The sequence below is a fragment of the Pseudophryne corroboree genome, chromosome 2 (genome assembly GCF_028390025.1).
Source record: "Pseudophryne corroboree isolate aPseCor3 chromosome 2, aPseCor3.hap2, whole genome shotgun sequence".
NCBI lineage: Eukaryota > Metazoa > Chordata > Amphibia > Anura > Myobatrachidae > Pseudophryne > Pseudophryne corroboree.
The window spans coordinates 885,752,581-885,817,268 of NC_086445.1; the positions used below are offsets into that span (position 1 = coordinate 885,752,581).

A 64,688-nucleotide genomic window follows, 5' to 3' on the forward strand; every position below is an offset into this window, starting at 1 on the left:
CAGCATCCCACGGTGTGGGGGGGGGGGGAGTTGTGAGACCTCTCTCACTTGCTGCTCTGCTTAGCAGAGCGACAGAGAACAGCCTTTGTGTGCATGCATCATCTGTGCGCAACAGCGTCTATTCACCAGGAGAGAGGGACAGGGAGCATGGCCAGCATCTCAGAGCGATGTTCATGCCCCCATAGTGATGAAAACTCATTTGGGCAGGTGTCCCTCTACAACAAATCAAGAAGTTGGGAGGCATGCATAGGTGCTAGCTCCAAATTGGGAACTGCCTCAATAAAAACGCTGAGCCTCACACAGAGCAAAATTGCAGGTGTAATATATATACTTTAAAAAAAAAAATAGGCTGCAAGTACAGTACATGGATATACAAATCTGCAACTATTAAAAGCAAGATACGTCAACACCAGTAAGGTTTGAGCCGGTTATGCTAAATAATTGCAAAATAGGCTTTCGCTTTCAAACTTTCATGTATCTTGAAATACCTGTCTAATAGACCTATACAGATACAAATCTTCATCTTGTGTGCAAAAAAAAATGCTTAAATATGCACAAAAACCCTATAATATATACATGAGCAATAAAGAAAGCACTATCTACGCCAGTGGTGCACTCACACACAACCAATCGCCTTCATTATTGTGTATATGCTACTGCCCTTGACCACAAGCAAATTACACAGCATTCACAATGTCTGTGTACCGGCCTGTATTTGTTCACAAATAATATATATACAGTGACAGTGATAATATCAGTGATATTTTACCTAAATACAGTAATGTCCAGTTTTTAGTTACAAATTGCATCTGTTAAGGTTTGCGTAATATATATTGCACTGATATGACAAAAGTTTGTAAAAAAATTTATAAACGCACATATACACGGAAACCCCCCATTAAAAAAATGTGTTTTCCCCTGCACAGGCCCTCTCCTTTGTTAAAATGCCCCTGATTCATACATTTACTTTTATGAATGTTGCATTGTTACTTTTACAGTAGAATAGAATTTGACTAATGTATACGTTCCGCTCACACTGTAACTACCAACACGCTCTTTTCTGACTTTCCAGTGGTGATTTCCTGGCATGTAAGTAATGTGCAAATATACGTTAATGAGAACATTGAATATGAATTGTGTTTAAAAGATAATAAATAAAATATGATTGGCTTCAATCTGCAGTAATGTGTCTCATTCTTTATCATAAACTCACCAATTATTGAACTGAAATAAAAGTTTGGAGTTATTCTTGCGCATTGGCTTCCTTAGATCTTTTAATAAAAAATACGGTAACATGAATTTATATTTGTGTTAGTTAATATTTAGTTTTGTATGTTTATACTCTTAGTGAATTTCCCCTTGAAAGTTTTCACAGGTTAATTAAGTACATATCATCATTTGTTGACTCCCTTCCAAGAATGCTTTATTGATCTACTTATTTAAATCAACAATTTCTTGCATCATAAACTCCAGGAACCAACCATCAGGTACTGTCCCACTCCCAGCCATCATTCTAGGTTTCACTTAGATATAGACCCACCCACAGGGTGTCTCTCTCTCCAAACCCTGTCCCTGTGCTTATAAAATGTGCCCAGCATCTGTTACAGTTATACTTAGCATCTGCTAATGCAGAGCAGAAATTAGTGTCCTCCGTTCAGCTACTTACTGCGTTTCTTCATTGAAAAATCAGAATGAACCTTCTACATATTTGTTCCGCTGTCCTATTATACTGTCTGCTCCAGGCAAATGCATCATCAGGTAATTTTGCACTTATTATTTTACTGTTTAATCATTTAAGTATTGCAGTACAAATTATACAGAACTAATTATGTTTACTGTGAATGGAATGTACATGTTTTCTAGAGTGTGTAGGCCATAGGCTAAACTATGTAAAATAAGAAACTTCGTTGGTATTTTTTTAATTAATTTGATAACTTGTCCAATATTATTGCAGCCATTTGTATATTTTAGTTAACTATTGTATTTTAATTATCTTGTAGCGTTGATCCCAAGATTATGTATAAAATATTAATGAGTACATAACAATGAATGAATTTGAATTCTTATTGTAATTATATATTTTTTAATCAAAGCTAAGAAATAATATTTACATATATTGAAACATTCATTTATTATTTATTTATTACCAGTTATTTATATAGCGCACACGTCCTCCACAGCACTTCACAGAGAATATTTGTCCATTTACATCCTTCCCTGCCCCTCTATTAAAATAAATGATACACACCATGTGGTTCTCCTGCTGTGGCAGAACTACACGCTGGCACCTGCAGTTCCCCCACACCTGGAAGCATAGATAAAATGAACAGCTAGCAGATGACAAATACAACTGGTAAGGCATTCTGGGATTTGTAGTTCCACTCCAGCCAGAGAAACACATGTTGACAAAGCCAAGATTATCTGTCTTTCCAGGAACACAGACATAATCAACAGCTAGTAGCTGACAAACCTGACAGAGCATGCTGTGATTTGTAGTTCCACAATAGCAAAAAGTATGCTATGGCTATTCTGCAAGCATGTTTCCAGAAGCTTTGTAGTCTGCTATATGCGGATGTTGTCAAACTGCTTGGTGATAGAATCAGTAGACAGAAAGCTACATGTCTATTAACATACCTGTCAATGAAAAAATGTGCAATTCCTCCAGCAAGCATCCACTAGTGATATAGAACAGAAATGATGTCACAGCAGAGGAAGTTATTGGGTATCTCCTGTGCATTCACATTACACAAGAGCACACATGATTCAGAGGAGCAGAATATGTGTAGATAGTTTTTGGAGATATTTTTTCATTCATTTTCAGCTTTCACAATGCTCAAATCAAGACATTTACATCACTGAAATAATGTTATTCTCTGGGACAAATTGTTTGCTGTAGCGAATGTGGGTTTTACCCTTACTTGTCTACTCTCCCGGATCAGCCGGGAGGCTCACAAAAATCAGGTGACGCTCCTGGCCCCCAGAAAGTTAGACAAGTCTCCTGGAGCAGGCCTCACCCCTTCTGTAGCCTTATGCACACCCTCTCAGCCAACCTTGAAACTGGGTGGTCCAGGGAGGACAATGGTGGTAATCTGGGCTTTGAATAGTGGAGGATGGGGCCACGATGAGATCACGCATCCATGCCTGTACCACTCACCCATGATGAGGCCATGCCCCCTCCTTCATGTTGAAGCTGGAAAGTCTGTAATATAGTTTTACCCAATTCATATTATCCATCGGGCTGACTAGGCTGAAGCCTAGGGGCTCCACAGGGACTAGAGGGACATATTTTTTTTGCTGAGGCACTGTTACTTGTGTCCTAAGGCTCCAATGGTTAAAGGCACTTTGCACTCTGTGCCGAAGCAAGGCACACTCGTAGTCAGCTGAGCCTTTCTTCGAGACAGTGGGGGGATAGACAGTGGACCAATTGCGCACTAGCATTATTTCAAAAGACAAAAGAAAAGGAAGAACGATTGTGATGTGTGGAAAGAGGTCACCAGACTTTATTTCACCTGGGTATCGCTGTCCATGTGAATACTGATAGAGTAAATGATGGCAAGACCTCTGCTTCCCAAATGTCAGCTCTAGTGGGGTAAAAGATGGAAGTGCTGGAGGAGTCCCAAAATATCTAAAAGCCTAGGGGCCCAGCCGTGGGTTATTTTGGTCCTGGTTTTACCACACTATTACTGTACATGATATTTCAGCTCTTATAGAAATGTCAGTAGCCTGCCTAAAAATCTAGCTGGCGTATGGCAGTATCTGTCAGTGTGAGGGCCAATGGCCTTATTTGGTTCAATCCGATCACTGAGCAGATCCATACAACAGTCAGAAGTTTGAGATTGGACACAGTTTGGACATGCCGGCCTGCCCTTTGTACTAAATATTATTGCTACTTAAATTTCCAAGTAGAACCCGCCAGGAAGCATTGACTTGCAAAAGCAAACCAATGTTTCCTGTAAATCTGTCTGTAAATCTAGCCTGATGTTCTGATGAGTGAGATAACATATCCAGGTGCACTTTGAGCTATCTTGTCTGTCAGAATGGGTAAAAATAAGTAATCACATTTTTATAAGAATAATAATAATAATAAAGAAAAAACCTCCCTCCTATTAACTAAAAGTCTACTCAGCAACGGGCTGGTCCTCTAAGGTGCAGCCCAAACAAACCAACATGCTCTTGCACCTAGAGAGTCCTGGCCAAATGCTGAATTTCACTGCACCCATTCCTGATATCATTGTGCATTGGCAGCAGGCCAATTAAATATTTGATCCCCCATTAGTAATAAAATAAATATGACTGCCCCATGGTAGTATCCCATAGAAAGAAAATTGTAAGTAGCGCCCCCACAGAAAGAAAATAAGTAATGCCTTCGTAGGAAGAAAACAAGTACTGTTCCCATAGATACAAAATGGTAAATTGTGTCCAGGTAGAAAGAAAATAATTATTAATGCTCCTTGTATTGAATAATGAATGAATGTGGCTGTTTTAATAAAAAAAAATTAACAATATAACTTTAACAAAAATATATAAGTAAATACTTACCAAAATTCTTTTTCTCTTGAGCTGTAGTAATTCATATGGGAGATTACAAAACAAAAGAGAAAATCCCACAAATACACTGATTGTCTTAGCTTTTACACATCTAAGCCAATCACGTATAAGAAACTGCTCCAAAGAGCTGCTTATTTTTCAGCAGGTCATGAGCTGTCAGTCAATCCATATGGATTACTTTGGATCAAGAAAAGTGTATGAATATTTTAAAATATGGGGACAATGTTCTGGGGTTTTTAAGACAGTCATATTAGAATAACATTGGCAGTACTTGTTTTCTACATGGACAAAACGTATTCTTCTTACACCTCAGTCTTGCAAAGACAAGGAACAGAAAACGTGTACAAGGCAGCGGAGGATATCAGCCCAGTGGGTGTGCTTAGGGATGAAATAAGATTTTTCTGCATCTATGCTTATATTTTATACATTGATAATAGAAAAATAAGGTGATCATTTGTTTCAAATTGATGGTACACTGTACATGGGGCAGATTGTTATGTTTTTAAGGTTTATCAAAATAGCTTTTTGTGCTGAGCAAGTAACATTGTTTTGTTTTTAATATAAAGAGTGGGATTTTACTGACTATATTCTGATTATTTATGATAAGTGAGCAATAACAGTACTCACATTTGTATTTTATTCCACAAAAAAAGGTCTGTATAACTCCCGTTGGCAGGCACACTTTTTCATGTGCCGTAATACTTAACTATTTGTAGGGAGTGGTAACATTTTTGCATTATAACAGGTGACAGTTGTAGTCTAGTGAAGAGAAAGAGGAGGTTACACATGAGCCCAGACAGCAATCCTTTCTAAGTATAATGCTACACAAAGCTAAAATCTCATCTCACAAACAGATTTAAAACATCTGTAAAATGTGATTATTATTCCACCAGAGGGCATAAATGGTAAAAGGGATTGCAAAGTATTTTAACAGTGACGTGTGGTGACTAGAGGCAGTGTCTTTCCTATCATACTCCAGGAATATGAGTTTTGACTGTATAAAGTACATAAAAAATATAAAGAAAATATAATAAATATCTTCTTTGTATGAATTATTTTTATAGTCAAAACTCTGGAGTAAAAGTCTATGACAGGTGATGCAGTGCCTCCCATGCACCTGTGTATAATGCGCACATGAACGGTTGGGCTCATATATTGTATGTAAATCTGGCTCTGATACTAGCCAGTGCCTCCCCAGCCATGTACCTCATCACACGTCCCTGTTTAGAAATTGGGGGATATGATGAACAAACAATGTTTCAGCCATACCTACCTACATTTTCAGGAGACTGATGAGTTTTGGGGAGTTCTCCCCACTTCCCAACACTAAGGGGGCGGGTCATGAGGATGTCATCATGCCCCCACTCTTGCCCCGTGAAACCAAATATTTACATAGGTTTCCTTTTTTAGTGTAAACTGATCCGAACAAGTTATTACATCCAGTTTTAACGCTTACATTTATTAGTGCCAGATGGCATAGGAAACCTCATTATCTCAGCTGCTTGACACTTGGGCTCTTCTAAGGTCATGGCAGAATTCTAAATTAAGGAAGACATTTATTAAAGCTTGGAGAGAAGTGGAGAGAGAAAGTTCTAACTCTGGTTCCCAAGCTTTCTTAAATCACAGCACCCTACAATATCAGCATTATTATTCAGTTATTAAATAAAGTAAATTGTGTTACTTGTCATCTTTAGGTTCAGTTACGTGGAGGTGAACAGGGTTGCACTTCTGTTTTTCCACATATTTTATGTTTGGCAACCACCAGCTCTGGTTTTGCCTATCACATTGATCTTAAATAAATTGATTTTGTATTGGACCACCAACCTATGGCACCCATGTTAAGGGCCCTACACACTGGTAGATAACACTGCACAATATGAACGGTCTCATTCTTTAATGAACGAGAACTTGTTCATATCATGCAGTGTGTAGGCACCAACGATGAACGATGCGAGGCCCCACGCTCGTTCATCGTTGGTGCCCCATCGCTTATGCATGCAGGCCAGTTTGGACAATCTCGTTCATATTAGCGTGCAGTACTATGGAGCCGGGTGATGGGGGGAGTGCAGAAACTTCACTCCACCCATCACCCCCCCCCCCACCACCGGGTCGCCCGTCGGCCGTATCTGCCGTCGGGCAGCTTGGCGGCGGATCGCCGAGTCTGTAGGGAGCATCAGTAACCACTGTGCTTATCACTGGTAAATTTATAATGGGTGCAGTATGTGTGGTGCATCCTGGCCCCCAGGGTACAGGGGGGGCCTGAATACTATGCACCCATGTTTCCAATACTTACCATCTAGAGTCCCACATCACAGCAGCAGCACTGGAGAAACCCCCTGGAAAATGGTGCAGTAGGAAAATCACTTGGAAAATGGCCACTGCACCATTTTCCCAAAGACCTGCATATGTGCACTAGACACTGGGACAGTGCTAGGGTCTCCTTGTGACCCTAGTGTCCAGAGTCTATTGCTCTGCTGGCTAGAGGGGAGGAGGGACCATACGGAGACTGCACATGGGCCTCCTCCTCTCTTGATGTGCCCTGAAGCATATCTAATCAGCTTCTAACTGTCACTTTACAGTCTGTGTTTGAAAAATGATAGCTAGGAACTGATTGGTTGGTATGTTGGACGGGATGCATCAAGCATCCCACCACTCACTGCATGCACATTTATTAACACTGTATGCATGAACATTTTAGCAAAGGACTGCTTTGCTGAGAGCTTTCCTTTGTGGTGTAGGGACTTCCAGGATTTAGACCCAGGAGTCCATCTGCGCAGGAATCGAATTACATATGCACCACACGGGATGCGGCTTGCACATGCGCTGGTCTGCGGCCACGAATGTGTAGTAGGACTTCAAGGTCATAAACTCGGAAGTCCACTATTACTAAAGGGACACCTCTTCTAGGACGAGCCATCCCTTGTGTGCTTATTCATGCATGCAGTGTTAATAAATGCCATTTTCCATGCGATAAGGGGCTGGTTGTCAATATGATATATATGATGCTTTCCAGCCTGAGTGACTTCAGTATAGCATTTTATATTTTGGTGTAGCTTGAAGGAGGCAGAATTACAACTAGATGCAAGGCTAAAAAATCCCCATTAGTAAAACCCTTAGAGAAAACCACTACACAGACACAATCCTTAGTTATGCTTTTTATGTTAGTTTTGCTTTCTGTTTTCTGCCTGGCCTCACAGTTTTATAATCCTTTGTCTTATTTTTTTTTACAAGGTGGACTGGGAGAGCTGCAAAGTGGTATAATCACAGACTGTGTCAAAGAAGCCAAACGGCTTGTCGATAAGGCCTATACAGGGACCAGAACCATGTAAGTACCATGTAGTGTAGGTGGGGCCAGGGACCCTATGGCAAGGAGGGTGAAATTTTGGTTTAGCATCTGTTAGCTGATCATCTGTAGAGAAATAATAACCTCAATGAAAAAGTTGCCCTTGTCTGTTTTGTTATTCTGATGTTCTGACATTCTGGTAGGGATATCCAGGCCCAGTTTTGCTGCCCCAGGGTGTTATTGGTACCTGCATAAGACCTCATTGCAGAACTCCATGGCTACAACCCCAGTGCTCCCCAAGTTGCTGGGTTGCCCTCACCCTCTCTGTACAGTGCCTGGATGCTATGCAGAGTAGCTATGAGAGAGTTCCCTCCCAACCTCCCCCATCTGCGGCACACTGCAGCTCACAGTTGGGCTGACGGGACAGCGCCCAAAGAGCAGGGCTGTCCTGACTATATCGGGTCAGTTAAGAGGTATGTCACATGGGATAGGTATGTCACATGGGCCAATGCTGACCTGAAATTGAGCCAATTTGGGAGTATGCTATAAGCCTGGTCTTATGATGTCTTTCCACTACTCTGGGCCTGGTAATATCTTATGCTATTATTTGTAAACATGCAGGGCTTTAAACAATAAATAATACACAGTCAAGTCACATTATTATGACCACCAGCTTATAGCCAGAGTACCTGCCGTGTGCAGCACGGACAGCAGCTAGATAGGCTGAACTGTTGTTTTAGACACACGTCTGGTAGCCCCAGGTTAATTTTGACGGTGAGCTGCTCCACTGTAGAGCGTCGGTTGTGCTAAGTAGTAATTGTCAACCAATAACTAATGTGTAGCCTGTCACTTTAGGTTGAAGTCTCGTGTGAAGAGAGAAACTGTAAATCCAGGTGATCTATTGGCATTCTTCAAACAACCCGTGGCAATAAGCAGAAATGCAATTCGGGCGGCTGATTACATGGACCTCACTCTACTGCTTATAACTGAGAAAGTGAAACTGATCCACCCAGGCCCCTTCAATATCTCAGGTACTAACAAATAACACAGAGTAAAACAAACATACTGTAACTGCCCTCTTGTGACAGAAAACTGTTTATGCATAATTGCAAATATCTATAATAATAATAATCGTCAGTGGCCCCACACTGCCACAATGTTCACAATTAAATAATTGGTCTACTCATATGGGTTTTTGCATACATTAAAACTTTAATGTTATGCTCCGCCTCCAACCCTGCATGTTGTGCATTTATACTGTGGCAACTTTAACAGGTGAAAAGGTTTAGGAAACTTACCTGTGTAGCTGTTACCCTGCATCTCCCAGAATCCTCTCCTCCTTGATGATCAGGGAACACCTAAGTCAGGCCAACCAATGTCTCTTAGCTGTTGTGAAACTACACATCCCAGCTTGCCCTGCCACAGTTTTTATCATTGCCTAAAATTAAAACTCTGGCAGGACATGCTGGGAAATTCTCTTTGAAAAAGCCTTCTTGCAGGTGGGCAAAATGCAACAGTGGCTACTCACTGCTGGTATCAAGACATTAGCTACTTTTTGCAGCGCTGCAATCAGATAGTCGCCACCTATAGGGGAGTTTATTTTAGCTTTGCAAGTGTGTGAACGCCTGTGCAGCCAAACTCTGCAAAAACATTTTGTGCAGTGTCTGAGTTGGTCTGAACTTACTCAGCCCTTGCGATCACTTCAGCCTGTGACCTGTCTGGTCCCGGAATTGACGTCAGACACCCACCCTGCAAACGCTTGGACATGCCTGCGTTTTTCCAAACACTCCCAGAAAACGGTCAGTTGACACCCATAAACACCTTTTACCTGTCAATCTCCTTGCGATCGGCTGTGTGAATGGATTCTTCGTTATCTCCATCGCTCGGCAATGATCCGCTTTGTACCTGTATGACGCGCCTGCGCATTGTGGTGCATATGCATGCGCAGTAGCGATCTGATCGTTGCGCTGTGAAAAATGGCAGCTTGCGATCAGGTTGGAATGAGACACTTAATCCACTGATGTATTGTTCTCTCTGTATTTGTATTGCTGCTGAGAACAATAGATGAAGGGCTTATGCTATTAAACCATGGTGTGCCTAGGTGCAGCACTGAAGCCAAGATAACCGTGGCGCCATCTGTACATGGGACTTGTAGTTCCACAAACATATTTCTGAGTATATGAACTATACAACACCAGGCATATAGAAGGATCAGATTATTCTCAGCACAAAACCACAAAGTTAACATGAGAATATATTTTAGAAGGGTTGAAAATTGCTTTTCTATAACTGCATTGTTTAGAGCATAAATGAAATATATTTGTTATTGTGATAATATACTAATAGAGTATTGAATTTTTCTATATACATTTATTTTATTCAGCTATATTGGTGTAGTAATTATAAATAGCGCCAGTCCATAGCTGAATACTGCTGGGAACCTTAACGTGGCCTCTTTGGAAAGTTTGATACATCTAGCCCACAGGTTCCCAAACTGTGTGCCGTGGCTCCCTGGGGTGCATCGGGACATTTGCAGGGGTGCCCTGGGTTGATGGTCCAGGACCAATTCAAATTATTCATTGTCAATATAATAGGCAAAACCAGTGCTGGTGGCTGCCAGTCATAAAATATGTGGCCAAACAGAAGCAAATCTTGTCCCTCACCACACAACTGACCCTAAGGATGACATATAAACGCGATCTACTTAATGTAATATTTCTTTCTAAATGTCTCAATAAAAATTTTGGCCTAGGGGTGCCGTGAAAAAAATTCTGATATTCTAGGGCGCCGTGATTCAAAAAAGTTTGGAAACCACTGATTTAGCCATTAGGCAAAAAACAGTATCTGGAACAACTGGAATAGTATGTTGCCTAAAATCTAAATACAATTTTATTTCATTTTAGTTTTTTTATTCTTGCATTTATACTATGTTGTTATGCTACACCATAATGGGACTAAGCAGTAATTGTCATGTCTATGTGTTGTTTTTAGATATACTCACAGCTGAACAGAAGGAAATTATTTCCAAACTAAGTGGATGCGCCTACCAGTACCTCCCTAAGATTTGCGATCCCTCACCTTACCGCACCATTACTGGAGAGTGTAACAACATGTAAGAGACTTCTTCTGAGAAACACACACACTGGGGATAAATCACACATGTGTACAGATGTGTCCTCATGCACTGTTGCTTCACTCGCTCCAAACATCCCTTCTCGGCGTGCCAGGTCCTGAGTCAGTCACGCAGAGCATCTTTTTGCTCAGTCACACATATAAAACAACTGGAAGCTACAAAACTACTTTGCTTGATGATTACACTGATCAATTTCATGTGTGTCATTTGTGCACCTAGCTGAGAATGAGCCTGGATCTGTATACAATGTGCTACGATGAAGCAACTGTGACTTCTCCTCACACCAAGTTCCATTGCGCTTTATCTGTGTAATCCCTGTGCGGTTAAAGTCACAGCCCGGCATCTGTAGTACATTGTGAGTGGTGTTTTGCTGTGTCTGCAATGTGAATAAGATACAAACTTTACAAATGGTACACTACTCCTCGTGGAGCAGCTCAGTTACTTGGTGTATGAGGACATCTGTAAGATAAAATGAGAACATATTCAAGTAAATTGAGTTTTGTTGTGAATTCAATGGGGGTTTCCAATTACCTGAGAAGAAACATCAGGCAATTTTACTCGATATTTCCTGATATTTTTTTTGCAGGTTATCCAATTTGTTCACCTGTACAAAAATAAATTTTCTCACAAAAACACACAGGTCCAGTGAAACCTGTGTGTTTTTGGTAGAAACAGACCCATTTCCGAATGAAAACAGGGCTGTTTCCGGGGATTTGGTTTCTCCTGCCTGAGGCAGGTGAAACAAAATCCCCTATAAAATGCATCTCGTGACGGCTTATCGAGGCTAATAGGGTAGCCCCCGGCAGTACAATTAGCCGCGGTCAATGGATACCCCCTATACCTTTTGATTTGCAGTTTTTATGTTTAATTGTTGTTGCCTGTTATACAGCACACTACAGTAATCTGTACAACCAACACCTTCTTTAATTTTATATATGATATACCATATCTCTCAACATTAAAAACTGCCAATTTGGGACCCTGAAAAGGGGTGGGGCCTCACCGAAAAGGTGGTGTGCCCAGCACTCTGTGAGATGCTGGCCTGGCCCCAGGATTTCCCCGCACTGTGAATAGATGCTGTGTGCATTGCCCGACATCTATCACACGCTCTCACCCACAGCTTTTCCCCTCCATTGGACACTGTATTCATGGGTGGGACAGTGGGACAGTCCCAGAAAAACATGACTGTCCCACTGAAATTGTGAGAGTTGGGAGGTATGATAAACTGTACCCTAGTTTCCCTGGTGACACATTGCTGCTGCTAATAGTTGTTTAAACACATTTTACAGAAAGAAACCCACCCTTGGGGCATCCAACACAGGTTTCAAGCGTTTGCTGAATCCAGAATATGAAGATGGAGTCTCACTTCCTCGGGGTTGGACTCCAAACCTCAACATCAATGGATTCCCTCTACCCTTGGTAATAATAGGTTTTGTACCAAAATAGCTAACGATATTAAACAGGGGGGGGGGGAGGGGGGGGGGTGGCAGTTGACTTAATGCTTCTTCCCACTTCAATTTTGTGTGAGAGTGAGAGTAGTGAGTTATGAGGGCTGATAGGTATCACCAGTGTCGGGCTGGGGCATTAGGGTCCACCGAGGAAGTGCAGTTGCAGGGGCCTATGCTTAGGGGTGTGGTCAGTATCCAGGTGGGGTGCGGCCAGCCACCACAGAGACTTGGCTAATTATTAGAGAGTGCGTGGTCTGGGCCCCTTGATAAATACATATATATAGTTAATACACCATAGTACTGTACAGCATAATGTAATATACTGTATGTATAATTTATAACTCAAGTGCACAGTCTGGAACCCAATACTTAAAGGAACCAATTCTATTTTAGATCAGTTCAGATTTAGGTGACTATTTTTTACGTAAACAATATTCTGGGTTCTTCAGTTAAAATTAAATTTTAACATTCCCCACTCCACCCAACCTACCATATAATAATAATAATAATAGCCATCAATGCAGAGCTGATTGAGTGGTACAGATAAGCTCGCTGCTCCCAAACTTCATGGAAACTATTTCATGGGGACCTTTGCCTATTGCCTTCCCGGTCACACAACCCTTCAGATTTAGATAAAGCTACATGCACAGCCTATATGGGGGTAGGGGCATAAGGAGACATTTGTGGACCTGACTGCAACACTATGAAAGGGCCGACAATGCTTAGGGGCCTATTTATCATTAATCCAATCCAAAAACACATATTGCAGCTTCTCCATTTTTGACGTAAACCACGGACCCATAGGTCTATGTGAAGCTATCGGACTTATCAAGCGAAACACTCCAGAGTTTGACTCTGTCAGCTAACGCCATCTTCAGATGGCATTAGTCACTGTAGCCTATGGGATACAGATTGCAGAAAACACCAGTAAAGGGTTTCTCCGGAACACAGGCCAGCAGATGTCCCTGCCTCCCAAAGTAGAAGTGAACTGATTGCTGTTGTAATCCCTGCATGCAAGTTTTTTGCATATCAATACCTGCATGCAATTTTTTTTTTCACATCCGGGTGAATGTTAATTTCTTATCATCGCAAATAGCGGCGATAAAAAATTCTAATCATTGGAAGGGATAAGAAATAGCAGCCATTTTTGTCATCTCTTCTAGGCGTCACCTATTCCACCCAGGGTAATCCTACATAGTGTGCCCTATATGGCTGCCTCACCTGGTACCTTTCGTGGTACCCGTGGAAGTTATTAACCATAATGACTGCTCCAACCCTGCATTATGCTTATTGTGCTCTCTGTTTCTTTTTATTTTTTTTATTTCTGTGTGTTTTTCTTCTTGCTGTAATACTAAATCCTTTGTATCATATGTTATGTCCTTGATGCCTGTAAAGCACTTTAATTCCTACGGGAGAAAGAGCGCTATATAAATAACATTATTATTAGTAGGAACCCCAATTAGTGCACCGCGTCCCCTTGCATGGCTCGCTTCACTCGCCATGCTGCGGGCAAGGTGCTTTGCTGCGCTCGGTACAGGTTACCATTACCAATCGTGGTCCACGCGGATCGTAAAGTATGAAAAGTCCAAATTAAAAATGTGAAAATCTCATGTCGACCTTTTTTTCATGTCGACCTTGTTCAGGTCGACCTAATGGCTGTATCAACCTATTTCTAATGTCGACCTAGCCACTGTCAACCAATGGGTGTCGACCTAATTGGTGTCAAGCCAGAGTCCGGATACCATTATCAGTGAGGACAACAATAAGATTGGATCCTGCAATCTGGTGTTTAGAGTATGTGTTTGTTTCACAGAAGGTATATTAGCAGAGTATATGGTGACAGCAGGTAGAAGAGTAAACTGTCACAGTAATGCCAAGAGGAATGTGCTAGGAGCAGAAGTGCTGTAGACAGAATGTTAAACCCAAATATAATGTACTTGGCAAAGTTACAGATGGCGCTATGTGTGTAATACAAACGTGGGTGCCGGTGGCAATAAGTCCACACACGGGGACTTATGTAATAGTCATGTGCAGCACGCTCTGCGGAAATTCTGGTAAATTCTGGATATTCTCTCCATCATGGGTAGCAGTCCTCCCCCCCCCCATTCAAAAAAGGTAGGAGCCACCGCTGACAACAAGTGTCAAATTGCAAAAAGATATCAAAGTTGTAACAGCAGTGGGCAAATTATATGCATAAGAGAAGTTAAAGCTTGGGATATTGCTGGGCATTGTAGTGCACTGCAAGGCTCTCACTGTGGTGAGAGTCTCCTGGTCTGACCTGTCCTTGTGGAGTTTGTGGAGTAAAGACGTGCGGAGATGCCGCGCATGCACAGTAGCTGAGCTCCGGTGGATCCTAGTGACTACAGGCTCAGCCCAGTCTGCCCACACTACTTCCAACAAGATAAAGTGAGTTTGTTGTATGATATTGAGATTAGTATTTTTATATTTGACACTCATATAATATCTGTACCTGAATTTTTTTCCAGTCACGTGCAGTATCAAATGAAATTGTAAGGTTCCCTACTGAGACCCTGACCTTAGATGATGAGAGATCACTCATGTTCATGCAGTGGGGCCAGTACGTGGATCACGATACTGATCTTTCTCCGGACACCCCTTCCAGAACAACTTTCTTTGAAGGAAAGGACTGTGAGACCAGTTGTGCTCGGTCACACCCCTGCTTTCCTCTGATGGTAAGCAATGTTCTCACTAATCAATTCACTAGTCAGAAGTCTTACTTCTGGGAAAATTACATTTTGTGTGTTTAATTTCCTCTCACTGGGCCTAATTCAGACCTGATCGCAGCAGCAACTTTGTTAGCAGATGGGCAAAACCATGTGCACTGCAGGGTGGGCAGATATATCATGTGCAGAGAGAGTTAGATTTGGGTGGGGTGTGTTCAATCTGCAATCTAAATTGCAGTGTAAAAATAAAGCAGCCAGTATTTACCCTGCACAGAAACAATATAACCCACCCAAATCTAACCCTCTCTGCACATGTTATATCTCCCACCCACCCCCCCTGCAGTGCACATGGTTTTGCCCATCTGCTCTCAAATTTGCTGCTACAATCAACTCTGAATTACCCCCAATATGAGCCAGAAATACTGCCATGCAGAGTATTATTCAGCACGAGCCAACCAAGCTCCCTACACAGTGTCGGACTGGGGCATGAAGGGCCCACAGGTGGAATGTAGTGGCAGGGGCCCATGTTTAGGGGTGTGGTCACTCCAGAGGGGGTTTTGACCAGATGCCACAAAGGCTTGGATAACCACTAGTGAGTGCATTGTCTGGGCCCCTTGATAAATATATATTGTTAATACTGCTAGTGCATAAATGATACCAGATTAATAACAGCAATGCACTGCAGAAGATACACCATAGTCCTGTGCAGTATAAGGTAACATATGTATAATTCAAATGCACAGTCTGGAACCTGATCCCTGGATGAGGAGGAGGAGATGGGGCGCTGCCCCACCTCCCCCTCCCCCTGGCAGTGGAGCCCACCGGGGTTTCCCGTGGGCCAGTCCAACCCTGTCCCTACATCATCCCTGAAACAACACCATCATTGGCGTTTTTATAATAGGTTCAATGTGTCCAACGCACACAGGCCCCTGGGTCCAGAGGGGCCCACCGCACACACTGCACCCATTTTTAAATACCTCTCCGGAGCCCCGCGATGAGACCCAGGAGGATACGATCGCATCGCAGCAGCATTTGCTGCTGAATGAGGTCCAATGTATATAAGATCACTAATTATATTAATTCTGAATACTGATCATAAATATATGGTTAAGCATGTCTTATATTACTAATGTTATTGGATTATTTTTCTGTGTGTAGATTCCACCAAATGATCCTCGGATTACAAACAGAAATGACTGTCTGCCAATGTTTAGATCAGCACCAGTGTGCAGTCTAAGCACTCCTGTACGTGAACAGATCAATGTCCTGACCTCATACGTTGATGGAAGCCAAATCTATGGCAGTGATGCGATAGTTGCTAACAAGCTTCGGAACACCACCAACCAACTAGGCCTGTTGACCATTAATCAGAACTTCACAGATAATGGACATTCATTCCTTCCTTTTGCTGAGAATCAGGAGGACATATGTATTATGACAAACAAATCGGCCAAAATTCCTTGTTTCCTGGCAGGTGAGGCTTGTGCAAAGATTTTTGGAGTAGTTTAGGTGGTTTATCTTCTTCATAATCCAGACTTCACCCACAAGTGCTTCTCTTTCTTGAATGATGGCTTTGTTTCTTTTTTTAATGGCTATTTATGATTCGACAGGTGCTGGGACACGACTATACGATACTCTACTATAGTCAGCTTTTATGGTCGTCATATACTGTATCCCTCAGTCTAATAGAATTTTTTTTTTTGCCATGCGCCATAGGTGCGCGTTGTCCCATCACTAAGTATGGGAAAGCGCAGATTTAAAGTTTACAGGGGGCTGCCGAACACTCTAGCACCGGCCCTGACCAAACCTACCCTTCTGCAGCCTAACCCTTACCCCACAGCCTAACCCTAAGATTACTTTAGAGTATTATACCATAAAGTTTACTGGTGAAATACCAGTATAGTTTTCTGATGTTTTTCATCTGTTTAGGGGACACTCGTGTCAGTGAAATGCCTGGTCTTACTGTACTTCACACACTCTTCATGAGAGAACACAATCGTATTGCAACGGAACTGCATGCATTAAAGCCAAACTGGTCTGGGGAAAAGCTGTACCAAGAAACCCGAAAGATTGTAGGAAGCATCTTGCAGGTACAATATAATGTCTTCCCTTTATCAACCCTTTATTGGTGCACAATCACACTGGTGCTGTAACTGCCCTTTATTGGTGCACAATCACACTGGTGCTGTAACTGCCTGGAGTGCAGCCCAGAGCTCTTAATACAAGGGCAGCATTAACCCTTAGTGCACATTGGTGTTGTTTTTTGTCACTGCCTACAGTGCAGCCAAAAGCTCCTAACACAGGGCAGCATTAATCCTCTACTGGTGCTGCAACTGCCCATAGTGCAGCCCAGAGCTCCTAATAGTAGTAATACTTTTAACATTAACCCTTTATTGGTGCACACTGGTCCCCGCAAAAACCGGTGCACAAGGGCAGAGAGGGTTTAAGAAATTTAATGTAAAGTCACAACATTATTTCACAATATTAAAGAAAAAAACAGATTACTGCAAAAAAACATAGAAAAAAACAAAACAATAAAACATATTGCCTTATATATAATTCAACTCCCGCAAGAATAAGATGCCCGGAAGATGATGCTGGGCCTCGAATGGGAATCCCAGTCTGGTGGGAACACCCGAGCCGTGGCTCAGGTGAGACTTGGATCCCAATGTTCTGAGCGGTTCGGATTCTGAGGAATCTCTAATTGTGAGTGATTGAAGTTGGAGGCTACTTCCTCAAAATGTGGAAAAGATGATGTTGAGAAAAATGAATTACAAATTCCATGAGGAAGACCTTTCCTGACAATTATATTGAAGTACAGAGACTTGTGTAATGGTGTATTCCAGTGGGGATGAGTTAATGTGTGATGATGAGGTTAAGGATGAAGATGATAATGACATCTTTCCATTGTAGAGAAGAGATCATTAACAAAAGAACACTGTTAGCTGCTCTAAGTCCATTGGTAGCTCATTTTGTGGGGATCTCAAACAAACCAAGCACATCAGCCAGAAAAGTGGCAGTCCCTGCCCCTGAAGTGCTTGTATTGTTAAACTGTTCATGTCCTTTTTAATATCCAACATAAGGGTGGGTGTCGGGGCCCAAGGACAATTACATCTTGCATCACTTTTCTTTTCTGCCGCTGATGTATGGCAGTGTTTCATAGATGTGTTATCAGCTGCTGCTTGTTTGTGCCGCTGCTCTGTCGCTTAGTAATTAGCCATTTCCTATGATTTTTCCTGAACTCCCCTTCTCCTTGTGGGGGGACATATACAAATTATAGATCCATGAGCCAGAAATTTGGCAGATTTGTAAATAAAATTGTAGAGTATGTAGCACAGATATCAGGAGCTTTCACTTGCAGAAAAATCATACCAAAGGTCGGTTCGACTGAAAAATTGCATAGTGAGTACCTAGCTTAAGTGCTATGACAATGATCTTGTTAAAATGAATCCATACATGTTTGCTGACATGTCCAGCTCAAAAGTAGAAAAGCTACAAACACCTTTGTGGATTTTTAAATATAACTGCAAGACCAGTTAAAAATATCAGCTCAGAAGTAGATAGGGTAGAAAAAAATATGCATCTTTTTCCACCAGAAAAGTCAAATGTAAATTATTCTATTATCAAGTAGGTACTGTACAATGAAACATTTCTTTTTCTATTGCTTTGAGTTGCATTTTGAGTTAAGCATGCTTTATTTTTTGTTTATAGAAAATCAATTACAAAGATTGGCTGCCACTGCTGGTGGGCAACGAGGCATCGAAAGTTCTTCCTGCATATAGGTCTTACAATGAGAGTGAGGACCCACGGGTGTCCAATGTCTTCACTATTGCCTTCAGAATGGGACATACTCTGATACAGCCATTCAGTTACCGATTAGCGGAGGGTTACCGCCCCTACGGCCAAGAACCAGCAGTACCACTGCATATGACATTCTTTGCCAGCTGGAGGGTGGTGACACAAGGTAACAACCTGTTATAATCATGCAGCTTATGTGTAAAATATGGTCCTTCAAACTGTCATACTGTAGTAGTTACACTTTTGGACATAAAACTAATCCCAATTATTTCAGCATCATCATCCAAGCGCTAGTTATAGACTATAAATTGTGTGAATTGTGGATGTATAAATACTGCATGGATTGGCTATCTGTGGAATGGGGAGGCAAAAGCAGAGCAGATTGTGCCACCGTGGACTAACTTATCAGTACTCTGATCTGACACTCAAGCGCCTTTAGGTGAAATAAACACTGTGGGCCTGATTCACAGTGAGATGTAAAAATGCAGTAGATGCATACACAGCACAATACATATGCATACTGTATGTACATTTCGGGGGTTTATTTTTAGCTGCACATATCTTAAGATGTATACATTTTAAAATCCAGCACATAGCTGCATCATCAACACAGTAAATCACACCTTGCCCTTTGGGCATGCCAAGATGCGGACATATTCACGTTTGTTACTGCTCTGTACTCACATGTGAATGCGCTGACACACCTCTCCAGTCTAACTTATGCTCAACTCATCAGTCATAAGAAGCAAATTGATTAATGTCCAACTGGAGAGAGATAAAGTACCAGCCAATTAGCTCCTTACTGTCATTTTGCAAACACAGCCTGCAAGATTACTGAACCTGATTTGTTGGTACTTTATTTCTTTTCACTTTATCTCTCTCCAAGCTTTGATACATCTCCCCTTAAGTCCACATAAGAGCCTGTATTCTCAAAGTAAAACTACAGTCTCAAAATGCTATTATTTTACCTGCTTTATACAAGATCTAATGACCTAATTCAGACCTGGTCGCATGCAGGCTATTGTTTGCACTGCTGCGACCAGGTAATCACCGCCTACAGGGGAGGGGGTTAGGACTTTGCAGGGATGCGTTCGGCTGTGCAGTGAGCTGTACAAACAAAAGTTTGTGCAGTTTCTGCACAGCCCAGGACTTACTCACCCGCTGCGATGATCCAGGAAGAAGCTGATGTCAGGAACCCTCCCTGGAAACGGCCGGGCACGCCTGTGTTTTTTCAAACACTCCCAGAAAACGTTGAGTTGCCGCCCACGAAAGCCTTCTGTCTGTCAATCTGTTTGCGATCGCCCCTGCGATTGCTTTCTTCGTACGGGTCGTCACCGGCAGCCGACACGCCTGTACATTGTGGGTCACACGCATGCGCAGTTCAGATCCGATCCCACGGTTGCAAAGAAGTGCAGCGTGCGATCGGGTCTGAATGAGGCCCTAAGACACTTGTATAGTACTCTGACACATAGGGGTAAATTTACTAAGATGGGAGTTCTATTTAAGATGGGATGTTGCCCATAGCAACCAATCAGATTCCAGGTATTATAGAATGTGCTAGATAAATAAGAAGTATAATCTGATTGGTTGCTATGGCATTCCCACGTTTTGTAGCATATAGTGATGCTTTTTAATATTTGAGCAATGCATTTTGGTTGTGAAGAGATTGTGTCAGACAATGCTTCACTCACTGACTCTTTTATTTTCTTCCTACTACTTTTACTCTACCTCCATTATTCAAACATATTTTTATTTTACTTAATTTTTTTACTTACAGTATATGTGTAAATTATGGTCACTGGTCTAGTCATTAAGCCTCATACACTAAATGCTTCTTCCAGGTGGAATTGATCCTCTGCTACGGGGATTGATAGCCAATCGGGCCAAATTAAACCGCCAGAACCAGATGGTGGTTGACGAGTTGAGGGATCGACTCTTCAAGTTGGTCAAGCGTATCGGTTTTGATCTAACTTCTCTCAATATGCAACGAGGTCGGGAACATGGATTGCCAGGTAACTTTAGAATAAATAGTCAACTTTAAGTTCTAAAATAAAGCACTCGCCAGACTGACTATCATACACTGTAGGCTAAAATATTTTTTATAATTTTGAATCCGGATTGACAGGCAGAGGCGACCGCTTTTTCTGCGGCCCCCCCACAGAAAATGCGGGTGCATGCGCAGGACGGGCGCTGCGCATGCGGCCGCATCTTTTCAGCAAAAATTCCAGTTGGATCGCACACTGCGATCCATCCTGAATTAGCCCCTATATGTATATGTATGAGTTGAATAAATGTGCACAATGAGAGGTATTTTTACCTTATTTATTGAACCACCCTCGTATTATTTAGCGTTTAGATATTTGCTGTACATTAGGCTGTGAACTTACATATTAAATATTACTTACTGATTCTATTTCCTGGATAAGAGCAATCAGAAATCAGCACTATGCTGATTATTTATGTATACCATTTCTTACAATATAATGAGCTCTCTCTATGTTATCATGCTTATTAGTGTATTATTAAATAAAGGTATATCCTGGTTCTGTTCTTTTCAATAAAGGCTACAACTCATGGAGGAGGTTCTGTGGCCTTTCTGCACCTCGTAATGTGCAGGAGTTGGCTACTGTGCTGAATAATAGACAGCTTGCAGAAAAATTGATTAGTTTATATGGAACACCTGAAAACATTGATGTCTGGGTTGGAGGAGTCTCTGAGCCCCTGGTTCCCAATGGAAGAACTGGGAAGCTGCTTTCTTGCCTGATTGGAAATCAGTTCCGTAGAGCTCGAGATGGAGACCGGTAAGTTTCTTTACAACATATAAATTATACATGTGTCTATATTCCAATAAATGAAGACAATAAACTGTCATGCATTTCCCTGATCTATTACAGGGTCCAGTAACTGCTTTAGTATTATTATAAAGGATAGATACTGTAATGGTGTCTCCAACTCAACAGAGCTAGATTAAGACTCCATTGGGCCATAGGCAAGATATTGGTCTGGGTCCAAGGCAAGATACCAGTCTAGGTACATCAACATTACAATTTACTTAACCTATACATACGCCCTAAATTATCACTCCAGCCATTGGCGTTTCTATAATAGATGCAATGTGTCCACACCACACCCATGTTTTATTACTTAACTACTTGGAGTGCAGCGTCGTGCGCTGCAGACGTGGCAAAAATCACAGCCAAAATGTCTGCCACACATGCACAGTAGTGGAATTAGTCTCTGGAACATGGCATGCGCCATGTATCCAAAGAACTGCGCATGCTCAGTAAGCTCTGGCACAATGCTCCAGCTCCCTTCATGTGTTATTCCCAGTCCCAACTTATGTCACTCCAGGCTAGCCCCCCATAGTGTCACTCCAGCTTCAGGCCAAACAAACTTACCTTCTTTAACCTTTGCTTCTTCTAAAACAATTGAGCTAAATTCCAGGAATGTTTGCACTAAACCACTGCTACCTATAAGTCTGCAGTATCTGGCATGTCAAGACATAGGTACATCCATGTCTCATGCATGCATAGCCTGCCAGAGCATAGCCATCCCTTCCTGCATCCCTTATTCGCATCACAATCATGGTGACAGAGCGTGTTGCAGGCATGCCCCATGGGTTCCCTTTGTCCCTAGGTGGGCGTCTGCACTGCCTTGTTGTTAATCAAGCTCTGCAACTTGGTATATAAAATAAATTTACTGTAGCAAAATATATTGACTCCTGTAAGTGCCCTGGTGTCCATGTTAGCTGTAAGAGGGTGTACATAAGACAGGCCTGTAGGTCTTCTTATTTTGGGAGCAGCGCTTATCCCCTATCTTTTGGCCTCAAGGCTTTCACTTGAATTCTCAGAGGTTTCTTGAGAATGTAAGACAATTGCTAAAACTTCTTCCATTGTTGCTGCATAAGCTTCAGTAGAGAGGTTTGTCAGTACCTGGAAACACATAAAGCTTATTGCTAAAAGAAAGGGCCCTATTTTACGGTATACAGTATGCTAGAAACCCTATTTTATGATGTACACTAGCAAAGGGTCTGTATGCTAGAGGGGACTGGTTTATGTAAGGGCCACTAGAATGTTCTCTTTTTTCTAAAGTGCTCAATAAACTGGTCTCTATTTTGCACAAAACCCCCTATGGTTACCTGTGTATTGTAGGTAGGTCATTAGAAATGTAGAATGTTCTATGTATTGTAAATAAGCTCATGTATATTGTATATTGGTCATTAGAATACTAACTATGTACATTGAACACTATGCTGCCCTTACACCTAAAGATTTATTGTCAGATCTGGTTGGTTGGAATGAAAACCTGGTAATGGATAAGAGCAAATGACAATTGACCATTTGCTCCTAAATGCTGTAAAACTGTTTTCTAGTGTTTGGGAGCAAATGGTCAATTGTTGCTGTTGGAGCATATCAGCTGATTACATTCCCATTCCTCCAGTCAGAATGCCTCTTTCATTAGATGACATTAGCAACCAAACATAGACTTGCAGTCCCTATGTATCCCTTGTCTGCCTTTTGTTCTGTGCAGTGCATAAGTCATTCTGACTCCTAGCAAGTTTGTTCCTGATTTCCTAGCTCCTGTTACTAACAAGCTTTGCTATCCCTGGCTCCACAGTACAAGTAACCACAGAGTATTACATTTTACCACTGTTCTCCCAGCAACTTCTACAGTCTTGTAAATGCTTGTGTTCCTGACTGCTGATCCCCACTCCAGGTTAATCATCCACCTGGGAATCCATCTATGCCTCTAGTCTGCAGGATCTTTTTTTCTGTTTCTTCCAGACTTTCTAACCAGTGGCAGCTGCACCGCTAACTACCTTCTGCAGGTGGGGGTCTGCTAAGCACATATAAACATACATGTGTAGATGTATGTAATATATGTACTGGCAGTGTGTCCGGATCGGCAGCGGTGCTGTGTACCACAGCCGCTGTGCAGAACCCGGGACTCGGCATTAGGCTTCCCTCTCCTGAGCCTGCCCCCAGACTCCTCTGAAACTAGCCAATTGAGAGTCTAGGGGTGGGCTTAGAAGAGTGAATCCTAATACCAAGTCTCAGGTTCACCCCAGCGGCTATGGTACACAGCGTCACTGCCAAACCGGACAAGCTGCAAGCACATATATTACATACATCTACACATGGATATTCATATGTGCTTAGTCCCCCCCCACCCCCTGCACAGTGTAGTCAGCGCTGTAGCAAATGGACTGCAGCCGCTGCTGCTTCTAACAAGAACTGCTGTAGTGCATTTCTCTATCTGCTACAGAGATGCTGAATGCTGCCATGCTGTTAACCCCTATATCCCCTGCAAGTTTACATATTATTCAATAAGTACATTCCTCACTTCCAGCCATTGCCCGAGCACCCAGCAGCACAGTCTCTATTCACCAGTATGCAGTGACTGGTTCTGTTCAAGGACAGTTGTATCCTGTAATCCTGATTCCTGAGCTCCTGTAGGCATCATGTAGAAGGGGAGACCCTCTTGCCATAGGTGGTAGGGTGTTGGCAGGCCCTCTTCTTAAAGGTGTTCATACTGTATGTCCCTGTAACTTCTTTTACATTTGCTATTATGCTACTTTCAGTATTAAGTATTCCCGACACCTTAGGTTGCATGTTTGTTTGGGCGGGGCCATCTTCATCTTGTGATACATGTCAGCTCTTTGGTTCATAACCCCTCAGTGTATAGTTCTGCGTTATATGTTTCCACTTTATCAATAAAGGATAAAAGTATGGCAAATCCTACTGACAAATCTGGCACCTCTCATTGGGCGGGAGGTATTAAAATATATCGCCGCCCCTCGCCGCCTACCGCAGCGATGCTAATCGCATATGTACTAACATACATATGTGATTAACATCGCAATGCAGTGACGGAGGACCCCTGCGATACCTGTGAGAAGGTGTGTGGGTGTCTCCGTCACCTCCCTGGGCTCTCCCTCTCCTCCCTGGCCAGGAAGCAGCAGCAGGCACCTCCTCTTCCTATCTGCAGCCGGAAGGACTTCCGGCTGTGTTGCTAGGGGGAGGAGGAGTTTAGCTTCCGTGACCAGGGCTGCTTGCATGGAAATACGCCAGGGGGAGCGGGTCGGCGTCAGCGTGATGGGGCAGTGGAGGCGGCAGGATGCAGCGGCTGGCGGAAAGAAGCCCATAGGCTCCTATAGGGTATCACCATCAAAAGATGGAGATACCATCAGGGCGAGAACACGGCGGCCGGGGGTTAGCACATATGAAAATGCGGTAAAACTGAAAACGGGGGGATTACCACATTTTCCCTTTAGTACATCCCTCCCATTAAATTAAACTTTTCCATTTATCTCCTAATTTGAATTTTACTTTTGGTAATAGATAGAACTGTGCACAAAAAAGATGAATAATCATTTGATACTTTTCTATTTAGGTTTTACTATGAAAATCCCACAGTGTTCAATCCAGCGCAAAGAAGCTCAATAGAAAAAGTGACTCTGGCCAGTATCATATGTAGTAATACTAACATCAAACAGGTCCCTCGCAATGTCTTCATGGGGAACAAGTACCCACAAGATTTTGTCAACTGTTTAAACATCCCATCGCTGGACCTGAGTCCTTGGAGAAGTTGAGACAGAGACAGTGAGTACACAATAACAGAAAAGAACTTGTCATTAATGAAACATGGTTTTTATATAAGGTTACATTTGCAGTTTGATTTTAAACATCTCCTGAAGATGGTTGGTAGAGATGAGTGACTTTTTTAAAACTGCTCTTTCACTAATAATATTTAGGCTACAGTAATATAGATCAGCTCGCAGGCTTTAACATTTGGCCCTATAAGATATGTATATGATGGAAAAAAAACATGTTGTTTTTACTTGTAAAGTCCACTGGCAGTGCTTATTGAGAGGCATGTTAGTAGATAAACAGTTATTTTAGTCATAAAAAGGTCTGGAGATGGTCCTGGTGCTAGCATACATAAAATTAATAAAGCAAATGTAATGGTTACTATTCATATTACAAAAAAAAGCACATAATGCTAAAATATTAATTATTTCCCTTCCTCACAAAGAGATGTCAAATTAGCAGTCAGATATTGCAGTCCTCTTCCCACAGTACGTAATTCTTAAGGCAACATAACCTCCACCATAATCGTTTCCCTGCATTTGAGTGCATCAACGGTGTTGGAGACTTGTTTCCTTTAGTTATTTTGACATACAGTAAAGGAAACATCTTTGCAGCAGCTTTTGCAGCAATTGGTTGCCAGATGACAAACAAAAGAAAACAGGTCTCCAAAAGCATTTTTGCACTCAATGTAGAAAAAACAATTATGGTGGAGGTTATATTGCCTTAAGAATTACATATTGTGGGAAGAGGACTGCAATATCTGACTTGTCTGAACTAAGGAGGTCATTCCGGGTTGGTCGCAGATTTTACAATCGAAGCAAAATCTGTGACCACTGAAATCATATGTTGGGGGTATGCCAGCACAGGGTAAGGCCGTCCAGTATGTGTGGCGCTACCTCGCAATGCAGTTGCAATTCATTTGCGATCACATTGCAGCAACCTCAAATAGAGGTTGACACCTGCCTATACCATGTTTCCAATCACAGGAAATGCAGGTGACATCATCGGCCAGCCCCTGAAAATGGTCATGACATGCCTGCGTTTCCTGTTCTCCTCTCCCCAACGCCTCATCGCCGCCCCTGGAAGCCCATTGCCTGTCATTAACTATGCGATCGTACACTTCCAAAATGCGATCGCATAGTGAAGGGTCTCGCACGTGCACTATATCTGCTGCGCATGCACAGACCCTCGGGATGCGGCCGCGCATGCAAACATTATTGGTTCTATGGTGAAACCTAGGAGATAAGTCTGGTTGCTCTGTATTTTGAAAGTGCCTATAGGGTGGAAATCAATTAACTGCGGCAAATTACTATGGCTAACTGATCCCCGATGGGTAATTCACTTGTCCCCAATAGCCAATTTTGTTTCACCTGCCTAGCAGCAGTCACGAAAGGACATAGATCTGGGAACTTATCCCGGATACATGTTTTGCATGAAAACGGGTCAATTTTCATCCGAAAACAAATAGTCTGGAATGGAATTACCCGATAGCACCATAGACAAAAAAACGCTATGACAGCCCTTTTTTTCCGACAAAAAATTAACAGCAACAATTGCTTCACCCCCATAGTGTTCATCTATATCTATTTTACATAAATAAATATTTTTCCTAAAACACTTCACCGCTGATGCTTTTCTCACCCCTGTACTCAGCATATTCTGTTTTTGGGCTTGTCACATTCCAACATGAATAGCAATCATTTTGTTTTCATTTTTCAGAAGATATCATTAGTGTTTTTGCTTCTTCCAACACAGAAATATAAGTTCTACCCAAACAAGTGTTTTTGATTGAAATTGTAAGAAAGATAACTAAAGTAAATGTGTGTGGGTTTTTTTGTTTTGTTTTTTACCTAAGCACCATCAAGAAATGTTTTGGGGTTCTTACCTCAGCATTAATCCACCCATCTGAAAGAGCAAAAAGCAAGATTCTACACACAGATTTTCATAATAAAATCTGCACTTGAAAAATATTTCCAGTCTAGTTGTAACCATCTTGAATTGAATGCAATGTTTAAGAGTAATATGGTAGCCCAACTATGCATGCCTTTATGAAAGTGAAACAACTTACTACATTAAATGAGCTGGAGCTTGGGATAGATATGGACATTGATCCCCTCACCCCTCCATGCCATTTAAAGCTTGGGGTGGGGCAGAGTGCAGCATGCTCCTCCTCCACCAACATACAGCTCCCCCTTATCATCACGCAGGACTAGTCACTTTGTGTCTGTCTCAGAATAGGCCCCTATATGGGATGTATTGCAAGGCCATCTTAATGTATAGGCACAGTGGACAGCTGCCTAGGGCCCCACAGTTCTAGGGTCTTTGAGCAGGGGCAGGTGGTGGTCACACAATCGGAGCTGCAAGGCAGCATTCGCTACCTGCCGCCCAGCCTTCAGCCAGGCAGTGTATGGCTGTTAGCATGCTGATTGGTTGATGGCTGGAGCTATCCACCAATCAGAGTGCTGACAGCCATTCTCTGTATGGAATCATGTGGAGAGACGACACAGGACCACAGGAGGGAAAGTTATCATTTGTCTTACTGGTTTCCATGAATGGATGTGTAGGGGCCCCAGTGCATTGCTTTGTCCGGGGCCTACAATGCTGTTAAGATGGCCATGGAGGTATGCTTTCAAGATGTGTTATATATATCTGGACAACAAGACTAATTAGGGTAATAAGTTGTGAAAATCTAAATTAGGCAGTGCTGCTATATGGAATCATGACACATGTTCAAGATACCGACTTTTGGGATTCCAGCAGTCGAAATACCGACACTGCAATCCCGAAACCCATCAGACCGATGCTGGAATCAAGAACAGGTCATGATCCTGACGCCAGAATCCCGACAGCGGGTATTTCAGAAGGTAAGTTTGGCTGGGAAGGTTAGAGTTTGTCTGTGGTGGTGGTGGTGGGGGGGCGGGGGGTTAGGTTTAGGCACGACCTGAAGGGGGGTTAGGGTTAGGCTGTGGGAAGGGGGGGTTTGGGTTAGGAACCACCAGGAGGGGTTAGGTTACTTTAAATACTTACCTTGCCCCCTGTCGGGATCGTGACCTTTGGGATGCCGGCATAGGTATTGCGACTGCCGGCTTCCCATCTGCCGGAATCGCATAATGATCCCAGAATCATAGACAGTCTCAGAGAGACATTTGTTGATGCTTGCTGATTTACGCTCCTGATTGCCCTGTTCTTGCAGGTGTTTAATATTTCTGCATGAATCAAAATAATTTGTAAATTAATGCTCTGATAGCGAACCTGTGTGTAGACAATAACACTACTTTAAGTCAAAATAAATGTATTCTGATACTGGAAAAGGTAATTTTTTTTACTTTATTGAATGTTTGTTCTTGCATTCTAGGTCTTGGTTTCGTTTTGAAAGCACTGAGAAAAACTGACGTATCCAACATGGACAGATAAAGAAGATGTCAGTGAATTTCTCTGCTAATCCTACAAAGATATAATACAGATGATGTATTTAAATGAGTATGTTATATTAATAAAATTGTTATTGCTAATAGTAATTATCACTCATGTATCTAAATTTGTTGCTGTACATTTTATTTAATCTTTATGCTAATAATATACATAACATGTCAGGGCTGTAGAGAGATGTGCTGGGTCCCGGTACTTTTTGGGGAGTGGCCTAATCATGGGTGGCGTGGCATGCCCCTTAGAAAAAGAAGTACTTGCTGCATGTTAAAAAGGAGTGGGTGCCTGGAGCCAGGAGCAAATCCGGGGGGTGATCAGTGTGATCGCCCTCCTGCAGCAGCCTCCCTGGCCCCACTGTAGTTCAACACACAGAAACATGTGCTGTGCTAAGGAGAGAAGCTCCTGCAGAGGCTGACAGGTAAGAGGAAGGGAGGGAGGGGGGTCAGTGACAGACCCTGCCCCTTCCAACAATATTTGGCTTGGGTAATTAATACCCACCCTCCCCTCTTGGCGGCCCTGTCCACATCTCAAAATTGAAGAACTCCCTCTGTGGTATAAACCTTATACAGATGTGGACACCTTCATCTTACCCACGAATGGGTCACAGGTGCGATCTTGCCGCAGTTGTGATTATTCGCTGCAAGGTGCCTATAGTTGCATCCACGATCACTCAGTGCATTTCCTATGGATTGCGGGTGCGACTATATGCAAAAACCCACGAACATGCACATGCATAGCGGAAAACCTGCTGACAATACCCGTGATCTCAGCTAAGATGAAAAGAGAGACACATCTACAAATTGTGGTAAAGTCTAGGAAATATTATAGCTAGTATTAGTTACACAATATATTCTATTCTTCCATATGACACTTTCCCAACACTTCCAGTAATTCTCCCTGCTTACGTTTCCATTCCCTCCATAACGCACTTCTTTTCTCTCAAAGGAACCAACACTCAGCACTTTTCTTGATATTTTTGTGCTAGTCAGAAAATGACCACAAAACAAGATAGAAACACTTCATGCATTTAAATGAAATTAAATGTGTTGAAGGTTCTTCTTACCGTGCTGCATGGGGGCGTTACTAAGAAGACGCTCTGAGAATTGCCTCATCTCACTCTCATTCAGGGAGTGTAGACAAGTACAGTGTGTGATCGTTTACCTAAATGCACATGTGGTTATCTCATCTGTAGGTGAATCTCACAGAGACTTTGCATATGGTCAATATTGATTATTAATTTGCATACATTTCTCCATCCTACAGCTCACATTGCTGATCAACAACCTCCAATACAATGCTGATATAACACATAAATAAGATATTAATATACAAAGATACATTTCAGTTCATTTCACCAACTTCAGATGGCGATATGAAAAGGAGAAACAATATGGAAACATGATGTTTTCATTCTTCTCTGATTCTAACACTAATAAGGGGCACTACTGGAAAAATCTTAAGGTGGGCACACAGCTAAAGATATAGCAGTAGATCAATCGATCTGCAGATATACTGTGTCTGTAGATGATACACACTGACCAACAACCACTGCCATCTGCAGATATATCTGTTGTTGAGAACATTGGTCAATTATTGTTTCTGCTATACACACTGATAGATTGTCGTCCTGAAATGTGTCAAATCTTGCAATAAACATAATGTGCTGGCCTTTCAAAGAGCACACAGAAAAAGGAATGGCCTTTATTGTGTGTTCTATCCCACTCCTTCCGTCTCCCACAGTCTCTCTCTCTCTCTCTCTCTCTCTCTCTCTCTCTCTCTCCATAGCATTACCAGCCCCAGGATCTTTGAGCCAGTGCTGGTTCAAAAAATACGGAAACAAAATGTGTATAGGTCCCCCATGTATAATGAACCAGTATCGGGCCCTTGCAGCCAGCCCTTATTCTAAAAAATGAGTAGGGGTTCACCACATTTTTAAAACCAGCACCAGGATCCACTAGCATGGAGGTAATGCCACAGTCATGGGACACACTTGTCGGTGTCCCATGGCCAAAGCATTTATTCCCCCTAACTAGAACAGCAAAAAATAGAAAAGATTGTCTCTTTCTTAGAGAAAATTATGTAATATTAAACTGTAATTTCTATTTATATATAAAAATGCCTTGTTTATGTGAAAAATAAAATGAAAAAGTGAAAGTGAATAAATAAAGGTGATAAAAAAAAAAGATTAGAAACTCTGTGTACTTATTCATTATTAAAGTTCACTTCAACATTGATTCTATATATCAGCGTAAATCTCAGATAATATGGTCACATAATAGATCAAACTAATTAACCAGCGGAGTATTATTTATGGCTCACACATTGGCGTTTCTATAATGGGTGCAATGTGAGCGGTGCACACGGGCCCCTGGGTCTAGGGGGGCCCCACACCGCACACATTGCACCCATATTTTAGTACTCACCTCTCCGGGTTCCAGAGTCGGACGCTGCAGCTGCCTCCGTCCAGCACAAAATTGACTCCAAAATGGCTGCTGCGCATGCGCACTTTAAATTTTGTCTCCGGAACATGGCGGGCACCATGTTTCCAGAGACCTGCACATGCGCAGTAGGCTCCGGCGCAATGTTGGAGCCTACAGCGCCATGGAGAGGAGGGGGCCCACCCGGAGTCTGCACACGGGCCCCCCTCCTCGATCCAGGATGCGGATGTGTGGTGATAAAATCGCCCAAACTCACACTGCGATAATTGATTACATCGCAGGGATGTATCAATTATCGCATGCAGGGACAGAGCTTGCAGTCAAGCTTTGTCCCTGCGATGCCTCTTCGCAGCATCATCTGGGTATGTTTCGTAAAAAATACCCCAATGTCCTGTTGTGCATGCGCCGCCCCCCACCGTCACTACCGCATGCACATCGCAGGGGGGGGTCGCACCACCACGATGTACAGGGCGTGTCGCGAGTCATGGGGGCGTGGACTCATGGCATGCCCCCATTACCATGGCGATGCTTGCTGGGGGGGCGGGGGCACACCGTGAGTCCAGGGGCGTGGACTTGCATCACGCCTCCATTTCCATGGAGACCGGTGGGGGCAGCTGAAGCTGAAAGCCGGAGGCTGTGCTGCGTGCGGTCTTCCTGGCTCTCTGAGGGACCGGATCGGCCCACCTGCCCATCGGCCCTTCTGGCATGTGCCAGAAGTGCCAGATGGCCAGTCCAGCCCTGAATTCAGATGATACTAAAATAATGTGAAAGGGGTGTGAAAACAAAAATAATGTTAATAAATAGACCCCTTGGTCTTAAAATGATTATAAATCCAGTTTCCATACTATGAAATTGCCCTGACACGATTAGAGAATTGAACGCATGGTGTAGTACTGCTAATACAGCTAGATGAGTTTCTCACTTTCCTCTATCAATTATGAGGCATCTGCCACCATCTGCTTTTATAATGCAGCTCTTGCCTTGTTATCAGCAAGGCTAACTGCAGTCACGTTATACCATTATGTACCCATTTATTAAGAAAATTCGTATTATTACTAGCCTTAGTCTTAATGACCAGGGATGCGGAACTAGCCTTAATTTATATACAGTAACTGATCCAAAGAGCCTTTAGACAAATCCAACTCTTTGTCTGATAACTCACCTCAACTCATACTTGAAATATTCGGTTCTACTCACAGGTGATGCTTCACAATTGTTTCTTACTTGCCGTAAACCTTTTTGGCCTGCCAAACCCACTATAATTAGAGGATGAATAGTTGCAGCTATGAAAAGCTATGACATTCACAGTTCCCAATTTAAGGGACACTCCTGGGATGCTGCCACCTATAGTGCAGCAACAAAAGCTATGTTCCTACTTTTGATAATGCACGCCACTCATTGGCCCTATGAGTATATGTTTCCCAAGCATTATTGGACACCAACCAATTTTCCAAGCAACTACCAGGTATGTGGTAGTCTACCCACCAGCTGTTGCTAGGTGGCAAGCCTCCCGATGAACAACCAGTAGTTTGCAGGAATCTATGACTTGCAAACTTTCTTTGTTCTAGGGAATAGGATTGCCAGGTCTGTTGGTTGCTCTATCCAGAGTTGATGTCTTCTGGATGTGCCAGGGAGCACAGGCATCAATAGCTACAGCCATAAAATGATTCTCCCTGTCTTACCATTTGATTGTCCAATCTATGATCACGTCAACATCTGTCCTTTCTCTTTCAAACCATTTGGGCCTATAGCTGTGCCTAGTCTGTGTATGTTCCTTATGCTGTTATGTTTTTTTTTTATCATAACTTCACATACTGTACTTCATTACACTGGCCCAAACTATATATTTTTTAGCAGTTCAGTAAACAGTTAACTTGGAAAGATTCATTCAGTGTCTTCTTTCCTTGCATTTGAAGTGATGTACAGATGTAGCCACAGTCATTGTGACGGCGCCTAGTCGCAGTTGCGAATATGCATATTTGAATCAGATCTGATCGCAGCAGCAAATTTGTTAGCAGTTGGGCAAAACCAAGGGCCTAATTTAGACCTGATCGTAGAGGTGCTAAATTTAGTCACACAGACATGCGAGGGGACGCCCAGCACAGGGCTATTCCACCCCGCATGTCAGGCCCGACCCCCCCCCCCCCACTTCCCGCACAAATACAAAAGCATCGCACAGCGGCGATGCTTTTGTACTTGAAGAGTAGCTCCCTACCAGCGCAGCTCCTCCACGCTGGCAGGGAGCTACTCGTCGCTGTGAGGGTCACAGCGGCTGCGTGTGACGTCATGCAGCCACCGCAGCGTGTCCCCCGCACAGTCTAGGCATGCCTGCATTGCTCATACCGAGCCCCTAAAATGGCGGTCAAACGCCGCCGGCCCGCCCCCTCCCGCCCAGCGACTGCCTCTGCCTGTCAATCAGGCAGAGGCGTTCGCAGGGCTGAGATGGCCATCGACTGTCTGGTATTTCGTCGGCACACTGCGGCACCAGCGCATGTACAGTTCAGACCTGATCGCCCACTGTGTGAAAATGCACAGCACCGATCAGGTCTGAATTAGGCCCCATGTGCATTGCAGATATGGCAGATATAACATGTGCAGAGAGAGTTAGATTTGGGTGGGTTATTTTGTTTCTGTGCAGGGTAAATACTGGCTGCTTGTTTTATTTTTACACTGCAATTTAGATTTCAGATTGAACACACCCCACCCAAATCTCTCTCTGCACGTGTTACATCTATCTCCCACCTGCAGTGCACAAGTTCGGTGTTTAGTAAATTACTGCGCTGCATTTTATGGCTGTGGATACAATCTCGAATGAACACGAATGATAATATATGTACCCCTAGGAGTCTCAACATATCAGATGCTGGGTTACAGGATATGATCCTAATACACTGACACTGGTTGGGGCCCAGAGATATCCTTATATAGGGAATGGTTCAAATTTGGCACCAACATGACATGATGTTTTGGTGCACCTGCACCTTTAATTTAGAACAGAGTGGCACGTGTGTCCCCATGGGAGCTGCAGTCGCCTGTAACAGAGTTTCAGCAGCAGAGGGGTGAAGGATATGCTGCCAGTCCCCGCAGCAACAAGGCAAAGGGACCACAAGCAGTAAGAAGGCAACTCACCACAGTCAGAGCCACCGGACCTGGTAAGTGGGGACCATACACCCCAGAAAAGGTTTATGGGGAAAGTGAAACTTACTGTGTAACTTGTGTACCAGTTGAGCAGCATGGACATCCAAAGGACTTTACCCAACATCGTTCTTCAGGACCAAAACCATTCCAATCCACCAAATACTGAAAAGATGCTGAGGAGATTCTGGAGTCTTTTCAGAATTTTTCAAATATGTACTATCTGGTCTATGGGGGTCATTCAGACAGCGGCTACACTGCCACACACATTGCGGTCACATCCCCAATGAATGCAACCGCAATGTGATTTATATTGCTGTGGTGGCACCGGGAAAAATGGGGGTGGGTCGGCAGCATTTTCGGGGCGGCTGCGTGTGACATCATACGCAGCCGCTCTGATCAAAAAAATGGCTAGCGGTCAACCTTAGTTCCGATGCATCTGCAATTGCTGATGCATTGGGGGGCGGCCTCACACATGCTGGGCAGCCTTGCCCTGTGCTGGGCAGCCCCCGGCATGTGCAGAGATGAACGCAGATCTGGCTGTGTATGCAGCGATCTGCGATCATCTCTGAATAACACCCTATATCCATTTACTGTACATACAATTTGATGGCACCTACAGAGCCTAATGCGAAAATCACTAGACATAGTCTGCCTCACTCCACCCAAACTTGCTAACTGACAAGAGGCAAGCTATAATGCAGCTGATCAATTAAGCTTTCTTCTTCCTGATGAGTACCAGATATGCCCATTTAAATAGAGCAATCCTGGGAACATGTCCTGTGAGCTATCTTCCTTTTTAAGAAAGCCTCCTATGAGCAAAATGGGATGTAGTTAATATCCCAGCAGTCGGGATCCCGGTGGACAGAATACCGGCACCAGGGCTATTCCCACTCGTGGGTGTCCATGACACCCATAGAGTGGGAACAGAAAACAGGATTTTAATTACCTACCGGTAAATCCTTTTCTCGTAGTCCATAGAGGATACTGGGGTCCATATTGGTACCATGGGGTTTAGACGGGACCACTAGGTGCCAGGGGCACTTTAAGAATTTGATAGTGTGGGCTGGCTCCTCTCTCTATGCCCCTCCTACCAGACTCAGTCTAGGAAACTGTGCCCAAGGAGACGGACATACTTTGAGAGAAGGATATAAAAGGATAGTGGTGAGATTCCGAACCAAAACACACAAACTAGAGGAAAGCCAAGCTAACCAAACTTTAAACCAGGAACAGCAAACACTGAAACAACAATACTTAACCAAGTAACAGTGCAGGAAGAAGCAAAGCACTGGGTAGGCACCCAGTATCCTCTACGGACTACGAGAAAAGGATTTACTGGTAAAATCCTATTTTCTCTTACGTCCAAAAGGATACTGGGGTCCGTATTAGTACCATGGGGATGTACCAAAGCTCCCAAACCAGGTGGGAGAGTGCTGAGGTTCCTACAGAACTGATTGACCAAACTGAAGGTCCTCAGAGGCCATGGTATCACACTTGTAGAGCTTAGCAAACATGTACGAACCTGACCAAGTAGCTGCTCGGTAGAGCTGTAAAGCCGAAACACCCCAGGCAGCCGCCCAGGAAGAACCCACCGACCTAGTAGAGTTAGCCTGTACAGATTTTGGACACAGCAAACTTGCAGTGGAATAAGCATGCTGGATAGTTAGCCAGATCCAGCGTGCAATCGTCTGCTTTGAAGCAGGACACCCAATTTTATTGGGCTCATAGAGAACAGACAGCAAGTCAGATTTTCTGTGACAAGCTATCCGCTTCACATAGATCTTCAAAGCCCTCACAACATCCAAGGACTTTGAAGTAGCAGAGGTGTCGGTAACCACAATAGGTTGGTTGATATGAAACGCAGACCCCACCTTTGGAAGAAATTGCTGACGAGTTCTGAGTTTAGCCCTATCTTCATGAAAAATCAAATAGGGGCTTTTGTGAGACCACGCCCCCAGCTCCAACACACACCTCCCAGAAGCCAATGCCAACAGTGATTGCCTTCCACGTAAGAAACTTGACGTCTACGTCCTGTAAAGGCTCAAACCATTCCGATTGCAGGAACTGCAATACCATGTTGAGATCCCAAGGTGCCGTAGGAGGCACAAAGGGCGGTTGGATGTGCAGAAACCCCTTCAAAAATGTCTGAACCTCATGAAGAGAAGCCAATTGTTTCTGGAAGAAAATTGATAAGGCCAAAATCTGGACTTTTATGGAGCCCAAATGTAGGCCCACATCCACACCTGACTGCAGAGGAGAAAACAGCCAAGTTGAAATTCCACCGCAGAAAATTTCCTGTTCTCACACCAAGAGACGTATTTTTTTCCAAATACGGTGGTAATGTTTAGATGTTACCCCCTTTCTGGCTTGGATCAGGGTTGCAATAACCCTATCTGGGATCTTTTTCTGGGTTACAATTTGACGCTCAAATTTAGCCGTGGTAAGTCTTGATAGACAAACAGACCCTTTTGGAGAAGGTCCTCGCAAAGAGGTAGAGGCCACGGGTACTCTAGAAGCATCTCCAATAGATCTGCATACCAGGCCCATCTTGGCCAGTCCAGAGTCATGAGAATTGCTTGAACTTTTTCCCTTTTTATTCTTTTGAGAATCTTTGGGATCAATGGGAGTGCTGAAAACATGTATACCATCTGGTAGACCCATGGAGTCACCAGATCGTCCACCACCACCGCTTGTGGGCCCCTCAAAATGGAACAATACCGCTTGAGCTTCTTGTTGAGATGATAGGACATCATGTCGATTTGTGGCATTCCCCACCGACGTGTCACGCACCTGAACACCGTCGTGACTGCTGAGGAAGTTTGCTTCCCAGTTGTCTACTCCCGGAATGAAGATCACGGACAACGCCACAGCATGTCTTTCTGCCCAGAGGAGAATCCTTGTTACCTCTGATATTGATGCTCTGCTATTCATTCCGCCTTGTCGGTTTATGTACGTTACTGCCGTCACATTGTCCAACTGAACTTGCATGGCTTGATCTTGAAGAAGATGCAATGCCTGTAGAAGGGCATTGTATATGGCACTTAGTTCCAGAATGTTGATTGGAAGAATGGTTTCCTGACCTGACCATTTTCCTTGGAACTGTTCCCCTTGGGTGACTGCTCCCAACCTCTGAGGCTTGCGTCTGTGGTTAGCATAATCCAATTTTGAACCCCGAACCTTCGGCCCTCGGTCAGGTGAGAAGGCTGAAGCTACCACAGAAGAGAAATCCTGGCTTTTGGGGACAGACGGACACTCTGCTGCATGTGTAGATGCGACCCGGACCACTTGTCAACAGATCCAGTTGGAAGGGCCTTGCATGGAACCTTCCATACTGTAGCACCTCGTAGGCAGCTACCATCTTCCCCAGAAGGCAAACGCATACTGTAGATGCACAATATCCGGGTTGGTTTCAGAACATCCCGCTCCATCTGGATGGTGCATTTATCAGCAGATCGTCCAGGTACGGAATTATGGGGGTCATTCCAACCCGTTCGCACACAGCGGATCTTTGCTGCGGGGTGAATTGGCCGGGAATGCGGCTACACGGTGCCCGCAATGCGCACGCGCTTTGTTGCCAGGCGATGGTTGTCGCCGGGCAGCTACGCCACTAGCACAGAAAGTGATTGCAGCGGTGATCGCATGAAGACTGACAGACAGAAGGCGTTCCTGGGCGTCAACTGACCGTTTTCAAGGCTTGGTGAGGCGAACGCAGGTGGAACCAGGCATTTGGAGGGCGGATGTCTGACGTTAATCCCGGGACCTTCGTCGCTGGATCCGTCGCACAGGGTAAGTAGGTCTGACCCTGGTCTTGTTTAGCAGGAAACTTTTTTAGCATAGCAAGGCTGCACAAGTGAACGCAGCCCTGCTATGCTAAAATACACTCCCCCATTGGCGGCGTCAAGTTGATCGCATGAGCAGCAAAAAGTTGGTACGTGCGATCAACTCGGAATGACCCCCTATGTTTATGCTCTGTTTGCAGAGGAAAAACATCATCCCTGCCATTACCTTGGTGAACACCCTCGGTGCCGTAGAGAGGCCAAATGGTAGGGCCTGGAACTGGTAGTGACAGTCCTGTAAGGCAAATCTTAGATAAGCCTGATGAGACGGCCATTCGGAATATGAAGGTACGAATCCTTGACATCCAGGGACACCAAGAATTCCCCCTCCTCCAGACCTGAGATCACCACTCTCAGAGACTCCATCTTGAACTTGAACACCCATAAGTACGGGTTCAACGACTTGAGATTTAAAATGGAACTTACCGAACCGTCCAATTTCGGTACTACAAACAGGTTGGAAAAATAACCCTGGTTTTGCAGCTGAAGTGGAACTGGAACAATGACCTGAGTCTGTACCAATTTTTGAATTGCTTCCTGTAAAGTCATTTTTGCTTCTTGAGAAGCTGGTAAGCCTGATTTGAAGAATCTGTGAGGTGGGAGTTCCTGAAACTCCAGTCTGTAGCCCTAGGCTATAAGAACTTTGACCCGTGGATCCTGGCATGACATTTCCCATATGTGACTGAAGAATCTTAAATGGGCTTCCACCTGCCTGTCTTCCAGGCAGTGTGGTCCACCATGCTGAAGGCTTAGAGGAAGCAGAACCGGAGTTCTGTTCCTGTGAACCTGCAGTTGCTGGTTTTCTTGGTTTACCTCTATTGCCTTTGAAGGCCGTAGAAGAACCTTTGGTTTTGTTTTGGTATTAAACTTCACTGCTTAAAAGGACTGCAGAGTTGGAGCAGTGTAGGATTTTCTAGCCTGGGGAGCTGTGGAAGGAAGGTATGTAGACTTACCCGCAGTCGCCTTGGATATCCACGTATCCAGTTCATCTCCAAAAAGGGCTTCACCTGTGAAAGGTAGGCTTTCCACGCCTTTCCTGGAATCAGCGTCCGCAGTTCACTGGCGTAGCCACAAGCCCCTGTGTGCTGATTTTGCCATAGTAGTGGTGAGTGCATTGAGTAAACCAATTTCCTTTATGGCCTCCAAGTTAGCAGAATTCTGTATATGTTGTAGGAGTAAAATTATCTCCCCTCTGGATAAGGAATCTAACCCATTAATTAGATTACCTGATCATTTTGTAATGGTCCTAGAGATCCATGCACAAGCTATAGTGGGTCTCTGAGCCACCTCCGCAGCTGTGTACAGAGATATGAGAGTGGTTTCAGTCTTGCGGTCTGCAGCATTCTTCAAGGAAGCTGCCCCAGGAACAGGTAAAACTATCTTACGTGACAGCCTAGAAACCAATGCGTCAACTATCGGTGGGTTTTCCCATTTTTTCCTATCATCCTGAGGAAACGGGAAGGATGTGAGTAACCATTTTAGGACCTGAAACTTCTTGTCAGGATTTACCCAAGTTGCTTCAAATAGGGAATTTAATTCTGTAGATGCAGGGAAAGTAGCTGAGGATTTATTTTTCACATTAAAATAACATTCCTCCTTGTCCTCTGACACCTTATCAGGAATGTGCAGGACATCTCTAATAGCTTCTATCAGGGCCTGTATACCCTGTGACGGGGCTGCATCCCCCCTCCCGAGTCCACCTCTCCCTACTCTGGGTCTGATACATCATCATCATCATCATCATCGGTATTAGCATGCATGATTTGGGACAGAGTACACTTCTTTGGACAAATGGCAGGGGTCTGAGATGCTGGAATGACCACTGAATCTCTATTCATCAGGTCATCAACATAGGGCTTAGTACACCAAAATATTGCTCCCCCCTGCTATGACCCCCTGGTTCCGTTGAGGTGTCCTGGAGTCCGTGTGGAGGAGCTGCTCTTCCCTGTCATTCTGCCTGTGTATAGCTGCAGAGGGAAAATGGCGCAGGTGAGCTGCTGGATTCGCTCATAGTTAATCCCCGCCCCCTTAATGGTCTTCCCAGGTATTTTATACTGGCTGAGGTAACTATTCTGTTCTACAGTGGGTTAAAACCCCTGTAGTGTACTGCCAGTTTTGGTATCATTAGTGGCTTCACCTCGCCCCTCACAGCGGTCACACGGTGTCTCTGAAGCCTGGAGCACAGCCTGCATGTCAGCGCTGCGTTCCAACTCTTGTGCTGCCATTACAGCCGGCGGACCGCTAACCGGGACGGCAGCCACTTACTCACCACTCTTCTGACTTCTGGCTCTGTTAGGGGTGGCGAAGTACTGCGGGTCAGTATGCGCGCCGTGGTGGGGATTGCAGATAGGGCCCTCAGGGGACCATTAACCCTAGGGAGGTTGGGCCATTCCCCCCCTAAGTCCCATGAAGCAGGCAGTCTGGTGCCAACTAGAGATGTGCACTTGAAATTTTTCGGGTTTTGTGTTTTGGTTTTGGGTTCGGTTCCGCGGCCGTGTTTTGGGTTCGACCGTGTTTTGGCAAAACCTCACCGAATTTTTTTTGTCGGATTCGGGTGTGTTTTGGATTCGGGTGTTTTTTTCAAAAAACCCTAAAAAACAGCTTAAATCATAGAATTTGGGGGTCATTTTGATCCCAAAGTATTATTAACCTCAAAAACCATAATTTCCACTCATTTTCAGTCTATTCTGAACACCTCACACCTCACAATATTATTTTTAGTCCTAAAATTTGCACCGAGGTCGCTGGATGACTAAGCTAAGCGACCCAAGTGGCCGACACAAACACCTGGCCCATCTAGGAGTGGCACTGCAGTGTCACGCAGGATGGCCCTTCCAAAAAACACTCCCCAAACAGCAGCACATGACGCAAAGAAAAAAAGAGGCGCAATGAGGTAGCTGTGTGAGTAAGCTAAGCGACCCTAGTGGCCGACACAAACACCTGGCCCATCTAGGAGTGGCACTGCAGTGTCACGCAGGATGGCCCTTCCAAAAAACACTCCCCAAACAGCACATGACGCAAAGAAAAAAAGAGGCGCAATGAGGTAGCTGTGTGAGTAAGATAAGCGACCCTAGTGGCCGACACAAACACCTGGCCCATCTAGGAGTGGCACTGCAGTGTCACGCAGGATGGCCCTTCCAAAAAACACTCCCCAAACAGCACGTGACGCAAAGAAAAAAAGAGGCGCAATGAGGTAGCTGTGTGAGTAAGATAAGCGACCCTAGTGGCCGACACAAACACCTGGCCCATCTAGGAGTGGCACTGCAGTGTCACGCAGGATGGCCCTTCCAAAAAACACTCCCCAAACAGCACATGACGCAAAGAAAAAAAGAGGCGCAATGAGGTAGCTGTGTGAGTAAGCTAAGCGACCCTAGTGGCCGACACAAACACCTGGCCCATCTAGGAGTGGCACTGCAGTGTCACGCAGGATGGCCCTTCAAAAAAATACTCCCCAAACAGCACATGACGCAAAGAAAAATTAAAGAAAAAAGAGGTGGAAGATGGAATTGTCCTTGGGCCCTCCCACCCACCCTTATGTTGTATAAACAGGACATGCACACTTTAACCAACCCATCATTTCAGTGACAGGGTCTGCCACACGACTGTGACTGAAATGACGGGTTGGTTTGGACCCCCACCAAAAAAGAAGCAATTAATCTCTCCTTGCACAAACTGGCTCTACAGAGGCAAAATGTCCCCCTCCTCACAGATTATCAATTCGTCCCCACTGGAATCCACCATCTCAGCTCCCTGTGTACTTTGTGGAGGCAATTGCTGCTGGTCAATGTCTCCACGGAGGAATTGATTATAATTCATTTTAATGAACATCATCTTCTCCACATTTTCTGGAAGTAACCTCGTACGCCGATTGCTGACAAGGTGAGCGGCGGCACTAAACACTCTTTCGGAGTACACACTTGTGGGAGGGCAACTTAGGTAGAATAAAGCCAGTTTGTGCAAGGGCCTCCAAATTGCCTCTTTTTCCTGCCAGTATAAGTACGGACTGTCTGACGTGCCTACTTGGATGCGGTCACTCATATAATCCTCCACCATTCTTTCAATGGGGAGAGAATCATATGCAGTGCCAGTAGACGACATGTCCGTAATCGTTGGCAGGTCCTTCAGTCCGGACCAGATGTCAGCATCAGCAGTCGCTCCAGACTGCCCTGCATCACCGCCAGCGGGTGGGCTCGGAATTCTGAGCCTTTTCCTCGCACCCCCAGTTGCGGGAGAATGTGAAGGAGGAGATGTTGACAGGTCGCGTTCCGCTTGACTTGACAATTTTCTCACCAGCAGGTCTTTGAACCCCAGCAGACTTGTGTCTGCCGGAAAGAGAGATCCAAGGTAGGTTTTAAATCTAGGATCGAGCACGGTGGCCAAAATGTAGTGCTCTGATTTCAACAGATTGACCACCCGTGAATCCTTGTTAAGCGAATTAAGGGCTCCATCCACAAGTCCCACATGCACAAGAAAATAAGGGATCCCTTCTGCGCTCATCCAACAACAATAAACAGTAATGCATGTAGAGGTGTCTTAAGTCGCTTGGTTCTTCTGGATACAGCGACCCGTCCAGTCAGTGCCACCGCCCGCAGCAGCAGCAGCCGGGGACGGCAGGGAGGGCGAACCGGTAGCGGAGCCAGATGGGTCAGATCTCTGCATTTAAGGTCATCCAACTACGAGGATAAGAACTTTCCACCTCGGAGAAGGTAAAGAAGAACCAAGCGACTTAAGACACCTCTACATGCGGGACATACCACGACTCCTTGTGAGTACGGTATGCATTGAGTCTCCCTACATCCAGCACTTCCGCTTTGTATAAGAACTAAAAGAGACTATAATTTAGTCATAGACTTATCCATTGGGAACCTATCATTTATTGCATTACTGTTTATTGTTGTTGGATGAGCGCAGAAGGGATCCCTTATTTTCTTGTGCATTGTGTTCCAGGGTGATTGAGTGATCATCTGTTGGTATCCCTACTGCAGCTCTCTGAGGCGCAGCAGTCCTCTACCTCCCCTTTTTTACACAAGTCCCACATGCCTAGCGGAATTGCTCTGTGTTAGCTCCTCCTTCAATGTCTCCAGCTTCTTCTGCAAAAGCCTGATGAGGGGAATGACCTGACTCAGGCTGGCAGTGTCTGAACTGACTTCACGTGTGGCAAGTTCAAAGGGCAGCAGAACCTTGCACAATGTTGAAATCATTCTCCACTGCGCTTGAGACAGGTGCATTCCACCTCCTATATCGTGCTCAATTGTATAGGCTTGAATGGCCTTTTGCTGCTCCTCCAACCTCTGAAGCATATATAGGGTTGAATTCCACCTCGTTACCACTTCTTGCTTCAGATGATGGCAGGGCAGGTTCAGGCGTTTTTGGTGGTGCTCCAGTCTTCTGTACGTGGTGCCTGTACGCCGAAAGTGTCCCACAATTCTTCTGGCCACCGACAGCATCTCTTGCACGCCCCTCTCGTTTTTTAAATAATTCTGCACCACCAAATTCAAGGTATGTGCAAAACATGGGACGTGCTGGAATTTGCCCATATTTAATGCACACACAATATTGCTGGCGTTGTCCGATGCCACAAAACCACAGGAGAGTCCAATTGGGGTAAGCCATTCCGCGATGATCTTCCTCAGTTGCCGTAAGAGGTTTTCAGCTGTGTGCGTATTCTGGAAAGCGGTGATACAAAGCGTAGCCTGCCTAGGAAAGAGTTGGCATTTGCGAGATGCTGCTACTGGTGCCGCCGCTGCTGTTCTTGCGGCGGGAGTCCATACATCTACCCAGTGGGCTGTCACAGTCATATAGTCCTGACCCTGCCCTGCTCCACTTGTCCACATGTCCGTGGTTAAGTGGACATTGGGTACAGCTGCATTTTTTAGGACACTGGTGACTCTTTTTCTGAGGTCTGTGTACATTTTCGGTATCGCCTGCCTAGAGAAATGGAACCTAGATGGTATTTGGTACCGGGGACACAGTACCTCCAACAAGTCTCTAGTTGCCTCTGCAGTAATGATGGATACCGGAACCACGTTTCTCACCACCCAGGATGCCAAGGCCTCAGTTATCCGCTTTGCAGCAGGATGACTGCTGTGATATTTCATCTTCCTCGCAAAGGACTGTTGGACAGTCAATTGCTTGGTGGAAGTAGTAAAAGTGGTCTTACGACTTCCCCTCTGGGATGACCATCGACTCCCAGCAGCAACAACAGCAGCGCCAGCAGCAGTAGGCGTTACACGCAAGGATGCATCGGAGGAATCCCAGGCAGGAGAGGACTCGTCAGAATTGCCAGTGACATGGCCTGCAGGACTATTGGCATTCCTGGGTAAGGAGGAAATTGACACTGAGGGAGTTGGTGGGGTGGTTTGCGTGAGCTTGGTTACAAGAGGAAGGGATTTACTGGTCAGTGGACTGCTTCCGCTGTCGCCCAAAGTTTTTGAACTTGTCACTGACTTATTATGAATGCGCTGCAGGTGACGTATAAGGGAGGATGTTCCGAGGTGGTTAACGTCCTTACCCCTACTTATTACAGCTTGACAAAGGCAACACACGGCTTGACAAATGTTGTCCGCATTTCTGTTGAAATACTTCCACACCGAAGAGCTGATTTTTTTGGTATTTTCACCAGGCATGTCAATGGCCCTATTCCTCCCACGGACAACAGGTGTCTCCCCGGGTGCCTGACTTAAACAAACCACCCTACCATCAGAATCCTCCTTGTCAATTTCCTCCCCAGCGCCAGCAACACCCATATCCTCCTCATCCTGGTGTACTTCAACACTGACATCTTCAATCTGACTATCAGGAACTGGACTGCGGGTGCTCCTTCCAGCACTTGCAGGGGGCGTGCAAATGGTGGAAGGCGCATGCTCTTCACGTCCAGTGTTGGGAAGGTCAGGCATCGCAACCGACACAATTGGACTCTCCTTGTGGATTTGGGATTTCGAAGAACGCACAGTTCTTTGCTGTGCTTTTGCCAGCTTGAGTCTTTTCTTTTTTCTAGCGAGAGGCTGAGTGCTTCCATCCTCATGTGAAGCTGAACCACTAGCCATGAACATAGGCCAGGGCCTCAGCCGTTCCTTGCCACTCCGTGTGGTAAATGGCATATTGGCAAGTTTACGCTTCTCCTCCGACAATTTTATTTTAGATTTTTGAGTCCTTTTTTTACTGATATTTGGTGTTTTGGATTTTACATGCTCTGTACTATGACATTGGGCATCGGCCTTGGCAGACGACGTTGCTGGCATTTCATCGTCTCGGCCATGACTAGTGGCAGCAGCTTCAGCACGAGGTGGAAGTCGATCTTGATCTTTCCCTATTTTTGGAACCTCAACATTTTTGTTCTCCATATTTTAATAGGCACAACTAAAAGGCACCTCAGGTAAACAATGGAGATGGATGGATACTAGTATACTTATGGATGGACGAGCGACTGCCGACACAGAGGTAGCTACAGCCGTGGACTACCGTACTGTGTCTGCTGCTAATATAGACTGGATGATAATGAGATAAAAATAAAATATATATATATATCACACTAGTACTGCAGCCGGACAGGTATATATATATTATGTAATGACGGACCTGCTGGACACTGTCTGTCAGCACTGCAGACTCCTAAAGTAAGCTACTAGTATCAAGAAGATAGAAAAAAAAAACACGGGTAGGTGGTATACAATTATGGATGGACCAGCGACTGCCGACACAGAGGTAGCTACAGCCGTGGACTACCGTACTGTGTCTGCTGCTAATATAGACTGGATGATAATGAGATAAAAATAAAATATATATATATATATCACACTAGTACTGCAGCCGGACAGGTATATATATATTATGTAATGACGGACCTGCTGGACACTGTCTGTCAGCACTGCAGACTCCTAAAGTAAGCTACTAGTATCAAGAAGATAGAAAAAAAAAACACGGGTAGGTGGTATACAATTATGGATGGACCAGCGACTGCCGACACAGAGGTAGCTACAGCCGTGGACTACCGTACTGTGTCTGCTGCTAATATAGACTGGATGATAATGAGATAAAAATAAAATATATATATATATATCACACTAGTACTGCAGCCGGACAGGTATATATATATTATGTAATGACGGACCTGCTGGACACTGTCTGTCAGCACTGCAGACTCCTAAAGTAAGCTACTAGTATCAAGAAGATAGAAAAAAAAAACACGGGTAGGTGGTATACAATTATGGATGGACCAGCGACTGCCGACACAGAGGTAGCTACAGCCGTGGACTACCGTACTGTGTCTGCTGCTAATATAGACTGGATGATAATGAGATAAAATTAAAATATATATATATATATCACACTAGTACTGCAGCCGGACAGGTATATATATTATGTAATGACGGACCTGCTGGACACTGTCTGCAGAATGCGTTTATAAAAACACCACACGACGAGTGTTTAACTTTTTCAGGCAGACAATCACAATATACTGGTGGTCAGCAGACAATCACAATATACTGGTGGTCAGTAGTCAGTCACACTGGCAGTGGCACTCTGGCAGCAAAAGTGTGCACTGTACTTAAAATATGTACTCCTGCTATAACTGCTCCCCAGTCTCCCCCACAATTAAGCTGTGTGAGCAGTGAGCACTCAGCACAGTCAGATAATGATATACAGTATTACATATGATGCAGCACACTGGGCTGAGCACAGATATGGTATGTGACTGTGTCACACTGTGTATCGTTTTTTTTTCAGGCAGAGAACGGATTAATTAAACTGGTGGTGGTCACTGGTCACTGGTCACACTATCAGCAAGTAGTACTCCGTCCTAAGCAGACAATCACAATATACTGGTGGTCATTGTGGTCACTGGTCAGTCACACTGGCAGTGTGGCACTCTGGCAGCAAAAGTGTGCACTGTACTTAAAATATATTATTTATTTATGTACTCCTGCTCTAACTGCTCCCCAGTCTCCCCCACAATTAAGCTGTGTGAGCAGTGAGCACTCAGCACAGTCAGATATACAGTATTACATATGATGATGCAGCACACTGAGGCTGAGCACAGATATGGTATGTGACTGTGTCACACTGTGTATCGTTTTTTTTCAGGCAGAGAACGGATTAATTAAACTGGTGGTCAATGGTCACACTATCAGCAAGTAGTAGTACTCCAGTCCTAATATGCACCCCAAAATTAGTAAATACCAAATAGTGTCTCTAACTCTCTACTCTCTTCTCTATAAACGGAGAGGACGCCAGCCACGTCCTCTCCCTATCAATCTCAATGCACGTGTGAAAATGGCGGCGACGTGCGGCTCCTTATATAGAATCCGAGTCTCGCGATAGAATCCGAGCCTCGCGAGAATCCGACAGCGGGATGATGACGTTCGGGCGCGCTCGGGTTAGCCGAGCAAGGCGGGAAGGTTCGAACCTGCCTCGGACCCGTGTAAAAAGGCTGAAGTTCGGGGGGGTTCGGTTTCCGAGAAACCGAACCCGCTCATCACTAGTGCCAACCAGACTTGCCTGAAAATAAAAAAACAGAAGATAAATGCAGAAAACTCTTCAGGAGCTCCCCTAGCTGTGACCGGATCCTCCGAGCACATTTTCTAAACTGAGTCTGGTAGGAGGGGCATAGAGAGAGGAGCCAGCCTACACTATCAAATTCTTAAAGTGCCCATGGCTCCTAGTGAACCCGTCTATACCCCATGGTACTAATATGGACCCCAGTATCCTTTAGGACATTAGAGAAACTATGGTGAGCGCAGCAAGCCCACAAGGGGCTTCGTTGCACTAGCCCCCCTGCTGGCATTTTGGCGGCAGGGATCCCAACGTTGTTTTTATGACCGCCGGGATTCCGGCCGCCGGCATTTCATACCCAATCCAGCAAAACATACTTCAAGGAGCCAATGGGTGTACCAACATTCTGCACAGAGCGGGACACCCTGGTGCACAGGTCCAGTATGTATTTCTAAGCATGCACCCTAATATGAGTTCCATGATCTAGTATCCAATAACTCTTATCATAATTGTTACAGAGCCTCTTTGAATCTATGCACGTGTTACAAACCAATTTTATGTCTTATACCTTCTGAGATTTGTTAATACAGAATTCAAATTATAAATTTTTAATACAGATTATCTGTTAAGTCTCAGTAATATATAAGTGATTAATTGACACTGATTATTGGTTTTCTTGTGTGGGATTGATCGGCATGGCATGATGACTTTGTTTAAAAAAATCGTGCTCTCTGTTCATATCGCCCATAGGAGAAATACGTGTGTGAGAATATACTGTATATGTAGCTCATTCACTTGCATTAATAATACAGTGTGTTACTGATCATGCAGACATAAGAGATATATGCCTGTGGGAATGCAAAGGTGATTCATTCTGTAACAATTGTAACAAGTTGTTGTTACAGTGAGACATTTTTATACCACAGAATTTATTGCCGCTGTGTTATTATACCCATGTTGAAAGAAATTAGGGAACTAAGGGTACTTTTATTTGTTATTTTTTTTATAGAAAGTGTAGGATTTCTGTGAAGGGTATCAGGAACCGGACCTGGACTCATTTCTCAAGTCACTGCTCACCCTACCCCTGCAAATACTATATCTGTTTTTTATGCAGTTTCTGTCACGGGCCATCATGGCCAGTGACTAGGGCTGCCACCATAGATTGTGGGGCCCGGGACTGACAAAATAGGCAGCCCCCCCCTCCCCACACTCTCTTACAAAAAAATGTATACCTTGTTAAAAAAAAATACAAATGTATACATTATGAAACGTGATGGGGCTCATGAAATATTTAAGGGGTGGGGGAATCATTCAATATTTATGAGGTGAGGCAACATTAAATAAGGGTGAGTGGTGGCATGGCCTAGCAAGCAACCAAGGAGGACGCAAATCTCTGGAGCTCCAGCCTAAGCTTCTTTATCAGTGTCCCATACGGCTCCTTTTAAAGTCTTACCAAAGCCTCCGTTTGTCCCCTCCCGAACTGCTTCTCTGCCCGGGGCTGGTTAGTGTGGACTGTGGAGCTGGGAGGTGGATTTATCCATCTCTGCAGGTTGTGGCCCACACACCGCCTTCACGTCGGGAGCTACAGTTTGGGAGGCTGCCTGTGCATGCCGTCCGCCTGCACATGCTTTCTTGGCCATGCCTTAATATGAATAGCTCATAGCTCACCATCACCTGGATATTTTCTGGAATGCTATAACACCTGTTAACTCAAGTGGAACCCTCTCTGATCGATATTACATATATTCCTCCTGCTTTCCCATCTTCTCTCATTCCTTTCACTCATTAAACACAATATGCCTCCTAAACATTACAAAATTGCCAAGCCGGTCTCACAAGTGGCTTTGTTTAAACCTTCCCCTGTGGGTGCCAAAAAAGGCACTGAGGCGGGAGAACACTCTTCTAAGAAAAGCCTCTCAGATAGCCCACCTAAATTACTTACCCCCTCATCAGTTGTGGCTGACAATAATGCTATCACTATGGACACCAGTGACGCCCTTACAGTGGGTTCCATGAAACTCCTTCTGTCTCAATTTAAAAAGGACGTCGCTGAGGAATTTAGAGCTACTTTGCAAGACTGTCAGAAGTCTATCAACGATCTTGGTGAACACACCTATCATCTAGAAACCAAGGGGTAAATTTACTAAGATGGGAGTTCTATTTAAGATGGGAGGTTACCCATAGCAACTAATCAGATTCCATGTATTATCTTCTAAAAGGTGCTAGATAAATGAGAAGTAGAATCTGATTGGTTGCTATGGGCAACATCCCATCTTAAATAGAACTCCCATCTTAGTAAATTGACCCCCAAGATGGGTGAATTTGTAGGTTCCCACAATGATCTGATTTCCTCCCACGAGGCATTACAAGCAGAAGTCACCACCTTGAGAGACAAGGTTTTGGATGTAGAGGACAGATCCAGATGTAATAACATCAAGATGCAAAGGTTCCAGAATCATTCCCAACAGTAGCCTGAATGATTTCGTCATTAGTCTCTTTAAAAAGCTTCTTCCTTCAATCAATCTATCGGATTTCTTAATAGATAGAATCCATAGGCGTCGCAAAGACAGAGGGGCTCCGGACGGGGTTCCCATGATGTTCTTATGAGGATACACTTCTTCCGCGTGAAAAATTAGATCCTTAAAGCTGCTAGACCTTCGGATGATGTTTTTTCAAATCCTTGGCTCTCTTCAGCTCTTTGGTGACCTCTCTCAAGCCATGTTAGCTAAGAGACGTTCTTTCTACCCCATTACCTCAGCGCTACGAAAAGAGCATATCCCCTACAGATGGGGTTCCCCCGCTAAGCTTTTGATCTCTCGTGAGGGTTCCACAGTCATATTATCATCTCTGGAGGAGAATAACAACTTTCTCTCTAAACTGAACTCTACAAGCTTGTCTTCAAACTCATCACCTGTGCGTGGACTTCAGCGGGACTGGTCTATGGCGGGATCAAGATCTTAAATATCTCTTGATCACAATGCTGTTTTCCCCAGTCTATTCTACATATTTATTATTTAAATCGTCTTCCACCGGGGTCTTTTAGTATCAATATGTGGTTTGGACTGCTGCTTCATTTCATATGCTTCAAAGTCTTGCTAATTTTTGTCACTTGTTATACGAGTTAGTTTAGCTCATATATTTCTTGTTAACCTTTCTACCTTGGGTTTTGAAATATTCATCTCTGTTACAGGTTTCTGTTCTGTTTCATGTACTTCGTAATTTTGTTATTTTTAAAATCTACATTTTACAGGTTGTTATGCTACCGCCTCGATTCCGATACTTCCACCTTAGGTTCATTTTATACTAGCAATTTGTCTCTCTCTCTCCAGCTATCTTTTAAGGTCTCTCTCTTTCTTTAGTGTCGTGTTAGCTAACAGGTAAACTTCTACATCTAATTTGTGCTAATTATGGTATTGGATGCATGGAGAGACAGACTCAAAGATTTCAGGAATCGCCTTAATTTTTGTTGTTTTTTTAGGTGATGGTGTACTCTCCACTACCCCCATTCCTATGTTCGGTGTCATCGTGGTTTCTTGGCTGAGCAGAATCGCTACAGCAAAAATGGTTATTTTACCGAAGCTAATGTATTTGTTTTGAGCCATTCGAGACCACCTTCTAAATAAACTAATAATTAATAAACTTAATCAGATTCTGGGGGTCATTCCGAGTTGATCGCTCGTTATTTGTTTCTCGCAACGGAGCGATTAGTCGCTAATGTGCATGCGCAATGTCCGCACAGCGACTGCGCCAAGTAAATTTGCTATGCAGTTAGGTATTTTACTCACGGTTTTTTCATCGTTCTGGTGATCGTAATGTGATTGACAGGAAGTGGGTGTTTCTGGGCGGAAGCAGGCCGTTTTATGGGTGTGTGCGAAAAAACGCTACCGTTTCCGGAAAAAACGCGGGAGTGGCTGGAGAAACGGAGGAGTGTTTGGGCGAACGCTGTGTGTGTTTGTGACGTCAAACCAGGAACTAAATGGACTGAACTGATCGCAGATGCCGAGTAAGTCTGGAGCTACTCAGAAACTGCTAAGAAGTGTCTATTCGCAATTTTGAGAATCTGTCGTTCGCAATTTTGATAAGCTAAGATTCACTACCAGTAGGCGGTGGCTTAGCATGTGCAATGCTGCTAAAAGCAGCTTGCGAGCGAACAACTCGGAATGAGGGCCCCTGACCAGATATATATGGAAAGGTTCTAAACACAAAATTGCAAAGAATACCTTAATTATATCTAAACTCAAAGGAGGCGCTGCATATCCAAACATTGAAAAATACTAAAAAGAAAAAACCTGTTCTAATGCAGCTGCTCAATTTAGGTTATAGTCTAACCTACTAACCACAACAGAAAGCACAGAAAAATAGCAGCGCTAAATGGATGAGTAAACAACAGATAAAAATAATTAAAATGATTTAATAAATTAAAAATATAAAAAATACAATGAAAAGCTGCCAGGATCACCAATGATTGAATCTACACCCTCCCCTCCTTATTAAGGAGGAGGATATATGCAAAGCAGGGACTTTAGGGCACAGTCTTATCGGGACAGTTAGAACACACATTCACCCTTGGAGGTAAATCCAAAGATCAGTAGCAGAACCTCAGCAAGGGTTCTGAAAATCTTCACCAATCACACAGTGCCTTTGAATGGAAGTGGTAGTCTTGTCCTGATATGCAGTATAGCGTCCCAACAAAGTTCCTGAAATTTCCTCAATCCAATTTGGAGGGGATTGAAATGGCAAAAAGGTGATCCAAGTGAAGCAGCAAGTCACACCAACGCGTTTCACTGCTCCTAGGCAGTTTTTTCAAGGCCTTGAAAAAGCTGCCTAGGAGCAGCAAAACGAGTTATTGATGCTAAGAGAGGATAAGCTTTCAACTGATTTAGGTAAGCATAATTTTTATGATATACCCTTCACAGGAATCCTACACTCTCTAATAAAACGGAAGCGCCACCTCCTTCACTGCACTGTGATCCAACAGCCAAAAGCAAAAATTTCACAATTTATGTGGTCTATCTCACTTTCCAAGGGCTGGGGCCAATGAGAATCTTTCCTACATCAATGTGGGTTTTTTCGTTTGCCTGGAACAAATGACTTCCCAGGGCAGTTTCGGACTGAGGCATCAAGGGCCCACCGAAGGAATGTAATGGTAAGGGCCCATGTTTGGGGTTGAGGCCAGTCTCCAGGAGGAGGGGGGGGGTGGCCAGCTGACACAGAAGCTTGGCTAGCCATTAGAGACTGCATGGTCTGGTCCCCCTGATAAGTATACACAGTAAACACTTCAGGTGCATGCATGATAATGTACCAGATTTGTTACAGCAATGCATTGTAGAGAATATACCATAGTCCTTTGCAGTATAAGGTAACATATATTATTCAAGTGCACAGTTTGGAACCTGATCCCTAGAGGAGAAGGTGAGTCCCCGTGCAGTGGTGCACACCAGAAGTTTCCCATGTGCCCCTGAGGGCCAGTCCAACCCTGTCCCAGGGGGAATTTTTACTTTCACAGGAAGGAAGCAAGCCATATTCAAAATGGGTTTATCCTTGAAGAGAACGTCTTTCTAGGTGGTACAGAATGTGTGATGCAATGCATCAGCCTTACTATTTTTGTTTCCAGGGTGATATGTGATAACAAGATTGAAAAAATCAAAGAACAATGGGGGTAATTCCAAGTTGATCGCAGAAGGAATTTTGTTAGCAGTTGGGCAAAACCATGTGCACTGCAGGGGAGGCAGATATAACATGTGCAGAAAGAGTTAGATTTGGGTGGGTTATTTTGTTTCTGTGCAGGGTAAACACTGGCTGCTTTATTTTTACACTGCAAATTAGATTGCAGATTGAACACACCACACCCAAATCTAACTCTCTCTGCACATGTTAAATCTGCCTCCCCTGCAGTGCACATGGTTTTGCCCAACTGTTAACAAAATTCCTGCTGCTATCAACTTGGAATTACCCCCAATGACCACCTGGCTTGGAGATAGTTCAAACAGTGACATACAGAAGATTTTTATGATCAGTGACAGTAGGTAGTGAACTGGTTTCCGTGAGGTATACTGGAGTGTAGTCAACAGAAGAGGGTCAGACCCAGGCAGGAAACATGGTACCAGGGAACAGTCAGAATCAGGTCAGGAGAATAGCCAAAGTAGGAACCATGAGGTCACAAGGAGCAGTGAAAAATGAACAAGCAAGGAGAATCAACAAATGTACTGGATCATAACCCAAGAGATTACAATAGGATTCTTAACAGATCAGACGTTGGGGTACTGTATATGAGCCTAATACTCTGACACTGAATAGTGCCCATAGACTTTCTTATATAGGAAGTTGCCCATTTTAACTGTGAATGGGATCACAGTCGCAAAGTGTGAGATGCCCCTGAAATGTTGCGTTATGCTTGCAATTGAGTTGCCATCCCGTTACTGCCACAGAAGCTCCCTGATTGTCTATCACTTTGCAAATAAATCCATTACTGCGATTACCATCGCAGTTTGACTTAGTTACATTCGCAGTGGCAAAAAATCACTCCACTGCATCCAGTGGCGGAACTAGCGAGCGGTGGGCCCAGGTGCGACAAAATGCTTTGGGCCCCCACATCCCTTTTCATCCCGTCCAAGTCCACACCCTCCCCCCTGGAGAGGATCTGGTGAGGCGGACCTGCTCAGGGCCAGGGAAATGGATACCTAGCAACAGTGCCGTAACTAGACATTTTAGCACTGTGTGCAATAAACGGCATCAGAGCCCCCCCTTACGTAAGACAGGAGCAGTACGCGCTTTAGGCGCGCACGAAAAATATAGGGGCATGGCTTCATGGGGAAGGGGTGTGGCCACAAAATAATACCAATTCATATAACGGTGCACAGCAGTCTCCATTATTCAAATTACACCGCACAGTAGCGCCACTACACCAGGTAGAGCCCCGTTTACACCTTACGGTGGACGGATTCCCCTTTTTACACATTACGGCAGACAGAATCCCCTTTTTACACATTACGGCAGACAGAGTCCACCTTTTACACATTATGGCAGACAGAGTCTACCTTTTACACATTACGGCAGACAGCGTCCCATTTTTACACATTACGGCAGACAGCGTCCCCTTTTTACACATTACGGCAGACAGCGTACCCTTTTTTACACATTACGGCAGACAGAGTCCCTTTTTTACACATTAAAGCAGACAGCGTCCCCTTTTTTACACATTACAGCAGACAGTCCCCCTTTTTACATATTACGGCAGACTGCATCCCCGCTTTACACATTACGGCAGACGGCGTCCCCGTTTTACACATTACGGCAGACAGCGTCCCCTTTTTACAAATTACGGCAGACAGAGTCCCCTTTTTTACACATTACGGCAGACAGTCCCCCTTTTTACACAATACGGCAGACAGCGTCCCCGTTTTACACATTACGGCAGACAGCGTCCCCTTTTTACACATTAAGACAGACAGAATAGATAGATAGATAGATAGATAGATAGACAGTAAGAATAGATGATACTTACTGTCTGACCTGGCAGTCAGGCTCCTCGGTGCAGGCAGTCATTGTCAGGCAGCTGCAGATCCCAGGCAGGAGAGAAGGAGGAGGAGGGAGGTTGAGGAGGGAGCCGCAGCAGCGCAGTGTAATTGGTGAAGGCGCCGCTGCTGTCCCTCTCCTTCCACGTAGGCTGCCTGCCTCGCGTTGTGATGAAGGAAGCGCATCCCAGAATTCACAGCGGCAGAGGACAGCATATGTGGAAGGAGAGGGACAGCAGCAGCGCCTCCACCAATTATGTGGGATACAAACAAGATGGAAAAAATCCGCGTACGGCCCTACCACAGAGCCCAACCCCAAGAAAGCGTCCTGGTACAGCGGCATACAGTTTCCCCGGCTACATCTGGCACTGAAAGTCTCACAACTGACTTCACGGGGAAAAGCGACAAGGAGGGGACCACTGGTGTAAGACAACCTGCCGGAAAGCGAGTACTGTTTTGGGACCATTAACATCCGCGAATAAACAACATTTGAAAGATACCTTTATGAGCATCACCAAACCTTTTTAAACATGAGTTGGGTACGCTTCACCTACAGATATCCCTTACGCTCTCTCTATTTTCTTTATCGGTTAAAAGATACCTTTACATAAGGATCCATATACGTGCCTATGTAAGTTGGGTACGTTAGGAATCCTTCAATTGTCCATATATTTTCTCATATATTGGCTGAAACCTTTTATACTATTGGTGTTTCGACTGTTTATATTTCCGGGTCCACTTGGGAGATCGCATACTGGTATGAAGAGGCTCCATCTAATGGACACCCATTAAACGAATTCCCGACCGGAAAAAGATACCTTTATGAGCATCATCCAATCTTTTCTTACGTGAGTTGGGTACGCTTCACTTACAGATTTTCCCCACGTTCTCTTTCTCTCCCCACTGGTTAAAAGATACCTTTATATAAGGATCCACATACGTGCCTATGTAAGTTGGGTAAGTTAGGAATCCTTCAATTGTTCATATAGCTTCCAGTTTTCGTCACCAGTCATTTCTCACACATTGGCTGAAACTCATTACACTATTGCCGTTTTTACTGTTTATATTTTCGGATCTACATGGGAGATCATACTCTGGCATGAAGAGGCTCCATCTAATGGACATCCATTAAACGAAGTCCCAACCAGTAAAAGAAACCTTTATGAGCATTGAACATTCTGCACCTATGTGAGTACGGTGTGTACCTCGTGGAATCCCCTTTGTTGCTCGCAAGAACATTCTTTTTGATTATTCATTTTACAGAACTATATATTTCACCAGGACTATATTGACCTGTCATACTATCTGTCAACTGTTTGTGATAATACACTTCTGTAAAATTACTTTATTTGTACCTCATGTATTGAATTGTGTTGGATAGCGCATATAGGTAGTAGTATTTTTCTTTGTTCAGCCTCCACCAATTACATTGCACTGCTTTGGATCCCTCCTCCACCTCCTTCCTCCTATCCCCCACCCACGTGGCCGCTGCGTACCTGCTGATCCTCTGCTCGGCGGACGAGCGGCTTGACTCATTACATGCCGCGCTAGCTTTGGGCCCCTTGACAGTGGCGGGCCCCATTGCAGGGCACTCTGAAGTTGCACTCTGTAATGGTTAGTCAAACCAATGAGGTGGAAGGACACCCCCCCCCCCTGCAGACTGGCCACACCCCTAACATGGGCCCCTACCACTGCATTTCCCCGGTGGGCCCTACATGCCCCAGTCCGACACTGCTTGGAGATATTGGAGATATCTACAGGGGTCAAAGAAAAGAGGCCCCACATGGAGCCTGTACATGGGCCCTCTTCTCTCTTAATCCGCCCCTGCCGAAATCAATTAAGAAACATTCAATGGAAGAATGTCATTGCATACTGTAGATCAGCAATAAGGGCAGCTTTGCAAGCAGGCATTAGCAGTGTCCATGTAGATTAGAATGTTGACATGGTTTAATATGTTAAAACCATAGAGGTGAGTTTGCACAGGACCTTGTATCTCAAGTTCACAAATGTTAAAGTATTAAAAAAGAGACCAATAATTATTTATTATAGAATCCGAATCTGGGAATATTCATTTATATTGTTGGTGGTGCACCCAGAGTCAGTAATGAACAGTAAAATTCTAGACATAGGAGGGAGGAGAAAGACACTTTGGGGTAAATTTACTAAGATTCGTATTTTCCCGTTTCAGGTCAAAGTTCAATCACGAATGACATCGAAAGTGTAAAACTGCAACTTTTTGAATTTATTACGACTAATTTACTAAGCTGTTGTATTCGGATTTTTCTTTTGTTCCGATGTCGATGTCATTCGTGTTTTTTTTTTTTTTATTTAACGGCAGTGATTAGCAAAACACTGCCGACTTTTTAAAAATGAATCTCGGCCGGATCTGTGTGATCCGTGCTGGGGTTCATTTTTTTTTTTTTTAAATTAAACCCTGTAAAATCACAAAAAAAAAATGCGTGGGGTCCCCCCTCCTAAGCATAACCAGCCTCGGGCTCTTTGAGCCGATCCTGGTTGCAAAAATATGGTGAAAAAAATGACAGGGGTTCCCCCATATTTAAGCAACCAGCATCGGGCTCTGCGCCTGGTCCTGGTTCCAAAAATACGGGGGACAAAAAGAGTAGGGGTCCCCCCAGAGCCGGCCCTAACCAATATGATGCCCTAGGCAAGATTTGGGCTGATGCCCCCTAGCACCACCGCTGTTTTCGCCTCTGACCTTGCACCTCTTTCCCAGCACCATCACCCCTCACCCATAGCAGTCCTTATTTTGGTGTTTGTACCCCCTATATTTTAAATAGTAACAGTTCGCACATTTGGCGCACAGCCCAAAAAGGGGTGTGTTTTTGCTGACAAGGGGCATGGCCACACAATAGTAACCCCAATTCCAATTACGCCACACAGTAATGCAAGTTTATGCACATTTGATCATGCGATAGTGTCCATAATTTATATTACATCCCACAGTAGTATCACTTTACCTTATAAATGTTACTCCTCACAGTAGAGCCCCTTATTCACATTACATCACACTGAATTGCTCCTTATTCACATTACACCACTCCTTATTGCTCTTTATTCACATTAGATGACACAGTAGTGCCCTTTCTATATGCAATGCCACATAGTAGAGCACCTTATACACATAATGCCACACAGTAATGCCCCTTACACATACAGTATGAGACACATTATTAATGTCCTTATAAACATAATACGCCTTACACATTATGACAACCTGTATTAATGCCCGTTTACACATAATGTCCCCTACACATATGCCGCACATTATTTATGCCCTTATACACATAATGACACACATAGTGCCCCCTACACATTTGCTGCACATTATTAGTGCTCCTATACACATAATGACACACATACAGTAGTACCCTGTTACACATATGCCGCACATTATTAATGCCCTTATACACATAATGACACACATAGTGCCCCTTACACATATGTTGCACATTATTAATGCATTTTTACATGACACACATAATGCTCCTTACACATATTCCGAACACTACTGCACAACCAACCCACTCACATGCACACAGCACTCACACTGCCACTAACACTGTGACCTCTGCCTCTGCTTGGATACAGATGTGTCCTCATAAATCTTGCCTCAATGCTAACGTCGTGCACCTTTTTTAATGAAAATACATCTTATTTGCATATGGCTAGGATGCACAAGCAGCTTCTGCTGATTAAAATGGTATGTGGCATGCCTATATACTGTGTGAGACTGTGGCTATATCTGCATACAAAATGCTACACACAGAATATAGGCATGCCGCATATCATTTTAATCAGCAGAAGCTGATGATGCCCCTAGGCATATCAAATGCCCTAGGCAATTGCCTAGTTTGCCTATGCCTATGGCCGGCTCTGGGTCCCCCGTATTTTTAAAACCAGCACCGGGCTCCACTAGCTGGACAGATAATGCCACAGCCGGGGGTCACTTTTATATAGTGCCCTGCGGCCGTGGCATCAAAAATCCAACTAGTCACCCCTGGCCGGGGTACCCTGGGGGAGTGGGGACCCCTTCAATCAAGGGGTCCCCCCCCCCAGCCACCCAAGGGCCAGGGGTGAAGCCCGAGGCTGTCCCCCCCATCCAATTGGCTGCGGATGGGGGGCTGATAGCCTTTTGTCAAAATGAAAAGATATTGTTTTTAGTAGCAGTACTACAAGTCCCAGCAAGCCTCCCCGCATGCTGGTACTTGGAGAACCACAAGTACCAGCATGCGGCGGAAAAACGGGCCCGCTGGTACCTGTAGTACTACTACTAAAAAAATACCCAAAAAAAGACAAGACACACACACCTTGAAAGTAAAGATTTATTACATACATCCACACAAACATATACACATACTTACCTTATGTTCACACGCAGGTCGGTCCTCTTCTCCAGTAGAATCCAAGGGGTACCTGTTGAATAAATTCTACTCACCAGATCCAGGGTCCCAGGGTCCTCGGGGCAACCATTTGTAATCCAGGTACTTGAATAAAATAACAAAACGGATACCCGAGCCACGAACTGAAAGGGGCCCCATGTTTTCACATGGGACTCCTTTCCCCGAATGCCAGAAACCCACTCTGACTTCTGTCTAAGTGGGTTTCTTCAGCCAATCAGGGAGCGCCACGTTGTAGCACTCTCCTGATCGGCTGTGTGCTCCTGTACTGAGTGACAGGCGGCACACGGCAGTGTTACAATGTTGCGCCTATGCGCTCCATTGTAACCAATGGTGGGAACTTTCTGCTCAGCAATGACGTCACTTTAGGTCAACCGCAGGGCAGAAAGTTCCCACCATTGGTTACAATGGAGCGCATTGGTTACAAGTCCCATGTGAAAACATGGGGCCCCTTTCAGTTCGTGGCTCGGGTATCCATTTTGTTATTTTATTCAAGTACCTGGATTACAAATGGTTGCCCCGAGGACCCTGGGACCCTGGATCTGGTGAGTAGAATTTATTCAACAGGTACCCCTTGGATTCTACTGGAGAAGAGGACCGACCTGCGTGTGAACATAAGGTAAGTATGTATGTATGTATGTTTGTGTGGATGTATGTAATAAATCTTTACTTTCACGGTGTGTGTGTCTTGTCTTTTTTTGGGTATTTTTTTAGTAGTAGTACTACAGGTACCAGCGGGCCCGTTTTTCCGCCGCATGCTGGTACTTGTGGTTCTCCAAGTACCAGCATGCGGGGAGGCTTGCTGGGACTTGTAGTACTGCTACTAAAAACAATATCTTTTCATTTTCACAAAAGGCTATCAGCCCCCCATCCGCAGCCAATTGGATGGGGGATACAGCTTCGGGCTTCACCCCTGGCCCTTGGGTGGCTGGGGGGGGACCCCTTGATTGAAGGGGTCCCCACTCCCCCAGGGTACCCCGGCCAGGGGTGACTAGTTGGATATTTGATGCCACGGCCGCAGGGCACTATATAAAAGTGACCCCCGGCTGTGGCATTATCTGTCCAGCTAGTGGAGCCCGGTGCTGGTTTTAAAAATACGGGGGACCCCTACTCTTTTTGTCCCCCGTATTTTTGGAACCAGGACCAGGCGCAGAGCCCGATGCTGGTTGCTTAAATATGGGGGAACCCCTGTCAATTTTTTTCCCATATTTCTGCAACCAGGATCGGCTCAAAGAGCCCGGGGCTGGTTATGCTTAGGAGGGGGGACCCCACGCAATTTTTATTGAGAAAATAATCACTTTCCCACCCCTTCCCACTGATATACATGCACGGATCTCATGGATCCGTGCATGCCTATCCAATCACGGATAAAAAAAGCAGGTCTGTTTTTTTAAAGCACTTTTTTACGAGTTGTAATTTTTCACGGCAGTGTTTTGTTTTTTTTGGCTTTGCACTTCTTAGTAAATGACCGAGATTCATACTTAAACAGCCGCGTTTTGACCGATGGTGTATTCATTCGTGATTTTTTCCTAGGACTTCCAAATATTACGAATGCCCTCATCACTGCCGTGATTTGAGTTTAGTAAATTACCGAGATGACACTTTGATGAAAAAACGGCATCTCGGTCAAAATCGGGACCTTAGTAAATTTACCCCTTTGTTGGGACACTCTTTTGTTATCAAATCTATCATGTAGATAAGATATAAAATATAACTTTTATTCAGTTAGTTTAAAATATTGATATTAATATCCAACAGACAAAGAAGGTGCACATAGAAAATATGGCAATGTAAAATAGGATATACACTTGTACCCAGGGGCGTAACTATAACTTTGTGGGCCCCATAGCAAAATTTTGAAAGGACCCACCCTTTACAGGGTGGGTTTACTGGGTGACACCCACACACACACACACACACACACACACACATACTTGTTTTTCTATCCTCATCGGGACATATGTCAGGAACCTTCCTCATGGGGACACCTTTTTCCTTGCACCCGAGCAGCATGACCAGGGGGTCCGCACCCACCGAGGGAATCACATTCACATTACGCCTTACCAAATTGACCGATAAATCAGTATCAAATACCAGAAGGACCCTGGACCTCATGGGGACCTATTCAGGAATACCTGCCTCATGAGGACACCCACACAACTGATTTATTTTCAGGGTTAACCAGAGATAGAGGAAACATGTATTCAGCAGCAGATACATTTTATTCAGGCAAGGGTCTTTCTCATTTCAGCAGTAATTCGGTTCTTAATGTAGAACTTAACCGAGAGCCAGTTCTGAGCCTTCAGCGTTTGTCGTTCTGCCCTTAGGCACGCATCACAGTCATTCTTGCCCGGCACCTTGAATGAGAGAATGAACCGAATCATGTGACGTTCAACAGCTTTCACTTCTGCTGGGGTCCACGGATTGCGCTTGACACCCCTTCCATCACCTGTGCGGGAGAGGAAAGGTCAGTCACCGCGCAACGCCACCACCAGTCATGGACGCATCTCAAATGGAATGGACAGGCACACCCACCTTTAGCTGCACCTCCATCCGCCGCCAACACCATGCTGCCGGCTTCTTTTCCCATGTGCCCCCTGGGAACCTCGGTATCTTGACTCTCTGGCTCATCCCCAGAGTCATCGCTCACCACCTGGATCAGCTCTGTGGATAGAGAAGGACAGGGAAACCGATCACACCAGCCCACTTAGACAGTCAGTCCCTGGAGCCACACTGCCAAGTGATACCTACCGTTTGGATCAATGGAGATCTCTTCCAGACTGTGGCCCCTGAATTCAGCCATTCTCCCTTGCTCAAGAGCGAGAAAGAGCTTGCTCAACTTGACCAGTTGAAGGGTACCCTCCGGGAGGCGGTAATAATGCCGATGCACCCGGATATCATGTCCAAGGAAATCAGCAAGCTGATTCATCTCTGTATCGCTCAGATTGAGGACCCTGGAAAGTGTAGCCACATGCTTCCGTAGGCGGGTGGAAGATAATGCTTCGGGGTGCTTGGCCCCACACTCCCGGGCGTAGAGACGTATGCAGTCGGATCCTCTATAATGGGACATGGCTGTTGGCCTAGCAAACATGTAGATATTGTGTGGGGTCACACCACATTCTGTCCGCTTCTCTGTGAGGAGCTCCATCGCTTTCTTCATGCTTGGGGATAACAGGACGGGAACTTTCCTGCCTCTTTTCCCAGGAATCTCAATACGGGAGAAGTGACGTCAGAGTGCCTTCTCCAGCTCTGACAGGGCCTGGGCCACATCACCCTGCAAATCGGCTGTGTGCCGTAAATGGAAGGAGGAGAGCCGCATCTTGGAAACCTCACCTTCTCTCCTGCGGTTAAAGAGAATCAGCTGCGTGAGGGTAACTTTGGCCAACATGGACCACTGCTTTTTGGAAGGGTGGGCGGACAACTCATCAATGTACTCTCGCTGACGGTCAAGGAGGTACAGGTTCAAGCACTTAACATCATCAGTGAAGGGCAGAAGCAGCGGTGCATTCCATTTTATCTCTCGAAGTGTCTTCAGGGCAGCAGTGGAGATGAGCTCGCTCCACCTCGCCTCATAAATTTTCCGAAAGTTTCGGGCACGCTCCTTTGTCAGGGCACTGCCCTCCATCAGTGCCTGACCCTCCACCATAGCAGAAATCTTCTGCAAGCTGTGTCCCAACTTCAGAGCCAACAAGGGTATTTTATATGTATTGGTGCGGTCATCGTAACCGGCCAGGCTCCTCACAGCATGCACCACTTGCAGGTAATTCGGAGGGCAAATGAAATCTTCCATACACCGCAACGGTGTGACCTTCTTCGCCTTCAGCAGAAGCCGACCCACCTCTCTGAGCTTCTGACGGATGTAATCATGCTTGCTGACATCAGACCCCAGACGGTTGTAGAGGTGCTGACCGAACTGCATAATACAGCGGTCCCCTTTAATTACCGGTACCACATCATCGTAATTCATTTCGCTCAGCAACTTCCAGAGGCTGGTGCCAACATCATTCGGGACAGGTGTGGCGTAAGTGAAGAGACCCTGCACCCTGGTTCTTCCAGGTTTGGGGCTGTCTCTTTTGCGGAGCGGGCACCTCTTTACATGGCGCCACAGGTGCTTCCTGGAGAAGAGCCCTTTACATTTTACACAGTGCATGAAATCTTGGGGAGCAGTTGCTTCTTCCGGCTGCTTGCACGGTAGGAGGACTCCCCTTGCCCTCACGGAGAACCCCGACATTATGGGCAAAGTTTCCCTGAGGTGCGAATCAGGTCTAGCTGCACTGTCTTTTCCCTGGAGCGCTTCGGAAAGCTGAGTGCCCTTGCTACCTCATGCTCATTGTGGTGGACAGTTTGCACATGTCTCGCAATTTTTGAGAATGGCCTTTCGCACCACAGGCAGAAATTTTTCTTGTTACATGCAATCGAACCATCTGCTTTTCGGGTAAGTACCTGGACCGACACTGCGCGGGCCGGATGGAGACTTGGGTCGGCCTCCGCGGAGCAAGCCCCGGACACTTCCAGAACCTGCCTGTCGTGAAAAGACGTCTCATCCCCTCCACTATCATCCGAGCTGCTCAACTCTGACGAGTCAGGGAGATAGTCTTCGTCACTGTCGTCGGTTTCGTCCATTGCCTCGAGGGGACCGGCAGACCCAGGACTTCCGGGGTTTGTGGCGCACACACCGTACCAAGCCCGCGCATTCTGTCTAACCACGCCCACTGTGAATACAGGGTTCGGGGAATCAAGGGGCCAGGCCCCGCCACGTGCTTCTTATTGTATATCCGGGGACTGGGTTCTTATTAGAGTAGCGTATCGGGTGGCGCGCGCAACACTTTTGCGTTACATACTCCGATTTTCCCCAGGCTCCTGGAAGCCTGTCCCGGCCCGAGGGGTGCCAGTCTCCACTCATCGGCGAGACTTCCACAAATCGCAGTACCGGATTCAGCCAACC

At 44.6% G+C, this 64,688-nt stretch overlaps 1 protein-coding gene across 1 annotated transcript; it reads left to right on the plus strand.

Moving 5' to 3' along the window:
• Positions 1-7,697: 7,697 nt before the first annotated feature.
• LOC135049955 (myeloperoxidase-like) lies at positions 7,698-30,683 on the plus strand. The gene is made up of 12 exons (XM_063955992.1): positions 7,698-7,873; positions 8,687-8,862; positions 10,823-10,943; positions 12,254-12,383; positions 14,899-15,105; positions 16,255-16,570; positions 17,026-17,186; positions 18,808-19,060; positions 20,736-20,906; positions 21,458-21,695; positions 25,288-25,496; positions 28,840-30,683. Exons 1-11 carry the CDS (start codon positions 7,698-7,700, stop codon positions 25,484-25,486), a joined length of 2,148 nt encoding a protein of 715 aa, XP_063812062.1. The 3' UTR covers positions 25,487-25,496; positions 28,840-30,683.
• The last annotated feature ends 34,005 nt before the right edge of the window (positions 30,684-64,688 follow it).

Coding starts and splice junctions, on each gene's coding strand:
- LOC135049955 (XM_063955992.1), top strand. CDS start 7,698: ATGCTTTTTATGTTAGTTTTGCTTTCTGTTTTCTGCCTGGCCTCACAG. Junction 19,061..20,735: donor CTGGAGGGTGGTGACACAAG/GTAACAACCTGT, acceptor TGCTTCTTCCAG/GTGGAATTGATCCTCTGCTA. Junction 20,907..21,457: donor TCGGGAACATGGATTGCCAG/GTAACTTTAGAA, acceptor TTTTCAATAAAG/GCTACAACTCATGGAGGAGG.